Source organism: Camelus dromedarius, chromosome 9 (assembly GCF_036321535.1).
Source record: "Camelus dromedarius isolate mCamDro1 chromosome 9, mCamDro1.pat, whole genome shotgun sequence".
In the NCBI taxonomy this organism is placed as follows: Eukaryota; Metazoa; Chordata; class Mammalia; order Artiodactyla; family Camelidae; genus Camelus; species Camelus dromedarius.
In genome coordinates, this window is record NC_087444.1 from 53,414,664 (window position 1) to 53,486,752 (window position 72,089).

A 72,089-nucleotide genomic window follows, 5' to 3' on the forward strand; every position below is an offset into this window, starting at 1 on the left:
CCCTATATATATGGATAGAGTTTTGTTTGCAACGGAAAAAAATTTGTGTTCATAACAAGCTATATGAAGGACGGCTTTCACACACAATTATCTCTCAGAACTGAGCATTTGGAGAGAAGGTCTTTCATCAAGCACAAAAGGAACGGGTTGCAGGAGAAACTCTTTGTCTGGTTTCTCAGTCTGTATCCTAGTGCTGGTTTGAAGTTCCTGCAATTTTCACTGTAAAAGCGATTTGGAGCTACTACTTCCCCATATATATGGATGGAGTGTAGTTTGCAACTGAAAAGACACTTTTTGCTCCCAAGATCTAGGTGAAGGACGGCTTTCACAAAGACATTATCTTTGAGAACTGAGCATTTGGAGAGAATTTCGTTCATCTAGCACATAGTGAACGGGTTGCAGGAGAATCTTTTACTCTGGTTTCTCATTCTGTTTCCTAGTGCCGGTTTGAAGTTACTGCAGTTTACACTGTAAAATCGATTTGGAGCTAGTACCTCCCCATATATATGGATGGAGTGTAGTTTGCAACTGAAAAGACACTTTGTGTTCCCAACAAGATAGGTGAAGGACGGCTTTCATACACACTTTTAACTCTGAAATGAGCATGTGGAGAGACGTTCTTTCATCTAGCACAAAGGGAACGGTTTGCAGGAGAAAATATTAGTCTGGATTTTCAGTCTTTTTCCTAGAGCCGGTTTGAAGTTCCTGGAGTTTTCAGTGTAAAATCGATTTGGAGCTTGTACCACCCCATATATATGGATGGAGTGTAGTTTGCAACTGAAAAGACACTTTGTGTACACAACAAGCTAGGTGAAGGACGGCTTTCACAGGCACTTACCTCTCAGAACTGAGCTAGTGGAGAGAATTTCTTTCATCTAGCACAAAAGGAATGGGATTCAGGAGAAACTTTTAGTCTGGTTTCTCAGTCTGTTTTCTAGTACCGTTTTGTAGTTCCTGCAGTTTTCAGTGTAAAATAGATTTGGAGCTAGTACTTCCCCTATATATATTAATGGAGTCTAGTTTGCTACTTAAAAGAAACAATGTGTTCCCAAGAAGCTAGGGGAAAGAAGGCTTTCACACACACTTATATCTCAGAACAGAGCATGTGGAGAGACTTTCGTTCATCTAGCAACATGGGAACGGTTTGCAGGAGAAACTTTTAGTCTGGTATATCAGTCTGTTTCCTAGTGCCGGTTTGAAGGTCCTGCAGTTTTCACTGTAAAACCGATTTGGAGCTAGTAGCTCCCCATATATATATAGATTGAATTTAGTTTGCACCTGAATAAAAATTTTTTCTTCCCTAAAAGCTTGTTGAAGGAAGGCTTTCACACACACATATGTCTCAGAACTGAGCATCTGGAGAGACGTTCGTTCATCTAGCACAACGGGAACGGTTTGCTGGATAACCTTTACTGATTTCTCAGTCCGTTTCCAAGTTTCGGTTTGAATTTCCTGCAGTTTTCACTGTAAAAGCGATTTGGAACTAGTACCTCCCCATATATATGGATGGAGTGTAGTATGCAACTGAAATAAACTTTGTGTTCATAACAAGCTATATGAAAGACGGCTTTCACACACACTTATCTCTCAGAACTGAGCATTTGGAGAGACGGTCGTTCGTCAAGCACAAATGGAAAGGGTTGCAGCAGAAACTTTTAGTCTGGTTTCTAAGTCTGTATCCTAGTGCCGGTTTGAAGTTCCTGCAAATATCACTGTAAAAGCGATTTGGGGCTACTACCTCCCCATATATATGGATGGAGTGTAGTTTGCAACTGAAAAGACACTTTGTGTTCCCAAGAATCTAGGTGAAGTACGGCTTTCATAAACACATTATCTCTGAGAACTGAGCATTTGGAGAGACGTTCGTTCATCTAGCAGAAAGGGAACAGGTTGCAGGAGAAACTTAAACTCTGGTTTCTCAGTCTGTTTCCTAGTGCCGGTTTGAAGTTCCTGCAGTTTTCACGGTAAAAAAGATTTGGAGCTAGTACCTCCCCATATATATGTATGGAGTGGAGTTTGCAAGTGAAAAGAATCTTTGTGTTCCGAACAAGCTTTATGAAGGACGGCTTCCACACACACTTATATCTCAGAAGTGATAATGTGGAATGACTTTCGTTAATCTAGCACAAAGGGAACATGTAGCAGGATAAACTTTGACTCTGGTTTCTCAGTCTGTTTCCTAGTGTCGGTTTGAATTTCCTGCAGTTTTTACTGTAAAACCGATTTGGGGCTAGTACCTCCCCATATATATGGATGGAGTGTAGATTGCAACTGGAAGAAACTTTGTGTTCCTAACAAGCTATATGAAGGACGGCTTTCACACACACTTATATGTCAGTACTGAGCATTTTGTGAGACGGTCGTTCATCAAGCACAAATGGAACGGTTTGCAGGAGAAAGTTTTTGTCTGGTTTCTCAGTCTTTATCCTAGTGCAGGTTTGAAATTCCTGCAATTTTCACTGTAAAAGCAATTTGGAGCTACTACCTCCCCATATATATGGATGGAGTGTAGTTTGCAACTGAAAAGACACTTTGTGTTCCCAAGAATCTAGGTGAAGAACGGCTTTAACAGACACATATCTCTCAGAAATGAGCATGTGGAGAGACGTTCGTTCATCTAGCACAAAGGGAACGTGTTGCAGGGGAAACGTTTAGTCAGGTTTTTCAGTCTGTTTCTTTGTGCCGGTTTGAAGTTCCTGCAATTTTCACTGTAATTCAGTGATGGAGCTAGTACCTATCCACATATATGGATGGAGTGTAGTCTGCAACTGAAAAGACAATTTGTGTTCCCAGCAAGCTAGGTGAAGGACCGCTTTCATACACAATTATATCTCTGAAATGAGCATGTGGAGATAAGTTCGTTCATCTAGCACAAAGGGAAAGTTTTGTAGGAGGAAGTTTTTGTCTGGTTTTTCAGTCTGTTTCCTAGCGCCGGTTTGAAGTTCCTGCAGTTTTCACTCTAAAATCGGGTTGAAGCTAGTACCTCCCCATATATATGGATGGAGTGTAGTTTGCAAATGAAAAGACACTTTGTGTGCCCAACAAGCTAGGTGAAGGGCGGCTTTCACACGCACTTACCTCTCAAAACTGAGCTAGTGGAGAGACTTTCGTTCATCTAGCACAAAAGGAACGGGATGCAGGAGAAACTATTGTCTGGTTTATCAGTCTGTTTCCTAGTGTCGTTTTGTAGTTCCTGCAGTTTTCACTGTAAAACAGAGTTGGAGCTAGTACTTCCCCTATATATATGGATGGAGTGTAGTTTGCAACTGAAAAGTAACTTTGTGTTCCCAAGAAGCAAGGTGAAAGACGGCTTTCACACCTACTTATCTCTCAGAACAGAGCATGTGGAGAGACGTTCGTTCATCTAGCACTAAGGGAAAGGTTTGCGTGAGAAACTTTTAGTCTGGTTTCTCAGTCTGTTTCCTAGTGCCGGTTTGAAGTTCCTGCAATTTTCACTGCAAAAGCGATTTGGAGCTAGTACGTCCCCATAGATATGGATGGAGTGTAGTTTGCAACTGAAAAGACACTTTGTGTTCCCAAGAATCTACGTGAAGGACGTCTTTCACACACAATAATCTCTCAGAACACTGTATGTGGAGAGATGTTCGTTCATGTAGCACAAAGGGAACAGGTTGCAGGAGAAACGATTTTTTTGGTTTCTCAGTCTGTTTCCTAGTGCCGGTTTGAAGTTCCTCCCATTTTCACTGCAATTCAGTGTTGGAGCTAGTACCTACCGACATATATGAATGGAGTGTAGATTGCAAATGAAAGAAACTTTGTGTTCATAACAAGTTATATGAACGACGGCTTTCACACACACTTATCTCTCAGAAATGACCCTGTGGAAATACGTTCGTTTATCTTGCACAAAGTGAACTGGTTGCAGGAGAAATTTTATTCTGGTTTCTCAGTCTGTTTCCTAGTGGCAGATTGAAGTTCTTGCAGTTTTCACTGTAAAAGCGATTTTGAGCTAGTACATAACCCTATAATTGTATGGAGTGCAGTTTGCAAATGAAAAGAAGCTTTGTGTTCCCAAGAAGCTACGTGAAGGACGGCTTTCACACACACTTATATCTCAGAAATGAGTATGTGGAGATACGTTCGTTCAACTAGCACAAAGGGAAAGGTTTGCTGTAAAAACTTTTAGTCTGTTTTCTCAGTATGAATTCTAGTGCCGGTTTGAAGTTCCGGCAGTTTTACGCTTTGGAGCTAGTAGCACCCCACATATATGGATGGATTGTAGTTTGCAACAGAAAAGAAACTTTGTGTTCCCAACAATCTAGGTGAAGGACGGCTTTCACAAACACATTATCTATCAGAACTGAGCATTTGGAGAGAAGTTCGTTCATCTAGTACAAAGGGAATGGGTTGCAGGAGAATCTTTTACTCTGGTTTCTCAGTCTGTTTCCTAGTGCCGGTTTCAATTCCCTGAATTTTTCACTGTAAAACTGCGTTGTAGCCAGTACCTCCCCAATATATATATAGATGGAGTATAGTTTGCCACTGAATAGAAATTTTGTGTTCCCTACAATCTTGGTGAAGTTAGGCTTACACACACTTAACTCTCAGAACTGAGCATGTGGAGAGACGTTCTTTCATCTAGCACAAAGGGAAAGGGTTGCAGTAGAAACTTTTACTCTTGTTTCTCAGTACGTTTCCTAGTGCCGATTTGGATTTCCTGCAGTTTTCACTGTAAAACTGAGTTGGAGCTAGTACCTCCCCATATATATGGATGGAATCTAGTTTGAAACTGAAAGAAACTTTGAGTTCATAGCAAGGTATATGGAGGACGGCTTTCACACACAATCATCTCTCAGAACTGAGCATGTTGGGAGACGTTCGTTCAATTAGCCCAAAGGGAACGGTTTGCATGAGGAACTTTTAGTCTGGTTTCTCAGTCTGTTTCCTAGTGCCGGTTTGAATTTCTTGCACTTTTCACTGTAATACAGAGTTGGAGCTAGTACCTCCCCATATATATAGATGGAGTGTAGTTTCCAACTAAAAGTTAACTTTGTGTTCCCAACAATCTAGGTGAGGGACAGCTTTCACAGACACATTATATCTCAGAACTGAGCATTTGGAGAGAAGTTCTTTCATCTAGCACATAATGAACGGATGCAGGAGAAACTTTTATTCTGGTTTCTCAGTCTGTTTCCTAGTGCCGGTTTCAAGTTCCTGCAGTTTTCACTGTAAAAACCGAGTTGGAGCTAGTACATCCCCATATATATGGATGGAGTGTAGTTTGCAACTGAATAGAAACTTTGTTTTCCCTACAAGCTTTGTGAAGTTAGGCTTTCACACACAATTTTCTCTCAGTACTGAGCATGTGGAGAGACGTTCTTTCATCTAGCAAAAATGGAAATGTTTGCAGGAGAAACTTTTACTCTGGTTCCTCAGTCCTTTTCCTAGTGCCGGTTTGAATTTCCTGTAGTTTTCACTGTAAAACCGAGTTGGAGCTAGTACCTCCCCATATATATGGATGGAATCTAGTTTGAAAATGAAAGAAACTTTGTGTTCATAGCAAGGTATATGGAGGAAGGCTTTCACACACACTTATCTCTCAGAACTCAGCATTTGGAGAGAAATTCGTTCATCAGCACATAGTGAAAGGGTTGCAGGAGAATCTTTTACTCTTGTTTCTCAGTCTGTTTCTTAGTGCCGGTTTGAAGTTCCTGCAATATTCACTGTAAAAGCGAATTGGTTGCTAGTACATCCCCATATATATGGATGGAGTGTAGTTTGCAAATGAGAAGAAACTTTGTGTTTTCTACAGTCCATTTGAAGTACGCCTTTCTCACACCCTTATCTCTAAGAACTGATCATGTGGAGAGACGTTCGTTCAACTAGCACAAAGGGAAAGTGTTGCAGGGGAAACTTAATTGTATTTTTTCCGTCTGTTTCTTAGTTCCGGTTTGAAGATCCTGCAGTGTTCACTGTAAAACCGAGTTGGGGCTAGTACCTCCCCATATATATGGATGGACTGTAATTTGCAACTGATAAGGAACTTTGTGTTCCCAATAAGCTAGGTGAAGGACGGCTTTCACACACACATATCTCTCAGAAATGAGCATTTGGGGATACGTTCGTTCAAGTAGCACAAAGGGAAAAGTTTGCAGGAAAAACTTTTAGTCTGGTTTCTCATTCTGCTTTCTAGTGCCGATATGAAGTTCCTGCAATTTTCACTGCAAAAGCGATTTGGAGCTATTACTTCCCCATATATATGAATGGAGTGTAGTTTGCAACAGAAAAGAAACTTTGTGTTCCCAACAATCTAGGTGAAGGACAGCTTTCACAAACACATTATCTCGGAGAACTGAGAATTTGAAGAGAAAATCGCTCATCTAGCACATAGTGAACGGGTTGCAGGAGAATCTTTTTCTCTGGTTTCTTAGACGGTTTCCTAGTGCAGGTTTGAAGTTCCTGCAATTTTCACTGTAAAAGCGATTTGGAGCTAGTACCTGCCCATATATTTGGATGGAGTGTAGTTAGCAAATGAGAAAAAACTTTGTCTTCTCTACAATCTATTTGAAATAAGCCTTTCACACACAGTTATCTCTAAGAACTGAGCATGTGGAGAGACTTTCGTTCATCTAGCACAAATGGAACGGGTTGCAGGAGAAACGTTTAGTATGGTTTCTCAGTCTGTTTCCTACCGCCGGTTTGATGTTCCTGAAATTTTCACATTAAAAGGGATTTGGAGCTTGTACCTCCCCATATATATGGATGGAGTGTAGTTTGCAACTGAAAAGACACTTTGTGTTCCTAACTACTTAGTTGAAGTACCTCTTTCACACACAGTTATCTCTCAGAAATGTGCATGTGGAGATATGTTCGTTCAACTAGCACAAAGTGAATGGGTTGTAGGAGAAACTTTTATTCTGGTTTCTCAGTCTGTTTCCTAGTGCCGATTTTTATTTCCTACAGTTTTACTGTAAAACCGAGTTGGGTCTAGTATCTCCCCATATATATGAATGTTCTGTAATGTGAAACTGAAAGTAACTTTCTGTTTCCAACATGCTAGGTGAACGACTGCTTCACAAACACATTATCTTAAGAACTGAGCATTTGGAGAGACGTTCGGTCATCTAGCACAAAGGGAACAGGTTGCAGGAGAAACTTTTACTCTGGTTTATCAGTCCGTTTCCTAGTGCAGGTTTGAATTTCCTGCATTTTTCACTGTAAATCCGATTTGGAGCTAGTACCTCCCCATATATATGGATGGATTGTAGTTTGCAACTGAAAGAAACTTTGTGTTCATAACAAGATATATGAAGGACGGCTTTCAGACACACTTACCTCTCAGATCTGAGCATGTAGAGAGACGTTCGTTCATCTAGCACAAAGGGAACGGGTTGCAGGAGAAACTTTTTGTCTGGTTTCTCAGTCTGTTTCCTAGTGCCGGTTAGAAGTTCCTGCAGTTTTCCCACTAAAACCGAGTTGGAGCTAGTAACTCCACATATATATGGATATAGAGTATTTTGCAACTGAAAAGAAACTTTGTGTTCATAACGAGATATATGAAGGACGGCTTTCACACACACTTAACTCTCAGAACTGAGCTAGTGGAGAGACTTTCGTTCATCTAGCACAAAGGGATCGGGTTGCAGGAGAAACTTTTAGACTGGTCTCTCCGTCTGTTTCCTTGTGCCGGTTTGAATTTCCTACAGTTTACACTGTAAAATCTAGTTGGAGCAAGAACTTACCCATATATGTGCATGGAGTGTAGTTTGCAACTGAAAAGAATCTTTGTGTTCCCAACTAGCTAGGTGAAGGAAGGCTTTCACACACAATTGTCTCTCAGAACTGAGCATGTGGAGAGACGTTCGTTCATGTAGCACAAAGGGAATGGGTTGCAGGAGAATCTTTTACTCTGGTTTCTCAGTCTGTTTCCTAATGCCGGTTTCAATTCCCTGAATTTTTCACTGTAAAACTGCGTTGTAGCCAGTACCTCCCCAATATATATATAGATGGAGTATAGTTTGCCACTGAATAGAAATTTTGTGTTCCCTACAATCTTGGTGAAGTTAGGCTTACACACACTTAACTCTCAGAACTGAGCATGTGGAGAGACGTTCTTTCATCTAGCACAAAGGGAAAGGGTTGCAGTAGAAACTTTTACTCTTGTTTCTCAGTACGTTTCCTAGTGCCGATTTGGATTTCCTGCAGTTTTCACTGTAAAACCGAGTTGGAGCTAGTACCTCCCCATATATATGGATGGAATCTAGTTTGAAACTGAAAGAAACTTTGAGTTCATAGCAAGGTATATGGAGGACGGCTTTCACACACACTCATCTCTCAGAACTGAGCATGTTGGGAGACGTTCATTCAATTAGCCCAAAGGGAACTGTTTGCATGAGGAACTTTTAGTCTGGTTTCTCAGTCTGTTTCCTAGTGCCGGTTTGAATTTCTTGCACTTTTCACTGTAATACAGAGTTGGAGCTAGTACCTCCCCATATATATGGATGGAATCTTGTTTGAAACTGAAAGAAACTTTGTGTTCATAGCAAGGTATATGGAGGACGGCTTTCACACACAATTATCTCTCAGTACTCAGAATTTGGAGAGAAATTCATTCATCAGCACATAGTGAACTGGTTGCAGGAGAATCTTTTACTCTTGTTTCTCAGTCTGTTTCTTAGTGCCGGTTTGAAGTTCCTGCAATATTCAATGTAAAAGCGAATAGGTTGCTAGTACCTCCCCATATATATGGATGGAGTTTAGTTTGCAAATGAGAAGAAACTTTGTGTTTTCTACAGTCCATTTGAAGTACGCCTTTCTCACACACTTATCTCTAAGAACTGATCATGTGGAGAGACGTTCGTTCAACTAGCACAAAGGGAAAGGTTTGCAGGGGAAACTTAATTGTATTTTTTCAGTCTGTTTCTTAGTTCCGGTTTGAAGATCCTGCAGTGTTCACTGTAAAACCGAGTTGGGGCTAGTACCTCCCCATATATATGGATGGACTGTAATTTGCAACTGAAAAGGAACTTTGTGTTCCCAATAAGCTAGGTGAAGGACGGCTTTCACACACACATATCTCTCAGAAATGAGCATGTGGAGATACGTTCGTTCAAGTAGCACAAAGGGAAAGTTTGCAGGAAAAACTTTTAGTCTGGTTTCTCATTCTGCTTTCTAGTGCCGATATGAAGTTCCTGCAATTTTCACTGTAAAAGCGATTTGGAGCTATTACCACCCCATATATATGGATGGAGTGTAGTTTGCAACTGAGAAGACACTTTGTGTTCCAAAATATCTAGGTGAAAAACGGCTTTCACACACACTTATCTGTCAGAAATGAGCATGTGGAGAGACTTTCGTTCATCTAGCACAATGGGAACAGGTTGCAAGAGAAACGTTTAGTCTGATTTCTCAGTCGGCTTCCTTGCCCCGGTTTGAAGTTCCTGCAATTTTCACTGAAATTCAGTGTTGGAGCTAGTACCTACCCACATATATGGATGGAGTGTAGCTTACAACTGAAAAGAAACTTTGTGCTCCCCAAAATCTAGGTGAAGGACGGCTTTCACAAACACATTATCTCTGAGAACTGAGCATTTGGAGAGAAGTTCGTTCATGTAGCACATAGTGAATGGGTTGCAGGTAAATCTATTACTCTGGTTTCTCAGTGTGTTTCCTATTGCTGGTTTGAAGTTCCTGCAGTTTTCACTATAAAACAGAGTTGGAGCTAGTACCTCCCCATATATACGGAAGGATTGTAGTTTGCAACTGAAAAGAATCTTTGTGTTGCCAACTATTTAGGTGAAGGACGGCTTTCACACAAACTTATCTCTCAGAAATGAGCATGTGGAGAGACGTTCGTTCATCTAGCACAAAGGGAACGGGATGCAGGGGAAACTATTTTCTGGTTTATCAGTCTGTTCCTAGTGCCGGTTTGAAGTTCCTCCCATTTTCACTGTAATTCAGTGTTGGAGCTTGTACCTACCCACATATATGAATGGAGTGTAGATTGCAATTGAAAGAAACATTGTGTTCATAACAAGTTATATGAAGGACGGCTTTCACACACACTTATCTTTTAGAAATGACTCTGTGGAGACACGTTCGTTTATCTTGCACAAAGTGAACGCGTTGCATTGGAAATTTTATTCTGGTTTCTCAGTCTGTTTCCTAGTGGCGGATTGAATTTCCTGCAGTTTTCACTGTAAAAGCGATTTGGAGCTGGTTCCTCCCCATATATATGGATGGAGTGTAGTTTGCAACTGAAAAGAAACTTTGTGTTCCCAACAATCTAGGTGAAGGACAGCTTTCACATACACTTATCTCTACGAAATGGGCATGTGGAGAGACGTTCTTTCATGTAGCTCAAAGGGACCGTGTTGCAAGGGAAACTTTTTCTCTGGTTTCTCAGTCTGTCCTAGTGCTGGTTTGAAGTTCCTGCAGTTTTCACTGTTATACCGAGTTGGAGCTAGTTCCTCCCCATATATACTTATGGAGTGTACTTTGCAACTGAAAAGGAACTTTGTGTTCCCAACAATCTAGGTGAAGGACAGCTTTCACAAACACATTATCTCTCAGAACTGAGCATTTGGAAAGAATTTCGTTTATCTAGCACATAGTGAAAGGGTTGCAGGAAAATCTTTTACTCTTGTTTATGTGTCTGTTTCCTAGTGCCGGTATGACTTTCCTGCAATTTTCACTGTAAAAGCAATTTGGAGCTAGTACCTCCCCATATATATGGATGGAAAGTAGTTTGCAAATTAGAAGAAAATTTGTGTTCTCTACAATACAGTTGAAGTACGCCTTTCTCACACACTTATCTCTAAGAACCAAGCATGTGGAGAGACGTTCGTTCAACTAGCACAAGTGGTACGTGTTGCAGGAGAAATTTTAAGTGTGTTTTCTCAGTCTGTTTCTTAGTGCCGGTTTGAAGTTCCTGCAGTTTTCACTGTAAAATCGAGTTGGGACTAGTATATCCCCATATATATGTATGGACTGTAATTTGCAACTGAAAAGGAAATTTGTGTTCCCAAGAAGCTGCATGAAGGACTTCTTTCACACACAATTATCTCTCAGGACAGAGCATGTGGAGAGACTTGGTTCATCTATCACAAAGGGAACGGGTTGTGGAGAAAATTTTAGTCTGGTTTCTCAGTCTGTTTCCTAGTGCCGGTTTGAAGTTCCTGCAATTTTCACTGTAATTCAGAGTTGTAGCTAGTACCTCTCCATATAGATGGATGGTGTGTAGTTTGCAACTGAAAAGAAACTTTGTGTTCCCAACAATCTAAATGAAGGACGGCTTTCACAAACACATTATCTCTCAGAAATGAGCATTTGGAGAGATGTTCGTTCATCTAGCACATAGTGAACAGGTTGCAGGGGAATCTTTTACTCTGGTTTCTCAGTCTGTTTCCTAGTGCCGGTTTCAAGTTCCTGCAGTTTTCACTGTAAAACAGAGTTGGAGCTAGTACATAACCCTATAATTGTATGGAGTGTAGTTTGCAAATGAAAAGAAACTTTGTGTTCCCAAGAAGCTACGTGAAGGACGGCTTTCACACACACTTATATCTCAGAAATGAGTATGTGGAGATACGTTCGTTCAACTAGCACAAAGGGAAAGGTTTGCTGTAAAAACTTTTAGTCTGTTTTCTCAGTCTGAATTCTAGTGCCGGTTTGAAGTTCCTGCAGTTTTACACTTTGGAGCTAGTAGCACACCACATATATGGATGGATTGTAGTTTGCAACTGAAAAGAAACTTTGAGTTCCCAACAATCTAGGTGAAGGACAGCTTTCACAAACACATTATCTCTGAGAACTGAGCATTTGGAGAGAAGATCGTTCATCTAGCACATAGTGAACGGGTTGCAGGAGAATTCTTTTCTCTGGTTTCTCAGTCTGTTTCCTAGTGCAGGTTTGAAGTTCCTGCAATTTTCACTGTAAAAGCGATTTGGAGCTAGTACCTCCCCATATATATGGATGGAGTGTAGTTAGCAAACGAGAAAAAACTTTGTCTTCTCTACAATCTATTTGAAATAATCCTTTCAAACACACATATCTCTAAGAACTGAGCATGTGGAGAGACTTTCGTTCATCTAGCACAAATGGAACGGGTTGTAGGAGAAACTTTTAGTATGGTTTCTAAGTCTTTTTCCTAGTGCCGGTTTCAAGATCCTGCAGTTTACATTGTAAAACGTAGTTGGAGCTAGTACCTACCAATAAATATGCATGGAGTGTAGTTTGCTACTTAATCAAACTTTGTGTTCATATCAAGATATATGAAGGACTGCTTTCACACACACTTATCTCTCAGTACTGAGCGTTTGGTGAGACGTTCGTTCATCTAACACAAAGGGAAATTGTTGCAGGAGAAACTTTTAGTCTGGTTTCTCAGTCTGTTTCCTACCGCCGGTTTGATGTTCCTGATATTTTCACTGAAAAAGGGATTTGGAGATTGTACCTCCCCATATATATGGATGGAGTGTAGTTTGCAACAGAAAAGTCACTTTGTGTTCCCAACTATTTAGTTGAAGTACCTCTTTCACACACAGTTATCTCTCAGAAATGTGCATGTGGAGATATGTTCGTTCAACTAGCACAAAGGGAACGGGTTGTAGGAGAAACTTTTATTCTGGTTTCTCAGTCTTTTTCCTAGTGCCTTATTGAAGTTCCTGCAGTTTTCACTGTAAAAGAGTGTTGGAGCTTGTATTTAACCTATATATATGGATGGGGTGTAGTTTGCAACTGAAAAGAAACTTTGTGTTCCCAAGTAGCTAGGTGAAGGACAGCTTTCATACACACTTATCTCTCAGAGCAGAGCATGTGGATAGACGTTCGTTCATCTAGCACAAAGGGAACGGTTTGCAGGGAAACTTTTAGTCTGGTTTCCAGTCTGTTTCCTAGTGCTGGTTTGAAGTTCCTGCAGTTTATATTGTAAATCTAGTTGGAGCTACTACCTACCCATATATATACATGGAGTCTAGATTGCAACTGAATCAGATTTTGTGTTCATAACAAGATATATGAAGGACGGCTTTAACACACACTTATCTCTCAGAACTGAGCATGTGGTGAGACGTTCTTTCATCTAGCACAAAGGGAACGGGTTGCAGGAGAAACTTTTAGTCTGGTTTCTCTGTCTGTTTCCTAGTGCAGGACTGAAGTTCCTGCAGTTTTCACAGTTAAACGGAGTTGGAGCTAGTACCTCCCCATATATATGGATGGAGTGTAGTTTGCAAAAGAAAAGACACTTTATGTTCCCAACAAGGTAGGCGAAGGACTGCTTTCACAAACACTTACCTCTCAGAACTGAGCTAGTTGAGAGACATTCTTTCATCTAGCACAAAAGGAACGGGATGCAGAAGAAACTTTTAGTCTGGTTTCTCAGTCTGTTTCCTAGTGCCGCTTTGAATTTCCTGCAGTTTTCACTGTAAAACCGAGTTGGAAATAGTACTTTATTATAGATGGACTGTAGTTTGCAACTAAAAATTAATTTTGAGTTCCCAACAATCTAGGTGAGGGACAGCTTTAACAAACAAATTATCTCTCAGAAGTGAGCATTTGGAGAGAAGTTCGTTCATATAGAACATAGTGAACGGATGCAGAAGAAACTTTTACTCTGGTTACTAAGTATGTTTCCTAGTGCCGGTTACTTGTTCCTGCAGTTTTCAGTGTAAAACCGAGTTGGAGTTATTACCAACCCATCTATAAGGATGGAGTGTAATTTGCAACTGAATAGAAACTTTGTGTTACCTACAAGCTTGGTGAAGGAATGCATTCACACACACTATTCTCTCAAGACTGAGCATGTGTAGAGACGTTCGTTCATCTAGCCAAAAGGGAATGGATTGCAGGTGAAACTTTAAGTGTGTTTTCTCAGTCTGTTTCTTAGTGCCGGTTTGAAGATCCTGCAGTTTTCACTGTAAAAATTAGTTGGAGCTAGTACCTCCCCATATATATGGATTGAGTTTAGTTTGCAACTGAAAAGATACATTGTGTTCCCAAAAAGCTAGGTGAAGAACGGCTTACATATACAATTATATCTTTGAAATGAGCATGTGGATAGACGTTCGTTCATATAGCACAAAGAAACGGTTTTAAGGAGAAAATTTTAGTCTGGTTTTTCAGTCTGTTTCTTAGTGCTGGGTTTGAAGTTCCTGCATTTTTCAGTGTAAAATCGATTTGGAGCTAGTACCTCCCCATATATAAGGATGGAGTGTAGTTTGCATCTGAAAAGAATCTATTTGTGCCCAACAAGCTAGGTGAAGGACGGCTTTCACACAGAATTACCTCTCAGAACTGAGCTAGAAAAGAGACTATCATTCATCTTGCACAAAATGAAAGGGATTCAGGAGAAACATTTAGTTTGGTTTCTCAGTCTGTTTCCTAATGCCGTTTTGTTGTTCCAGCAATTTTCACTGTAAAACCGTTTTGGAGCTTGTACTTCCCCTATATATATAGATGGAGTGTAGTTTGCAACAGAAAAGAAACTTTGTGTTCCCAAGAAGCTAGGTGAAGGACGGCTTTCATACACACTTATCTCTCAGAAAAGAGCATGTGGAGAGACGTTCCTTTATCTAGCACAAAGGGAACGGTTTGCAGAGAAACTTTTAGTCTGGTTTCTCAGTTTGTTTCCTGTAGCCAGTTTGAAGTTCCTGCAGTTTATATTGTAAATCTAGTTGGAGCTAGTACCTACCCATATATATGCATGGAGTCTAGTTTGCAAATGAATCAAACTTTGTGTTCATAACAAGATATATGAAGGACGGCTTTAACACACACTTATCTCTCAGAACTGAGCATGTGGTGAGACGTTCGTTCATCTAGCACAAAGGGAACGGTTTGTAGGAGAATGATTTAATCTGGTATCTCAGTCTGTTTCCTAGTGCCGGGTTCAAGTTCCTGCAGTTTTCACTGTAAATCTTAGTTGGAGCTAGTACCTCCCCATATATATGGATGGAGTGTAGTTTGCAACTGAAAAGACACTTTGTGTTCCCAACAAGGTAGGTGAAGGACGGCATTGACAAACATTTACCTCTCAGACCTGAGCTAGTTGAGAGACTTTCTTTCATCTAGCACAAAAAGAACAGGATGCCGAAGAAATTTTAGTCTGGTTTCTCAGTCTGTTTCCTAGTGCCGCATTGAATTTCCTGCAGTTTTCACTGTAAAACGGAGTTGGAGAGAGTACCTTATTTATAGTTGGAGTGTAGTTTGCAACTAAAAATTAACTTTGAGTTCCCAGCAATCTAGGTGAGGTACAGCATTAACAAACAAATTATCTCTCAGAACTGAGCATTTGGAGAGAAGTTCGTTCATCTAGAAAATAGTGAACGGATGCAGAAGAAACTTTTACTCTGGTTACTAAGTATGTTTCCTAGTGCCGGATTCTTGTTCCTGCAGTTTTCACTGTAAAACCGATATGGAGTTAGTACCACACCATCTATAAGGATGGAGTGTAGTTTGCAACTGAATAGAAACTTTGTGTTACCTACAAGCTTGGTGAAGTAAGGCTTTCACACACACTTATCTCTCAGGCCTGAGCATGTGTAGGGACGTTCGTTCATCTAGCCAAAAGGGAATGGGTTGCAGGGAAACTTTATATCTGGTTTAAAGTCTGTTTCCTAGTGCAGGTTTGAAGTTCCTGCAGTTTATATTGTAAATCTTGTTGGAACTAGTACCTACCCATATATATGAATGGAGTCTAGATTACAACTTAATCAAACTTTCTGTTCATAACAAGATATATGAAGGACGGCTTTAACACACACATATCTCTCAGAACTGAGCATGTGGTGAGATGTTCGTTCATCTAGCACAAAGGGAACGGGTTGCAGGAGAAACTTTTAGCGTGGTTTCTCAGTCTGTTTCCTAGTGCCGGTTTGAAGTTCTTGCAGTTTTCACTGTAAACCATAGTTGGAGTTAGTACCTCCCCATATATAGAGATGGAGTGTAGTTTGCAACTGAAAAGACACTTTTTGTTCCCAACAACGTAGGTGAAGGACGGCTTTCACAAACACTTACCTCTCAGAACTGAGCTAGTTGAGAGACATTCTTTCATCAAGCACAAAAGGAACGGGATGCAGAAGAAACTTTTAGTCTGGTTTCTCAGTCTGTTTCCTAGTGCCGCTTTGAATTTCCTGCAGTTTTCACTGTAAATCCGAGTTGGAGATAGTACCTTATATATAGATGGGGTTTAGTTTGCAACTAAAAATTAACTTTGAGTTCCCAACAATCTAGGTGAGGGACAGCTTTAACAAACAAATTATCTCTCAGAACTGAGCATTTGGAGAGTTCTTTCATCTAGAACATAGTGAACGGATGCAGAAAAACTTTTACTCTGGTTACTAAGTATGTTTCCTAGTGCCGGTTTCTTGTTCCTGCAGTTTTCAGAGTAAAACCGAGTTGGAGTTTGTACCACCGCATCTATAAGGATGGAGTGTAGTTTGCAACTGAATAGAAACTTTTTGTTACCTACAAGGTTGGTGAAAGAAGGCTTTCACAGACACTTATCTCTCAGGCCTTAGCATGTGTAGAGACGTTCGTTCATCTAGCCAAAAGGGAATGGGTTGCAGGAGAAAATTTTACTCTGGTTTCTCAGACCGTTTCCTAGTGCCGCTTTTAATTTCCTGCAGTTTTCACTGTAAATCCGAGTTGGAGAATGTACCTTATATACAGATGGAGTTTAGTTTGCAACTACAAATTAACTTTGTGTTCCCAACAATCTAGGTGAGGGACAGCTTTAACTAACACATTATGTCTCAGAACTGAGAATTTGGAGAGAAGTTCGTTCATCTAGAACATAGTGAACGGATGCAGGAGAAACTTTTACTCTTGTTAATCAGTCTGTTTCCTAGTGCCGGTTTGAAGTTCCTGCAGTTTTCAATGAAAAACCGAGTTGGAGCTAGTACCTCCACATATATATGGATGGAGTGAAGTTTGCAACTGAAAAGATACATTGTGTTCCCAAAAAGCCTGGTGAAGAACGGCTTACATACACACTTATATCTTTGAAATGAGCATGTGTAGAGACGTTCGTTCATATAGCACAAAAGGAACGGTTTTATGGAGAAAATTTTAGTCTGTTTTTTCAGTTTGTTTCTTAGTGCCGGTTTGAAGTACCTGCAGTTTTCAATGTAAAATCGATTTGGAGCTACTACCTCCCCGTATATATGGATGGAGTGTATTTTGCATCTGAAAAGATTCTATTTGTGCCCAACAAGCTAGGTGAAGGACGGCTTTCACACACACTTACCTCTCAGAACTGAGCTAGTTGTGAGACTTTCTTTCATCTTGCACAAAAGGAAAGGGATGCAGGAGAAACACTTAATCTGGTTTCTCAGTCTGTTTCCAAGAGCCGGTTTCTAGTTCCTGCAGTTTTCACTGTAAAACAGTGTTGGAGCTTGTAATTCCCCTATATATATGGATGGAGTGTAGTTTGCAACTGAAAAGAAGCTTTGTGTTACCAAGAAGCTAGGTGAAGGACGGCTTTCATACACACTTATTTCTCAGAATAGAGCAATTGGAGAGATGCTCATTCATCTACCACAACCGGAACGGGTTTCAGGGAAACTTTTATTCTGGTTTCTCCGTCTGTTTCCTAGTGCCGGTTTGAAGTTCCTTCAGTTTACATTGTAAAACCTTGTTTGAGCTAGTACCTACCCATATATATGCATGGAATGTACTTTGCAACTGAATGAAACTTTGTGTTCATAACAAGATATATGAAGGACGGATTCACACACACTTATCTCTCAAAACTGAGCATGTGGTGAGACATTCGTTCATCTAGAACAAAGGGAATGGTTTGCAGGGAAACCTTTAGTCTGGTTTCTCAGTCTGTTTCCTAGTGCCAGTTTGAAACTCCTGCAGTTTACCTTGTAAAATATATTTGGAGCTAGTACCTACCCATATATTTGCATGGAGTGTAGTTTGCAACTGAATCAAACTTTGTGTTCATAACAAGATATATGAAGGACGGCATTCACACACACTTATCTCTCAGTACTGAGCATGTAGTGAGACGTTCGTTCATTTAGCACACTGGGAACGGGTTGTAGGAGAAACTTTTAGTCTGGTTTCTCATTCTGTTTCATACTGCCGGTTTGAAGTCCCTGCAGTTTTCACTGTAAAACCGAGTTGGAGCTAGTACATCCCCATATATATGAATAGATTGTAGTTTGCAACTAAAAAGAAACTTTGTGTTCCCAACATTCTAGGTGAAGAACGGCTTTCACAAGCACACTATCTCTCAGAACTGAGCGTTTGGAGAGAAGTTCGTTCATCTAGCACGTAGTGAACGGGTTGCAGGTGAATCTTTTACTATGGTTTCTCAGTCTGTTTCCTAATGCCGGTTTCATATTCCTGCTGTTTTCACTGTAAAACCGAGTTGAAGAAAGTACCTTATATATAGAAGGATTTTGGTTTGCAACTAAAAATTAACTTTGTGTTCCCAACAATCTAGGTGAGGGACAGCTATAACTAACACATTATGTCTCAGAACTGAGCATTTGGAGAGAAGTTCATTCATCTAGAACATAGTGAATGGTTGCAGGTGAAACTTTTACTCCGGTTACTCAGTCTGTTTCATAGCGCCGGTATCTTGTTCCTGCACTTTTCAGTGTAAAACCGAGTTGGAGCTAGGACATCCCCATATATAAGGATGGAGTGTAGTTGGCAACTGAATAGAAACATTGTTTTAACTACAAGCTTGGTAAAGGAAGGCTTTCACACACACTTATCTCTCAGGCCTGTGTATTTGGAGAGACGATCTTTCATCTAGCAAAAAAGGAACGGGTTGCAGGGGAAAGTTTAAGTGTGTTGTCTCAGTCTGTTTCTTAGTGCCGGTTTGAAGTTCCTGCAGTTTTCACTGTAAAAGAGAGTTGGAGCTAGTACCTCCCCATATATAGGTTTTGAGTTTAGTTTGCAAGTGAAAAGATACATTGTGTTCCCAAAAAGATAGGTGAAGAACGGCTTACATACACACTTATTTCTCTGAAATGAGCATGTAGAGAGACGTTCGTTCATCTAGCACAAAGGGAAAGTTTTGGAGGGGAAAATTTTTGTCTGGATTTTCAGTCTGTTTCCTAGTGCCGTTTTGAAGTTCCTGCAGTTTACATTGTAAAAGTTACTTGGAGCTAGTACCTCCCCATATATATGGATGGATTGTAGTTTTCATCTGAAAAGAAACTATTTGTGCCCAACAAGCTAGGTGAAGTACGGCATTCACACACACTTAACTCTCAGAACTGAGCTAGTGGAGAGACTTTTGTTCATCTAGCACAAAAGAAACGGGTTGCAGGGAAAATTTATTCTGGATTCGCAGTCTGTTTCCTAGGGCCGGTTTGAAGTTCCTTCAGTTTACATTGTAAAACCTAGTTGGAGCTAGTATCTACGCATATATATGCATGGAATGTACTATGCAACTGAATGAAACCATGTGTTCATAACAAGATATATGAAGGAAGGCATTCACACACACTTATCTCTTAGAACTGAGCATATGGTGAGACGTTCGTTCATCTAGCAATACGGGAACGGGTTGTAGGAGAAACATTTAGTCTGGTTTCTCAGTCTGTATCAAAGTGTCGTTTTCTAGTTCCTGCAGTTTTCACTGTAAAACCGAGATGGAGCTTGTATTAAAGGTAAATATATGGATGGAGTGTAGTTTGCAACTGAAAAGAAACTTTGTGTTCCCAACAAGGTAGGTGAAGTACGGCTTTCACAAACACTTTCCTCTAAAAAATGAGCTAGTTGAGAGACTTTCTTTCATCTAGCATAAAAGGAACGGGATGCAGAAGAAACTTTTAGCCTGGTTTCTCAGTCTGTTTCCTAGTGCCGCTTTGAATTTCCTGCAGTTTTCTCTGTAAAACCGAGTTGGATATAATACCTTATTTATAGATGGGGTTTCGTTTGCAACTAAAAATTAACTTTGAGTTCCCAACAATCTAGGTGAGGGACAGCTTTAACAAACAAATTATCTCTCAGAACTGAGCATTTGGAGAGAAGTTCGTTCATCTAGAACATAGTGAACGGATGCAGAATAAACTTTTACTCTGGTTACTAAGTATGTTTCCTAGTGCCGGTTTCTTGTTCCTGCAGTTTTCAGTGTAAAACCGAGTTGGAGTTAGTACCACCCCATCTATAAGGATGCAGTGTAGTTTGCAACTGTATAGAAACTTTGTGTTACCTACAAGCTTGGTGAAGGAAGGCTTTCACACACACTTATATCTCAGGCCTTAGCATTTGGAGAGACGTTCGTTCATCTAGCCAAAAGGGAATGGTTTGCAGGAGAAACTTTAAGTGTGTTTTATCAGTCTGTTTCTTAGTGCCGGTTTGAAGTTCCTGCAGTTTTAACTGTAAAACAGAGTTGGAGCTAGTACGTCCCAATATATATGGATTGAGTTTAGTTTGCAACTGAAAAGATACATTGTGTTCCCAAAAAGCTGGGTGAAGAACGGCTTACATACACACTTATATCTTTGAAATGAGCATGTGGAGAGACGTTCGTTCATATAGAACAAAGGTTCCGGTTTTATGGAGAAAATTTTACTCTGGTTTTTCTGTCTGTTTCCTAGTGCCGTTTTGAAGTTCCTACAGTTTACATTGTAAAACCTAGTTGGAGCTAGTACCTACCCATATATATGCATGGACTGTAGTTTGCAACTGAATGAAACTTTGTGTTCAAACAAGATATATGAAGGACGGCATTTACACACACTTATCTCTCAGATCTGAGCATGTAGTGAGACTTTCGTTCATCTAGCACAACGGGAACGGTTTGAAGGAGAAACTTTTAGTCTGGTTTCTCAGTCTGTTTCATAGTGCCGGTTTGAAGTTCCTACAGTTTTCACTGTAAAACCGAGTTGGAGCTACAACCTCCCCATATATATGGATGGATTGTAGCTTGCAACTGAAAAGAAATTTTGGGTTCCCAACAATCTAGGAGAAGAACGGCTTTCACAAGCACACTATCTCTCAGAACTGAGCATTTGGAGAGAAGTTCGTTCATCTAGCACGTAGTGAACGGGTTGCAGGTGAATCTTTTACTAAGGTTTCTCAGTCTGTTTCCTAGTGCCAGTTTCATGTTCCTGCAGTTTTTACTGTAAAACAGAGTTGGAGCTAGTACCTACCCATATATATATAGATGGTGTTTAGTTTGCAACTGAATACTAACTTTGTGTTCCCTACAAGCTTGGTGAAGTTATGCTTTCACACACACTTATCTCTCAGAACTGAGCAAGTGGACAAACGTTCGTTCATCTAGCACAAAGGGTAAGGGGTGCAGGTGAAACTATTACTCTGGTTTCCCCGTCCGTTCCTACTGCCGCTTTGATTTCCTGCAGTTTTCACTGTAAAACCGAATTGGAAATTGTACCTTATTTATAGATGGATTTAGTTTGCAACTAAAAATTAACTTTGAGTTCCCAACAATCTAGGTGAGGGACAGCTTTAACAAACAAAGTATCTCTCAGAACTGAGCATTTGGAGAGAAGTTCGTTCATATAGAACATAGAGAACGGATGCAGGAGAAACTTTTACTCTGGTTACTAAGTATGTTTCCTAATGCCGGTTCTTTGTTCCTGCAGTTTTCAGTATAAAACCGAGTTGGAGTTAGTACCACCCCATGTATAAGGATGGAGTGTAGTTTGCAAGTGAATAGAAACTTTGTGTTACCTACAAGCTTGGTGAAGTAAGGCTTTCAAACACAATTATCTCTCAGTCCTGAGCATGTGTAGAGACGTTCATTCATCTAGCCACCCGGAATGGGTTGCAGGAGAAAATTTAAGTGTGTTTTCTCAGTCTGTTTCTTAGTGCCGGTTTGAAGTTCCTGCAGTTTTCACTGTAAAACGGAGTTGGAGCTAGTACGTCCCCATATATATGGATTGAGTTTAGTTTGCAAATGAAAAGATACATTGTGTTCCCAAAAAGCTGGGTGAAGTACGGCTTACATACACACATAAATCTTTGATTTGAGCTTGTGTAGAGACGTTCGTTCATCTAGCACAAAAGGAACAGTGTGGAGGAGAAAATTTTTGTCTGGTTTTTCAGTCTGTTTCGTAGTGCCGGTTTGAAATTCCTGCATTTTTCGGTGTAAAACTGATTTGGAGCTAGTACCTCACCATATATATGGATGGAGTGTAGTTTGCATCTGAAAAGAAATTATTTGTGCCCAACAAGCTAGGTGAATTACGGCTTTCACACACACTTAACTCTCAGAACTGAGCTAGTAGAGAGACTTTCGTTCATCTAGCACAAAAGGAACGGGTTAAAGGGAAACATTTATTCTGGATTCTCAGTCTGTTTCCTAGTGCCAGTTTGACGTTCCTTTCATTTTACATTGTAAAACCTAGTTGGAGCTAGTACCTACGCATATATATGCATGGAATGTACTTTGCAACTGAATGAAACTTTGTGTTCATAACAAGATATATGAAGGACGGCATTCACACACACTTATCTCTCAGAACAGAGCATGTGGAGAGACGTTCGTTCATATAGCACAAAGGGAACGGGTTGCAGGACAAACTTTCGTCTGGATTCTCAGTCTGTTTTCTAGTGCCGCTTTGAATTTCCTGCAATTTTCACTGTAAAACCGAGTTGGAAATTGTACCTTATTTATAGATGGGGTTTAGTTTGCAACTAAAAATTAACTTTGAGTTCCCAACAATCTAGGTGAGGGACAGCTTTAACAAACAAATTATCTCTCAGAACTGAGCATTTGGAGAGAAGTTCGTTCATCTAGAACATAGTGAACGGATGCAGAATAAACTTTTACTCTGGTTACTAAGTATGTTTCCTAGTGCCGGTTTCTTGTTCCTGCAGTTTTCAGTGTAAAACCGAGTTGGTGTTAGTACCCCCCATCTAAAATGATGGAGTGTAGTTTGCAACTGAATAGAAACTTTGTGTTACCTACAAGCTTGTTGAAGAAAGGCTTTCACACACACTTATCTCTCAGGCCTTAGCATGTGTAGAGACGTTCGTTTATCTAGCCAAAAGGGAATGGTTTGCTGCAGAAACATTAAGGGTGTTTTCTCAGTCTGTTTCTTAGTGCCGGTTTGAAGTTCCTGCAGTTTTCACTGTAAAACGGAGTTGGAGCTAGTACGTCCCCATATATATGGATTGAGTTTAGTTTGCATCTGAAAAGATACATTGTGTTCATAAAAAGCTAAGTGAAGAACGGCTTATATACACACTTTTATCTTTGAAATGAGAATGTTGAGTGACGTTCGTTCATATAGCAAAAAGGGAACGGTTTTATGGAGAATATTTTACTTTGGTTTTTCAGTCTGTTTCTTAGTGCCGGTTTGAAGTTCCTGCAGTTTTAAGTGTAAAATCGATTTGGAGCTAGTACCTCCCCATATATATGGATGGAGTGTATTTTGGATCTGAAAAGAATCTATTTGTGCCCAACAAGATAGATGAAGGACGGCTTTCACACACACATACCTCTCAGAACTGAGCTAGTGGAGAGACTATCATTCATCTTGCACAAAAGGAAAGGGATGCAGGAGAAACACTTCGTCTCGTTTGTAAGTCTGTTTCCTAGTACCGTTTTTTAGTTCCAGCAATTTTCACTGTAAAACCGTGTTGGAGCTTGTACTTCCCCTATTTATATGGATGGAGTGTAGTTTGCAACTGAATAGAAACTTTGTGTTCCCTACAAGCTTGGTGAAGTTAGGCTTTCACACACACTTATCTCTCAGAAATGAGCATGCGGAGAGACGTTCGTTAATCTAGCACAAATGGAAAGGGTTGCAGGTGAAACTATTACTCTGGTTTCTCAGTCCGTTTCCTACTGCCGCTTTGAATTTCCTGCAGTTTTCACTGTAAAACCGAGTTGGAAATACTACCTTATATATAGATGGAGTTTAGTTGGCAACTAAAAATTAACTTTGTGTTCCCAACAATCTAGGTGAAGGGCAGCTTTATCTAACAAATTATGTCTCAGTACTGAGCATTTGGAGAGAAGTTCGCTCATCAAAAACATAGTGAACGCATGCAGGAGAAACATTTATTCTGGTTACTCAGTCTGTTTCCTAGTGCCGGTTTGAATTTCCTGCAGTTTTCACTGTACAACCGAGTTGGAGCTAGTACCACCCCATATATATATTAATTGAGTGTAGTTTGCAACTGAATAGAAGCTTTGTGTTACCTACAAGCTTGGTGAAGGAAGGCTTTCACACACAGTTATCTCTCAGGCCTGGGCATTTGGGAAGACGTTCGTTCATCTAGCAAAAAGGGAACGGTTTGCAGGAGCAAGTTTAAGTGTGTTTTCTCAGTCTGTTTCTTAGTGCCGGTTTGAATTTCCTGCAGATTTCACTGTGAAACAGATTTGGAGCTAGTACCTTCCCATATATAGGGTTTGAGTTTAGTTTGCAACTGAAAAGATACATTGTGTTCCCAAAAGATAGGTGAAGAACGGCTTACATACACACATATCTCTGAAATGAGCATGTAGAGAGACGTTCGTTCTTCTAGCACAAAGGGAACAGTTTGGAGGAGAAAATTTTTGTCTGGTTTTTCAGTCTGTTTCGTAGTGCCGGTTTGAAATTCCTGCATTTTTCGGTGTAAAATTGATTTGGAGCTAGTACTTCACCATATATATGGATGGAGTGTAGTTTGCATCTTACAAGAAACTACTTGTGCCCAACAAGCTAGGTGAAGTACGGCTTTCACACACACTTAAGTCTCAGAACTGAGCTAGTGGAGAGACCTTCGTTAATCTAGCAGAAAAGGAACGGGTTACAGGAAAACTTTTATTCTGGATTCTCAGTCTGTTTCCTAGTGCCGGTTTGAAGTTCCTTCATTTTACATTGTAAAACCTAGTTGGAGCTTGTACCTACGCATATATATGCATGGAATGTACTTTGCAACTGAATGAAACATTGTGTTCATAGCAAGATATATGAAGGACGGAATTCACACACACTTATCTCTCTGAACAGAGCATTTGGAGAGACGTTCGTTCATCTAGGACAAAGGGAACGGGTTGCAGGACAAACTTTTAATCTGGTTTCTCAGTCAGTTTTCTAGTGCCGCTTTGAATTTCCTGCAGTTTTCACTGTAAAACCGAGTTGGAGATTGTACCTTATTTATAGATGGGGTTTAGTTTGCAACTAAAAATTAACTTTGAGTTCCCAACAATCTAGGTGAGGGACAGCTTTAACAAAGAAATTATCTCTCAGAACTGAGCATTTGGAGAGAATTCGTTCATCTAGAACATAGTGAACGGATGCAGAAGAAACTTTTACTCTGGTTACTAAGTATGTTTCCTAGTGCCGGTTTCTTGTTCCTGCAGTTTTCAGTGTAAAACCGAGTTGGTGTTAGTACCACCCCATCTATAATGATGGAGTGTAGTTTGCAAGTGAATAGAAACTTTGTGTTACCTACAAGCTTGTTGAAGAAAGGCTTTCACACACACTTATCTCTCAGGACTTAGCATGTGTAGAGACGTTCTTTCATCTAGCCAAAAGGGAATGGTTTGCAGGAGAAACATTAAGTGTGTTTTCTCAGTCTGTTTCTTAGTGCCGGTTTGAAGTTCCTGCAGTTTTCACTGTAAAACGGAGTTGGAGCTAGTACGTCCCCATATATATGGATTCAGTTTAGTTTGCATCTGAAAAGATACATTGTGTTCCCAAAAAGCTGGGTGAAGAACGGCTTACATACACACTTTTTTCTTTGAAATGAGAATGTGGAGAGACTTTCGTTCATAGAGCACAAAGGGAACGGTTTTATGGAGAATATTTTAGTCTGGTTTTTCAGTCTGTTTCTTAGTGCCGGTTTGATGTTCCTGCAGTTTTCAGTGTAAAATCGATTTGGAGCTAGTACCTCCCCATATATATGGATGGAGTGTAGTTTGCATCTGAAAAGAATCTATTTGTGCCCAACAAGCTAGATGAAGGACGGCTTTCACACACACTTACCTCTCAGAAATGAGCTAGTTGAGAGACTATCATTCATCTTGCACAAAAGGAAAGGGATGCAGGAGAAACACTTAGTCTCGTTTGTAAGTCTGTTTCCTAGTGCCGTTTTGTAGTTCCAGCAATTTTCACTGTAAAACCGAGTTGGAGCATGTACTACCCCTATTTATATGGATGGAGTGTAGATTGCAACTGAATAGAAACTTTGTGTTACCTACAAGCTTGGTGAAGAAAGGCTTTCACACACACATATCTCTCAGAACAGAGCATGTGGAGAGACGTTCGTTCATTTAGCACAAAGGGAACGGGTTGCAGGACAAACTTTTATTCTGGTTTCTCAGTATGTTTCATAGTGCCGGTTTGAAGTTCCTGCAGTTTTCACTGTAAAACCGAGTTGGAGCTAGTACCTCCCCATATATATGGATGGATTGTAGATTGCAACTGAAAAGACACTTTGTGTTCCCAACAACGAAGATGAAGGACGGCTTTCACACACACTTGCCCCTCAGAACTGAGCTATTGGAGAGATTTCGTTCATCTTGCACAAAAGTAAAGGGATACAGGTGAAACTTTTAGTCTGGATTCTCAGTCTGTTTCCTAGTGCCGTTTTCTAGTTCCTGCAGTTTTCACTGTAAAACCGAGTTAGTGCTTGTACTAACCGTATATATATGGATGGAGTGTAGTTTGCAACAGAAAAGAAACTTTGTGTTACCAAGGAGCTTGGTGAAGGACGGCTTTCATACACACTTATTTCTCAGAATAGAGCATGTGGAGAGATGTTCATTCATATAGCACATAAGGAACGGGTTTCAGGGAAACTTTTATTCTGTTTTCTCAGTTTGTTTCCTAGTGCCGGTTTGAACTTCCTTAAGTTTACATTGTAAAACCTAGTTGGAGCTAGTACTTACCCATATATATGCAAGGACTGTACTTTGCAACTGAATGAAACTTTGTGTTCATAACAAGATATATGAAGGACGGCATTTACACACACTTATCTCTCAAATCTGAGCATGTGTTGAGACGTTCGTTCATCTAGAACAAATGGAACGGTTTGCAGGGAAAACTTTATTCTGTTTTCCCATTCTGTTTCCTAGTGCCAGTTTGAAATTCCTGCAGTTTACATTGAAAAACATATTTGGGGCTAGTACCTACCCATATATATGCATGGAGTGTAGTTTGCAACTGAATCAATCTTTGGGTTCATAACAAGATAAATTAAAGACGGCATTCAAACACACTTATCTCTCAGAACTGAGCATGTATTGAGACTTTCGTTCATCTAGCACAACGGGAACGGGTTGAAGGAGAAACTTTTAGTCTGGTTTCTCAGTCTGTTTCATAGTGCCGGTTTGAATTTCCTGCAGTTTTCACTGTAAAATCGAGTTGGAGCTAGTATCTCCCCATAAATATGGATGGATTGTAGTTTGCAACTGAAAACAAACTTTGTGTTCCCAACAATCTAGGAGAAGAACGGCTTTCACAAGCACACTATCTCTCAGAACTGAGCATTTGGAGAGAAGTTCGTTCATCTAGAACATAGTGAACGGATGCAGAAGAAACTTTTACTCTGGTTACTAAGTATGTTTCCTAGTGCCGGTTTCTTGTTCCTGCAGTTTTCAGTGTAAAACCGAGTTGGTGTTAGTACCACCCCATCTATAATGATGGAGTGTAGTTTGCAACTGAATAGAAACTTTGTGTTACCTACAAGCTTGTTGAAGAAAGGCTTTCACACACATTTATCTCTCAGGACTTAGCATGTGTAGAGACGTTCGTTCATCTAGCCAAAAGGGAATGGTTTGCAGGAGAAACATTAAGGGTGTTTTCTCAGTCTGTTTCTTAGTGCCGGTTTGAAGATCCTGCAGTTTTCACTGTAAAACGGTGTTGGAGCTAGTACGTCCCCATATATATGGATTGAGTTTAGTTTGCATCTGAAAAGATACATTGTGTTCCCAAAAAGCTGGGTGAAGAACGGCTTACATACACACTTTTATCTTTGAAATGAGAATGTGGAGAGACATTCGTTCATAGAGCACAAAGGGAACGGTTTTATGGAGAATATTTTAGTCTGGTTTTTCAGTCTGTTTCTTAGTGCCGGTTTGAAGTTCCTGCAGTTTTCAGTGTAAAATCGATTTGGAGCTAGTACCTCCCCATATATATGGATGGAGTTTAGTTTGCATCTGAAAAGAATCTATTTGTGCCCAACAAGCTAGATGAAGGACGGCTTTCACACACAATTATCTCTCAGAAATGAGCTAGTTGAGAGACTATCATTCATCTTGCACAAAAGGAAAGGGATGCAGGAGAAACACTTAGACTCGTTTGTAAGTCTGTTTCCTAGTGCCGTTTTGTAGTTCCAGCAATTTTCACTGTAAAACCGAGTTGGAGCATGTACTTCCCCTATATATATGGATGGAGTGTAGTTTGCAACTGAATAGAAACTTTGTGTTCCCTACAAGCTTGGTGAAGTTAGGCTTTCACACACACTTATCTCTCAGAAATGAGCATGCGGAGAGACGTTCGTTAATCTAGCACAAATGGAAATGGTTGCATGTGAAATTATTACTCTGGTTTCTTAGTCCGTTTCCTACTGCCACTTTGAATTTCCTGCAGTTTTCACTGTAAAACCGAGTTGGAAATACTACCTTATATATAGATGGAGTTTAGTTGGCAACTAAAAATTAACTTTGTGTTCCCAACAATCTAGGTGATAGGCAGCTATATCTAATAAATTATGTCTCAGTACTGAGCATTTGGAGAGAAGTTCGCTCATCAAAAACATAGTGAACGGATGCAGGAGAAACATTTATTCTGGTTACTCAGTCTGTTTCCTAGTGCCGGTTTGACTTTCCTACAGTTTTCACTGTAAAACCGAGTTGGAGCTAGTACCTCCCCATATATATATTAATTGAGTGTAGTTTGCAACTGAATAGAAGCTTTGTGTTACCTACAAGCTTGGTGAAGGAAGGCTTTCACACACAGTTATCTCTCAGGCCTGAGCATTTGGGAAGACGTTCGTTCATCTAGCAAAAAGGGAACGGGTTGCAGGAGCAAGTTTAAGTGTGTTTTCTCAGTCTGTTTCTTAGTGCCGGTTTGAATTTCCTGCAGATTTCACTGTAAAACAGATTTGGAGCTAGTACCTCCCCATATATAGGGTTTGAGTTTAGTTTGCATCTGAAAAGATACATTGTGTTCCCAAAAAGCTGGGTGAAGAACGGCTTACATACACACTTTTATCTTTGAAATGAGAATGTGGAGAGACATTCGTTCATAGAGCACAAAGGGAACGGTTTTATGGAGAATATTTTAGTCTGGTTTTTCAGTCTGTTTCTTAGTGCCGGTTTGATGTTCCTGCAGTTTTCAGTGTAAAATCGATTTGGAGCTAGTACCTCACCATATATATGGATGGAGTGTAGTTTGCATTTTAAAAGAAAATATTTGTGCCCAACAAGCTAGGTGAAGTACGGCTTTCACACACACTTAACTCTCAGAACTGAGCTAGTGGAGAGACCTTCGTTCATCTAGCACAAAAGGAACGGGTTACAGGGAAACTTTTATTCTGGATTCTCAGTCTGTTTCCTAGTGCCGGTTTGAAGTTCCTTCATTTTACATTGTAAAACCTAGTTGGAGCTTGTACCTACGCATATATATGCATGGAATGTACTTTGCAACTGAATGAAACTTTGTGTTCATAACAAGATATATGAAGGACGGAATTCACACACACTTATCTCTCTGAACAGAGCATTTGGAGAGACGTTCGTTCATCTAGGACAAAGGGAACGGGTTGCAGGACAAACTTTTAATCTGGTTTCTCAGTCAGTTTTCTAGTGCCGCTTTGAATTTCCTGCAGTTTTCACTGTAAAACCGAGTTGGAGATTGTACCTTATTTATAGATGGGGTTTAGTTTGCAACTAAAAATTAACTTTGAGTTCCCAACAATCTAGGTGAGGGACAGCTTTAACAAAGAAATTATCTCTCAGAACTGAGCATTTGGAGAGAATTCGTTCATCTAGAACATAGTGAACGGATGCAGAAGAAACTTTTACTCTGGTTACTAAGTATGTTTCCTAGTGCCGGTTTCTTGTTCCTGCAGTTTTCAGTGTAAAACCGAGTTGGTGTTAGTACCACCCCATCTATAATGATGGAGTGTAGTTTGCAAGTGAATAGAAACTTTGTGTTACCTACAAGCTTGTTGAAGAAAGGCTTTCACACACACTTATCTCTCAGGACTTAGCATGTGTAGAGACGTTCGTTCATCTAGCCAAAAGGGAATTGTTTGCAGGAGAAACATTAAGTGTGTTTTCTCAGTCTGTTTCTTAGTGCCGGTTTGAAGTTCCTGCAGTTTTCACTGTAAAACGGAGTTGGAGCTAGTACGTCCCCATATATATGGATTGAGTTTAGTTTGCATCTGAAAAGATACATTGTGTTCCCAAAAAGCTGGGTGAAGAACGGCTTACATACACACTTTTATCTTTGAAATGAGAATGTGGAGAGACTTTCGTTCATAGAGCACAAAGGGAACGGTTTTATGGAGAATATTTTAGTCTGGTTTTTCAGTCTGTTTCTTAGTGCCGGTTTGAAGTTCCTTCATTTTACTTTGTAAAACCTAGTTGGAGCTAGTACCTACGCATATATATGCATGGACTGTACTTTGCAACTGAATGAAACTTTGTGTTCATAACAAGATATATGAAGGACGGCATTTACACACACTTATCTCTCAAAACTGAGCATGTTTTGAGACGTTTGTTCATCTAGTACAAATGGAACGGTTTGCAGGGAAAACTTTATTCTGTTTTCCCATTCTGTTTCCTAGTGCCAGTTTGAAATTCCTGCAGTTTATATTGAAAAACATATTTCGGGCTAGTACCTACCCATATATATGCATGGAGTGTAGTTTGCAACTGAATCAATCTTTGGGTTCATAACAAGATAAATTAAAGACGGCATTCACACACACTTTTCTCTCAGAACTGAGCATGTATTGAGACTTTCGTTCATCTAGCACAACGGGAACGGGTTGAAGGAGAAACTTTTAGTCTGTTTTCTCAGTCTGTTTCATAGTGCCGGTTTGAATTTCCTGCAGTTTTCACTGTAAAATCGAGTTGGAGCTAGTATCTCCCCATAAATATGGATGGATTGTAGTTTGCAACTGAAAACAAACTTTGTGTTCCCAACAATCTAGGAGAAGAACGGCTTTCACAAGCACACTATCTCTCAGAACTGAGCATTTGGAGAGCAGTTCGTTCATCTAGCACGTAGTGAACGGGTTGCAGGTGAATCTTTTACTATGGTTTCTCAGTCAGTTTCCTAGTGCCAGTTTCATTTTCCTGCAGTTTTCACTGTAAAAAAGAGTTTGAGCTAGTACCTACACATATATATATAGATGGAGTTTAGTTAGAAACTGAATAGAAACTTTGTGTTCCCTACAAGCTTGGTGAAGTTAGGCTTTCATACACACTTATCTCTCAGATCTGAGCATGTAGACAGACGTTCGTTCATCTAGCACAAATGGAAAGGTTTGCAGGTGAAACTATTACTCTGGTTTCTCAGTCCGTTTCCTACTGCCGCTTTGATTTCCTGCAGTTTTCACTGTAAAACCGAGTTGGAGATAGTTCCTTATTTATAGATGTAGTTAGTTTGCAACTAAAAATAAACTTTGAGTTCCCAACCATCTAGGTGAGGGACAGTTTTAACAAACAATGTATCTCTCAGAACTGAGCATTTGGAGAGAAGTTCTTTCATCAAGAACATAGTGAACGGATGCAGAAAAAAGTATTACTCTGGTTACTAAGTATGTTTCATAGTGCCGGTTTCTTGTTCCTGCAGTTTTCAGTGTAAAATCGATTTGGAGCTAGTCCCTCCCCATATATATGGATGGAGTGTAGTTTGCATCTGAAAAGAATCTATTTGTGCCCAACAAGCTAGATGAAGGACGGCTTTCACACACACTTACCTCTCAGAAATGAGCTAGTTGAGAGACTATCATTCATCTTGCACAAAAGGAAAGGGATGCAGGAGAAACACTTAGTCTCGTTTGTAAGTCTGTTTCCTAGTGCCGTTTTGTAGTTCCAGCAATTTTCACTGTAAAACCGAGTTGGAGCATGTACTTCCCCTATTTATGTGGATGGAGTGTAGTTTGCAACTGAATAGAAACTTTCTGTTCCCTACACGCTTGGTGAAGTTAGGCTTTCACACACACTTATCTCTCAGAAATGAGCATGCGGAGAGACGTTCGTTCATCTAGCACAAAGTGAAAGGGTTGCATGTGAAAATATTACGCTGGTTTCTCAGTCCGTTTCCTACTGCCGCTTTGAATTTCCTGCAGTTTTCACTGTAAAACCGAGTTGGAGATAGTACCTTATATATACATGGAGTTAATTTGGCAACTAAAAATTAACTTTGTTTTCCCAACAATCTAGGTGATGGACAGCTTTAACTAACACATTATGTCTCAGAACTGAGCATTTGGAGAGAAGTTCGTTCATCTGGAACAGAGTGAACGGATGCAGGAGAAACTTTAATTCTGGTTACTCAGTCTGTTTCCTAGTGCCGGTTTCAAGTTCCTGCAGTTTTCACTGTAAAACAGATTTGGAGCTAGTACCTCCCCATATATAGGGTTTGAGTTTAGTTTGCAACTGAAAAGATACATTGTGTTCCCAAAAAGATAAGTGAAGTACGGCTTACATACACACTTATATCTCTGAAATGAGCATGCAGAGAGACGTTCGTTAATCTAGCACAAAGGGAACAGTATGGAGGAGAAAATTTTTGTCTGGTTTTTCAGTCTGTTTCGTAGTGCCGGTTTGAAATTCCTGCAGCTTTCGATGTAAAATAGATTTGGAGCTGGTACCTCCCCATATATATGGATGGAGTGTAGTTTGCATCTGAAATGAAACTATTTGTGCCCAACAAGCTAGGTGAAGTACGGCTTTCAAACACTCTTAACTCTAAGAACTGAGCTAGTGGAGAGACTTTCGTTCATCTATCAGAAAGAACGGGTTCCAGGGATACTATTTTTCTGGATTCTCAGTCTGTTTCCTAGTGCCGTTTTGAAGTTCCTTCATTTTACATTGTAAAACCTAGTTGGAGCTAGTACCTACCCATATATATGCATGGAATGTACTTTGCAACTGAATGAAACTTTGTGTTCATAACAAGATATATGAAGGACGGCATTCACACACACTTATCTCTCAGAAGAGAGCATGTGGTGAGACGTTCGTTCATCTAGCACAAATGGAACGGTTTTCAGGGAAACTTTTAGTCTGGTTTCTCAGTCTGTTTCCAAGGTCCGGTTTGAAGTTCCTGCAGTTTACATTATAAAACCTAGTTGGAGCCAGTAACTACCCATATATATGCATGCAGTGTAGTTTGCAACTGAATCAAACTTTGTGTTCATAACAAGATATATGAAGGACGGCATTCACACACCCTTATCTCTCAGAAATGAGCATGTAGTGAGACGTTCGTTCATCTAGCACGTAGGGAACGGGTTGCAGGTGAAACTTTTACTATGGTTTCTCAGTCTGTTTCCTAGTGCCAGTTTGATGTTCCTGCAGTTTTCACTGTAAAACAGAGTTGGAGCTAGTACCTACCCATATATATATAGATGGAATTTAGTTTGCAACTGAATAGAAAATTTGTGTTCCCTACAAGCTTGGTGAAGTTAGGCTTTCACACACACTTATCTATCAGAACTGAGCATGTGGACAGACTTCGTTCATCCAGCACAAAGGGAAAGGGTTGCAGGTGAAACTATTACTCTGGTTTCTCAGTCCGTTTCCTACTGCCACTTTGAATTTCCTGCAGTTTTCACTGTAAAACCGAGATGGAGATAGTACCTTATATATAGATAGAATTTAGGTGGCAACTAAAAATTAACTTTGTGTTCCCAACAATCTAGGTGAAGGACACATTTAACTAACACATTATGTCTAAGAACTGAGCATTTGGAGAGAAGTTCGTTCATCTAGAACATAGTGAATGGATGCAGAAAAAATTTTTCTCTGGTTACTAAGTATGTTTCCTAGTGCCGGTTTCTTGTTCCTGCAATTTTCAGTGTAAAACCGAGTTGGAGTTAGTACCACCTAATTTATAAGGATGGAGTGTAGTTTGCAACTGAATAGAAGCTTTGTGTTACCTACAAGCTTGGTGAAGTAAGGCTTTTAAACACAATTATCTCTCAGCCCTGAGCATGTTTAGAGACGTTCGTTCATCTAGCCAAACGGGAATGGGTTGAAGGAGAAACTTTAAGTGTGTTTTTTCAGTCTGTTTCTTAGTGCCGGTTTGAAGTTCCTGCAGTTTTCACTGTAAAATGGAGTTGGAGCTAGTACCACCCCATATATATGGATTGAGTTTAGTTTGCAACTGAAAAGATACATTGTGTCCCCAAAAAGCTGGGTGAAGTACGGCTTATATACACACTTATATCTTTGATTTGAGCATGTGGAGAGACGTTCGTTCATATAGCACAATTTGAATGGTTTTAAAGAGAAAATTTTACTCTGGTTTTTCAGTCTGTTTCTTAGTGCCGGTTTGAAGTTCCTGCAGTTTTCAGTGTAAAATCGATTTGGAGCTAGTACCTCCCCATATATATGGATGGAGTGTAGTTTGCATCTGAAAAGAATCTATTTGTGCCCAACAAGCTAGATGAAGGACGGCTTTCACACACAATTATCTCTCAGAAATGAGCTAGTTGAGAGACTATCATTCATCTTGCACAAAAGGAAAGGGATGCAGGAGAAACACTTAGACTCGTTTGTAAGTCTGTTTCCTAGTGCCGTTTTGTAGTTCCAGCAATTTTCACTGTAAAACCGAGTTGGAGCATGTACTTCCCCTATATATATGGATGGAGTGTAGTTTGCAACTGAATAGAAACTTTGTGTTCCCTACAAGCTTGGTGAAGTTAGGCTTTCACACACACTTATCTCTCAGAAATGAGCATGCGGAGAGACGTTCGTTAATCTAGCACAAATGGAAAGGGTTGCATGTAAAATTATTACTCTGGTTTCTTAGTCCGTTTCCTACTGCCACTTTGAATTTCCTGCAGTTTTCACTGTAAAACCGAGTTGGAAATACTACCTTATATATAGATGGAGTTTAGTTGGCAACTAAAAATTAACTTTGTGTTCCCAACAATCTAGGTGATAGGCAGCTATATCTAATAAATTATGTCTCAGTACTGAGCATTTGGAGAGAAGTTCGCTCATCAAAAACATAGTGAACGGATGCAGGAGAAACATTTATTCTGGTTACTCAGTCTGTTTCCTAGTGCCGGTTTGACTTTCCTACAGTTTTCACTGTAAAACCGAGTTGGAGCTAGTACCTCCCCATATATATATTAATTGAGTGTAGTTTGCAACTGAATAGAAGCTTTGTGTTACCTACAAGCTTGGTGAAGGAAGGCTTTCACACACAGTTATCTCTCAGGCCTGAGCATTTGGGAAGACGTTCGTTCATCTAGCAAAAAGGGAACGGGTTGCAGGAGCAAGTTTAAGTGTGTTTTCTCAGTCTGTTTCTTAGTGCCGGTTTGAATTTCCTGCAGATTTCACTGTAAAACAGATTTGGAGCTAGTACCTCCCCATATATAGGGTTTGAGTTTAGTTTGCAACTGAAAAGATACATTGTGTTCCCAAAAAGATAAGTGATGAACGGCTTACATACACACTTATATATCTGAAATGAGCATGTTGAGAGACGTTCGTTCTTCTAGCACAAAGGGAACAGTTTGGAGGAGAAAATTTTTGTCTGGTTTTTCAATGTGTTTCGTAGTGCCGGTTTGAAATTCCTGCATTTTTCGGTGTAAAATTGATTTGGAGCTAGTACCTCACCATATATATGGATGGAGTGTAGTTTGCATTTTAAAAGAAAATATTTGTGCCCAACAAGCTAGGTGAAGTACGGCTTTCACACACACTTAACTCTCAGAACTGAGCTAGTGGAGAGACCTTCGTTCATCTAGCACAAAAGGAACGGGTTACAGGGAAACTTTTATTCTGGATTCTCAGTCTGTTTCCTAGTGCCGGTTTGAAGTTCCTTCATTTTACATTGTAAAACCTAGTTGGAGCTTGTACCTACGCATATATATGCATGGAATGTACTTTGCAACTGAATGAAACTTTGTGTTCATAACAAGATATATGAAGGACGGAATTCACACACACTTATCTCTCAGAACAGAGCATGTGGAGAGACGTTCGTTCATCTAGGACAAAGGGAACGGGTTGCAGGACAAACTTTTAATCTGGTTTCTCAGTCAGTTTTCTAGTGCCGCTTTGAATTTCCTGCAGTTTTCACTGTAAAACCGAGTTGGAGATTGTACCTTATTTATAGATGGGGTTTAGTTTGCAACTAAAAATTAACTTTGAGTTCCCAACAATCTAGGTGAGGGACAGCTTTAACAAAGAAATTATCTCTCAGAACTGAGCATTTGGAGAGAATTCGTTCATCTAGAACATAGTGAACGGATGCAGAAGAAACTTTTACTCTGGTTACTAAGTATGTTTCCTAGTGCCGGTTTCTTGTTCCTGCAGTTTTCAGTGTAAAACCGAGTTGGTGTTAGTACCACCCCATCTATAATGATGGAGTGTAGTTTGCAAGTGAATAGAAACTTTGTGTTACCTACAAGCTTGTTGAAGAAAGGCTTTCACACACACTTATCTCTCAGGACTTAGCATGTGTAGAGACGTTCGTTCATCTAGCCAAAAGGGAATTGTTTGCAGGAGAAACATTAAGTGTGTTTTCTCAGTCTGTTTCTTAGTGCCGGTTTGAAGTTCCTGCAGTTTTCACTGTAAAACGGAGTTGGAGCTAGTACGTCCCCATATATATGGATTGAGTTTAGTTTGCATCTGAAAAGATACATTGTGTTCCCAAAAAGCTGGGTGAAGAACGGCTTACATACACACTTTTATCTTTGAAATGAGAATGTGGAGAGACTTTCGTTCATAGAGCACAAAGGGAACGGTTTTATGGAGAATATTTTAGTCTGGTTTTTCAGTCTGTTTCTTAGTGCCGGTTTGAAGTTCCTTCATTTTACATTGTAAAACCTAGTTGGAGCTAGTACCTACGCATATATATGCATGGACTGTACTTTGCAACTGAATGAAACTTTGTGTTCATAACAAGATATATGAAGGACGGCATTTACACACACTTATCTCTCAAAACTGAGCATGTTTTGAGACGTTTGTTCATCTAGTACAAATGGAACGGTTTGCAGGGAAAACTTTATTCTGTTTTCCCATTCTGTTTCCTAGTGCCAGTTTGAAATTCCTGCAGTTTATATTGAAAAACATATTTCGGGCTAGTACCTACCCATATATATGCATGGAGTGTAGTTTGCAACTGAATCAATCTTTGGGTTCATAACAAGATAAATTAAAGACGGCATTCACACACACTTTTCTCTCAGAACTGAGCATGTATTGAGACTTTCGTTCATCTAGCACAACGGGAACGGGTTGAAGGAGAAACTTTTAGTCTGTTTTCTCAGTCTGTTTCATAGTGCCGGTTTGAATTTCCTGCAGTTTTCACTGTAAAATCGAGTTGGAGCTAGTATCTCCCCATAAATATGGATGGATTGTAGTTTGCAACTGAAAACAAACTTTGTGTTCCCAACAATCTAGGAGAAGAACGGCTTTCACAAGCACACTATCTCTCAGAACTGAGCATTTGGAGAGCAGTTCGTTCATCTAGCACGTAGTGAACGGGTTGCAGGTGAATCTTTTACTATGGTTTCTCAGTCAGTTTCCTAGTGCCAGTTTCATTTTCCTGCAGTTTTCACTGTAAAAAAGAGTTGGAGCTAGTACCTACACATATATATATAGATGGAGTTTAGTTAGAAACTGAATAGAAACTTTGTGTTCCCTACAAGCTTGGTGAAGTTAGGCTTTCATACACACTTATCTCTCAGATCTGAGCATGTAGACAGACGTTCGTTCATCTAGCACAAATGGAAAGGTTTGCAGGTGAAACTATTACTCTGGTTTCTCAGTCCGTTTCCTACTGCCGCTTTGATTTCCTGCAGTTTTCACTGTAAAACCGAGTTGGAGATAGTTCCTTATTTATAGATGTAGTTAGTTTGCAACTAAAAATAAACTTTGAGTTCCCAACCATCTAGGTGAGGGACAGTTTTAACAAACAATGTATCTCTCAGAACTGAGCATTTGGAGAGAAGTTCTTTCATCAAGAACATAGTGAACGGATGCAGAAAAAAGTATTACTCTGGTTACTAAGTATGTTTCATAGTGCCGGTTTCTTGTTCCTGCAGTTTTCAGTGTAAAATCGATTTGGAGCTAGTCCCTCCCCATATATATGGATGGAGTGTAGTTTGCATCTGAAAAGAATCTATTTGTGCCCAACAAGCTAGATGAAGGACGGCTTTCACACACACTTACCTCTCAGAAATGAGCTAGTTGAGAGACTATCATTCATCTTGCACAAAAGGAAAGGGATGCAGGAGAAACACTTAGTCTCGTTTGTAAGTCTGTTTCCTAGTGCCGTTTTGTAGTTCCAGCAATTTTCACTGTAAAACCGAGTTGGAGCATGTACTTCCCCTATTTATGTGGATGGAGTGTAGTTTGCAACTGAATAGAAACTTTCTGTTCCCTACACGCTTGGTGAAGTTAGGCTTTCACACACACTTATCTCTCAGAAATGAGCATGCGGAGAGACGTTCGTTCATCTAGCACAAAGTGAAAGGGTTGCATGTGAAAATATTACGCTGGTTTCTCAGTCCGTTTCCTACTGCCGCTTTGAATTTCCTGCAGTTTTCACTGTAAAACCGAGTTGGAGATAGTACCTTATATATACATGGAGTTAATTTGGCAACTAAAAATTAACTTTGTTTTCCCAACAATCTAGGTGATGGACAGCTTTAACTAACACATTATGTCTCAGAACTGAGCATTTGGAGAGAAGTTCGTTCATCTGGAACAGAGTGAACGGATGCAGGAGAAACTTTAATTCTGGTTACTCAGTCTGTTTCCTAGTGCCGGTTTCAAGTTCCTGCAGTTTTCACTGTAAAACAGATTTGGAGCTAGTACCTCCCCATATATAGGGTTTGAGTTTAGTTTGCAACTGAAAAGATACATTGTGTTCCCAAAAAGATAAGTGAAGTACGGCTTACATACACACTTATATCTCTGAAATGAGCATGCAGAGAGACGTTCGTTAATCTAGCACAAAGGGAACAGTATGGAGGAGAAAATTTTTGTCTGGTTTTTCAGTCTGTTTCGTAGTGCCGGTTTGAAATTCCTGCAGTTTTCGATGTAAAATAGATTTGGAGCTGGTACCTCCCCATATATATGGATGGAGTGTAGTTTGCATCTGAAATGAAACTATTTGTGCCCAACAAGCTAGGTGAAGTACGGCTTTCAAACACTCTTAACTCTAAGAACTGAGCTAGTGGAGAGACTTTCGTTCATCTATCAGAAAGAACGGGTTCCAGGGATACTATTTTTCTGGATTCTCAGTCTGTTTCCTAGTGCCGTTTTGAAGTTCCTTCATTTTACATTGTAAAACCTAGTTGGAGCTAGTACCTACCCATATATATGCATGGAATGTACTTTGCAACTGAATGAAACTTTGTGTTCATAACAAGATATATGAAGGACGGCATTCACACACACTTATCTCTCAGAAGAGAGCATGTGGTGAGACGTTCGTTCATCTAGCACAAATGGAACGGTTTTCAGGGAAACTTTTAGTCTGGTTTCTCAGTCTGTTTCCAAGGTCCGGTTTGAAGTTCCTGCAGTTTACATTATAAAACCTAGTTGGAGCCAGTAACTACCCATATATATGCATGCAGTGTAGTTTGCAACTGAATCAAACTTTGTGTTCATAACAAGATATATGAAGGACGGCATTCACACACCCTTATCTCTCAGAAATGAGCATGTAGTGAGACGTTCGTTCATCTAGCACGTAGGGAACGGGTTGCAGGTGAAACTTTTACTATGGTTTCTCAGTCTGTTTCCTAGTGCCAGTTTGATGTTCCTGCAGTTTTCACTGTAAAACAGAGTTGGAGCTAGTACCTACCCATATATATATAGATGGAATTTAGTTTGCAACTGAATAGAAAATTTGTGTTCCCTACAAGCTTGGTGAAGTTAGGCTTTCACACACACTTATCTATCAGAACTGAGCATGTGGACAGACTTCGTTCATCCAGCACAAAGGGAAAGGGTTGCAGGTGAAACTATTACTCTGGTTTCTCAGTCCGTTTCCTACTGCCACTTTGAATTTCCTGCAGTTTTCACTGTAAAACCGAGATGGAGATAGTACCTTATATATAGATAGAATTTAGGTGGCAACTAAAAATTAACTTTGTGTTCCCAACAATCTAGGTGAAGGACACATTTAACTAACACATTATGTCTAAGAACTGAGCATTTGGAGAGAAGTTCGTTCATCTAGAACATAGTGAATGGATGCAGAAAAAATTTTTCTCTGGTTACTAAGTATGTTTCCTAGTGCCGGTTTCTTGTTCCTGCAATTTTCAGTGTAAAACCGAGTTGGAGTTAGTACCACCTAATTTATAAGGATGGAGTGTAGTTTGCAACTGAATAGAAGCTTTGTGTTACCTACAAGCTTGGTGAAGTAAGGCTTTTAAACACAATTATCTCTCAGCCCTGAGCATGTTTAGAGACGTTCGTTCATCTAGCCAAACGGGAATGGGTTGAAGGAGAAACTTTAAGTGTGTTTTTTCAGTCTGTTTCTTAGTGCCGGTTTGAAGTTCCTGCAGTTTTCACTGTAAAATGGAGTTGGAGCTAGTACCACCCCATATATATGGATTGAGTTTAGTTTGCAACTGAAAAGATACATTGTGTCCCCAAAAAGCTGGGTGAAGTACGGCTTATATACACACTTATATCTTTGATTTGAGCATGTGGAGAGACGTTCGTTCATATAGCACAATTTGAATGGTTTTAAAGAGAAAATTTTACTCTGGTTTTTCAGTCTGTTTCTTAGTGCCGGTTTGAAGTTCCTGCAGTTTTCAGTGTAAAATCGATTTGGAGCTAGTACCTCCCCATATATATGGATGGAGTGTAGTTTGCATCTGAAAAGAATCTATTTGTGCCCAACAAGCTAGATGAAGGACGGCTTTCACACACAATTATCTCTCAGAAATGAGCTAGTTGAGAGACTATCATTCATCTTGCACAAAAGGAAAGGGATGCAGGAGAAACACTTAGACTCGTTTGTAAGTCTGTTTCCTAGTGCCGTTTTGTAGTTCCAGCAATTTTCACTGTAAAACCGAGTTGGAGCATGTACTTCCCCTATATATATGGATGGAGTGTAGTTTGCAACTGAATAGAAACTTTGTGTTCCCTACAAGCTTGGTGAAGTTAGGCTTTCACACACACTTATCTCTCAGAAATGAGCATGCGGAGAGACGTTCGTTAATCTAGCACAAATGGAAAGGGTTGCATGTAAAATTATTACTCTGGTTTCTTAGTCCGTTTCCTACTGCCACTTTGAATTTCCTGCAGTTTTCACTGTAAAACCGAGTTGGAAATACTACCTTATATATAGATGGAGTTTAGTTGGCAACTAAAAATTAACTTTGTGTTCCCAACAATCTAGGTGATAGGCAGCTATATCTAATAAATTATGTCTCAGTACTGAGCATTTGGAGAGAAGTTCGCTCATCAAAAACATAGTGAACGGATGCAGGAGAAACATTTATTCTGGTTACTCAGTCTGTTTCCTAGTGCCGGTTTGACTTTCCTACAGTTTTCACTGTAAAACCGAGTTGGAGCTAGTACCTCCCCATATATATATTAATTGAGTGTAGTTTGCAACTGAATAGAAGCTTTGTGTTACCTACAAGCTTGGTGAAGGAAGGCTTTCACACACAGTTATCTCTCAGGCCTGAGCATTTGGGAAGACGTTCGTTCATCTAGCAAAAAGGGAACGGGTTGCAGGAGCAAGTTTAAGTGTGTTTTCTCAGTCTGTTTCTTAGTGCCGGTTTGAATTTCCTGCAGATTTCACTGTAAAACAGATTTGGAGCTAGTACCTCCCCATATATAGGGTTTGAGTTTAGTTTGCAACTGAAAAGATACATTGTGTTCCCAAAAAGATAAGTGATGAACGGCTTACATACACACTTATATATCTGAAATGAGCATGTTGAGAGACGTTCGTTCTTCTAGCACAAAGGGAACAGTTTGGAGGAGAAAATTTTTGTCTGGTTTTTCAATGTGTTTCGTAGTGCCGGTTTGAAATTCCTGCATTTTTCGGTGTAAAATTGATTTGGAGCTAGTACCTCACCATATATATGGATGGAGTGTAGTTTGCATTTTAAAAGAAAATATTTGTGCCCAACAAGCTAGGTGAAGTACGGCTTTCAAACCCTCTTAACTCTAAGAACTGAGCTAGTGGAGAGACTTTCGTTCATCTAGCACAAAAGGAACGGGTTACAGGGAAACTTTTATTCTGGATTCTCAGTCTGTTTCCTAGTGCCGGTTTGAAGTTCCTTCATTTTACATTGTAAAACCTAGTTGGAGCTTGTACCTACGCATATATATGCATGGAATGTACTTTGCAACTGAATGAAACTTTGTGTTCATAACAAGATATATGAAGGACGGAATTCACACACACTTATCTCTCAGAACAGAGCATGTGGAGAGACGTTCGTTCATCTAGGACAAAGGGAACGGGTTGCAGGACAAACTTTTAATCTGGTTTCTCAGTCAGTTTTCTAGTGCCGCTTTGAATTTCCTGCAGTTTTCACTGTAAAACCGAGTTGGAGATTGTACCTTATTTATAGATGGGGTTTAGTTTGCAACTAAAAATTAACTTTGAGTTCCCAACAATCTAGGTGAGGGACAGCTTTAACAAAGAAATTATCTCTCAGAACTGAGCATTTGGAGAGAATTCGTTCATCTAGAACATAGTGAACGGATGCAGAAGAAACTTTTACTCTGGTTACTAAGTATGTTTCCTAGTGCCGGTTTCTTGTTCCTGCAGTTTTCAGTGTAAAACCGAGTTGGTGTTAGTACCACCCCATCTATAATGATGGAGTGTAGTTTGCAAGTGAATAGAAACTTTGTGTTACCTACAAGCTTGTTGAAGAAAGGCTTTCACACACACTTATCTCTCAGGACTTAGCATGTGTAGAGACGTTCGTTCATCTAGCCAAAAGGGAATTGTTTGCAGGAGAAACATTAAGTGTGTTTTCTCAGTCTGTTTCTTAGTGCCGGTTTGAAGTTCCTGCAGTTTTCACTGTAAAACGGAGTTGGAGCTAGTACGTCCCCATATATATGGATTGAGTTTAGTTTGCATCTGAAAAGATACATTGTGTTCCCAAAAAGCTGGGTGAAGAACGGCTTACATACACACTTTTATCTTTGAAATGAGAATGTGGAGAGACTTTCGTTCATAGAGCACAAAGGGAACGGTTTTATGGAGAATATTTTAGTCTGGTTTTTCAGTCTGTTTCTTAGTGCCGGTTTGAAGTTCCTTCATTTTACATTGTAAAACCTAGTTGGAGCTAGTACCTACGCATATATATGCATGGACTGTACTTTGCAACTGAATGAAACTTTGTGTTCATAACAAGATATATGAAGGACGGCATTTACACACACTTATCTCTCAAAACTGAGCATGTTTTGAGACGTTTGTTCATCTAGTACAAATGGAACGGTTTGCAGGGAAAACTTTATTCTGTTTTCCCATTCTGTTTCCTAGTGCCAGTTTGAAATTCCTGCAGTTTACATTGAAAAACATATTTCGGGCTAGTACCTACCCATATATATGCATGGAGTGTAGTTTGCAACTGAATCAATCTTTGGGTTCATAACAAGATAAATTAAAGACGGCATTCACACACACTTTTCTCTCAGAACTGAGCATGTATTGAGACTTTCGTTCATCTAGCACAACGGGAACGGGTTGAAGGAGAAACTTTTAGTCTGTTTTCTCAGTCTGTTTCATAGTGCCGGTTTGAATTTCCTGCAGTTTTCACTGTAAAATCGAGTTGGAGCTAGTATCTCCCCATAAATATGGATGGATTGTAGTTTGCAACTGAAAACAAACTTTGTGTTCCCAACAATCTAGGAGAAGAACGGCTTTCACAAGCACACTATCTCTCAGAACTGAGCATTTGGAGAGCAGTTCGTTCATCTAGCACGTAGTGAATGGGTTGCAGGTGAATCTTTTACTATGGTTTCTCAGTCAGTTTCCTAGTGCCAGTTTCATTTTCCTGCAGTTTTCACTGTAAAAAAGAGTTGGAGCTAGTACCTACACATATATATATAGATGGAGTTTAGTTTGAAACTGAATAGAAACTTTGTGTTCCCTACAAGCTTGGTGAAGTTAGGCTTTCATACACACTTATCTCTCAGATCTGAGCATGTAGACAGACGTTCGTTCATCTAGCACAAATGGAAAGGTTTGCAGGTGAAACTATTACTCTGGTTTCTCAGTCCGTTTCCTACTGCCGCTTTGATTTCCTGCAGTTTTCACTGTAAAACCGAGTTGGAGATAGTTCCTTATTTATAGATGTAGTTAGTTTGCAACTAAAAATAAACTTTGAGTTCCCAACCATCTAGGTGAGGGACAGTTTTAACAAACAATGTATCTCTCTGAACTGAGCATTTGGAGAGAAGTTCTTTCATCAAGAACATAGTGAACGGATGCAGAAAAAAGTATTACTCTGGTTACTAAGTATGTTTCATAGTGCCGGTTTCTTGTTCCTGCAGTTTTCAGTGTAAAATCGATTTGGAGCTAGTCCCTCCCCATATATATGGATGGAGTGTAGTTTGCATCTGAAAAGAATCTATTTGTGCCCAACAAGCTAGATGAAGGACGGCTTTCACACACACTTACCTCTCAGAAATGAGCTAGTTGAGAGACTATCATTCATCTTGCACAAAAGGAAAGGGATGCAGGAGAAACACTTAGTCTCGTTTGTAAGTCTGTTTCCTAGTGCCGTTTTGTAGTTCCAGCAATTTTCACTGTAAAACCGAGTTGGAGCATGTACTTCCCCTATTTATATGGATGGAGTGTAGTTTGCAACTGAATAGAAACTTTCTGTTCCCTACACGCTTGGTGAAGTTAGGCTTTCACACACACTTATCTCTCAGAAATGAGCATGCGGAGAGACGTTCGTTCATCTAGCACAAAGTGAAAGGGTTGCATGTGAAAATATTACGCTGGTTTCTCAGTCCGTTTCCTACTGCCGCTTTGAATTCCCTGCAGTTTTCACTGTAAAAAAGAGTTGGAGATAGTACCTTATATATACATGGAGTTAATTTGGCAACTAAAAATTAACTTTGTTTTCCCAACAATCTAGGTGATGGACAGCTTTAACTAACACATTATGTCTCAGAACTGAGCATTTGGAGAGAAGTTCGTTCATCTGGAACAGAGTGAACGGATGCAGGAGAAACTTTTATTCTGGTTACTCAGTCTGTTTCCTAGTGCCGGTTTCAAGTTCCTGCAGTTTTCACTGTAAAACAGATTTGGAGCTAGTACCTCCCCATATATAGGGTTTGAGTTTAGTTTGCAACTGAAAAGATACATTGTGTTCCCAAAAAGATAAGTGAAGTACGGCTTACATACACACTTATATCTCTGAAATGAGCATGCAGAGAGACGTTCGTTAATCTAGCACAAAGGGAAAAGTTTGGAGGAGAAAATTTTTGTCTGGTTTTTCAGTCTGTTTCGTAGTGCCGGTTTGAAATTCCTGCAGTTTTCGATGTAAAATAGATTTGGAGATGGTACCTCCCCATATATATGGATGGAGTGTAGTTTGCATCTGAAATGAAACTATTTGTGCCCAACAAGCTAGGTGAAGTACGGCTTTCAAACACTCTTAACTCTAAGAACTGAGCTAGTGGAGAGACTTTCGTTCATCTATCAGAAAGAACGGGTTCCAGGGATACTATTATTCTGGATTCTCAGTCTGTTTCCTAGTGCCGTTTTGAAGTTCCTTCATTTTACATTGTAAAACCTAGTTGGAGCTAGTACCTACCCATATATATGCATGGAATGTACTTTGCAACTGAATGAAACTTTGTGTTCATAACAAGACATATGAAGGACGGCATTCACATACACTTATCTCTCAGAAGAGAGCATGTGCTGAGACGTTCGTTCATCTAGCACAAATGGAACGGTTTTCAGGGAAACTTTTAGTCTGGTTTCTCAGTCTGTTTCCAAGGTCCGGTTTGAAGTTCCTGCAGTTTACATTATAAAACCTAGTTGGAGCCAGTAACTACCCATATATATGCATGCAGTGTAGTTTGCAACTGAATCAAACTTTGTGTTCATAACAAGATATATGAAGGACGGCATTCACACACAATTATCTCTCAGAAATGAGCATGTAGTGAGACGTTCGTTCATCTAGCACGTAGGGGACGGGTTGCAGGTGAAACTTTTACTATGGTTTCTCAGTCTGTTTCCTAGTGCCAGTTTGATGTTCCTGCAGTTTTCACTGTAAAACAGAGTTGGAGCTAGTACCTACCCATATATATATAGATGGAATTTAGTTTGCAACTGAATAGAAAATTTGTGTTCCCTACAAGCTTGGTGAAGTTAGGCTTTCACACACACTTATCTATCAGAACTGAGCATGTGGACAGACTTCGTTCATCCAGCACAAAGGGAAAGGGTTGCAGGTGAAACTATTACTCTGGTTTCTCAGTCCGTTTCCTACTGCCACTTTGAATTTCCTGCAGTTTTCACTGTAAAACCGAGATGGAGATAGTACCTTATATATAGATAGAATTTAGGTGGCAACTAAAAATTAACTTTGTGTTCCCAACAATCTAGGTGAAGGACACATTTAACTAACACATTATGTCTAAGCACTGAGCATTTGGAGAGAAGTTCGTTCATCTAGAACATAGTGAATGGATGCAGAAAAAATTTTTCTCTGGTTACTAAGTATGTTTCCTAGTGCCGGTTTCTTGTTCCTGCAATTTTCAGTGTAAAACCGAGTTGGAGTTAGTACCACCTAATTTATAAGGATGGAGTGTAGTTTGCAACTGAATAGAAGCTTTGTGTTACCTACAAGCTTGGTGAAGTAAGGCTTTTAAACACAATTATCTCTCAGTCCTGAGCATGTTTAGAGACGTTCGTTCATCTAGCCAAACGGGAATGGGTTGAAGGAGAAACTTTAAGTGTGTTTTTTCAGTCTGTTTCTTAGTGCCGGTTTGAAGTTCCTGCAGTTTTCACTGTAAAATGGAGTTGGAGCTAGTACCACCCCATATATATGGATTGAGTTTAGTTTGCAACTGAAAAGATACATTGTGTCCCCAAAAAGCTGGGTGAAGTACGGCTTATATACACACTTATATCTTTGATTTGAGCATGTGGAGAGACGTTCGTTCATATAGCACAATTTGAATGGTTTTAAAGAGAAAATTTTACTCTGGTTTTTCAGTCTGTTTCTTAGTGCCGGTTTGAAGTTCCTGCAGTTTTCAGTGTAAAATCGATTTGGAGCTAGTACCTCCCCATACATATTGATGGAATGTAGTTTGCATCTGAAAAGAAACAATTTGTGCCCAACAAGCTAGGTGAAGTACGGCTTTCAAACACACTTAACTCTCAGAACTGAGAATGTGGACAGACTTTCGTTCATCTAGCACAAAGTGAAAGGGTTGCAGGTGAAACTATTACTCTGGTTTCTCAGTCCGTTTCCTACTGCTGCTTTGAATTTCCTGCAGTTTTCACTGTAAAACCGAGTTGGAAATTCTACCTTATATATTCATGGAGTTTTGTTGGCAACTAAAAATTAACTTGGTTTTCCCAACAATCTAGGTGATGGACAGCTTTAACTATCACATTATGTTTCAGAACTGAGCATTTGGAGAGAAGTTCGTTCATCTAGAACATAGTGATCGGATGCAGGAGAAACTTTTATTCTGGTTACTCAGTCTGTTTCCTAGTGCCGGTTTCATGTTCCTGCAGTTTTCACTGTAAAACCGAGTTGGAGCTGGTACATCCCCATGTATATGAATTGAGGGTAGTTTGCAACTGAACGGAAGCTTTGTGTTACCTACAAGCTTGGTGAAGGAAGGCTTTCACACACACTTATCTCTCAGGCCTGAGCGTTTGGGGAGACGTTCGTTCATCTAGCAAAAAGGGAACGGGTTGCAGGAGCAAGTTTAAGTGTGTTTTCTCTGTCTGTTTCTTAGTGCCGGTTTGAATTTCCTGCAGTTTTCAATTTAAAACAGATTTGGAGCTAGTACCTCCCCATATATAGGTTTTGAGTTTAGTTTGCAACTGAAAAGATACATTGTGTTCCCAAAAGGTAGGTGAAGAACGGCTTACATACACACTTATATCTCTGAAATGAGCATGTAGAGAGACGTTCGTTCATCTAGCACAAAGGGAACAGTTTGGAGGAGAAAATTTTTGTCTGGTTTTTCAGTCTGTTTCGCAGTGCCGGTTTGAAATTCCTGCATTTTTCGGTGTAAAATTGATTTGGAGCTAGTAATTCACCATATATATGGATGGAGTGTAGTTTGCATCTGAAAAGAAACTATTTGTGCCCAACAAGCTAGGTGAAGTACGGCATTCACACACACTTAATTCTCAGAACTGAGCTAGTGGAGAGACTTTCTTTCATCTAGCGCAAAAGGAACGGGTTACAGGGAAACTTTTATTCTGGATTCTCAGTCTGTTTCCTAGTGCCGGTTTGAAGTTCCTTCATTTTACATTGTAAAACCTAGTTGGAGCTAGTACCTACGCATATTTATGCATGGAATGTACTTTGCAACTGAATGAAACTTTGTGTTCATAACAAGATATATGAAGGACGGCATTTACACACACTTATCTCTCAAAACTGAGCATGTGGTGAGACGTTCGTTCATCTAGCACAAAGGGAAAGGTTTGCAGGTGAAACTATTACTCTGGTTTCTCAGTCCGTTTCCTACTGCCGCTTTGATTTCCTGCAGTTTTCACTGTAAAACTGAGTTGGAGATAGTACCTTATTTATAGATGTAGTTAGTTTGCAACTAAAAATTAACTTTGAGTTCCCAACAATCTAGGTGAGGGACAGCTTTAACAAACAAAGTATCTCTTAGAACTGAGCATTTGGAGAGAAGTTCGTTCATCTAGAACATAGTGAACGGATGCAGAAGAAACTTTTACTCTGGCTACTAAGTATGCTTCCTAGTGCCGGTTCCTTGTTCCTGCAGTTTTCAGTGTAAAACCGAGTTGGTGTTAGTACCACCCCATCTATAAGGATGGAGTGTAGTTTGCAACTGAATAGAAGCTTTGTGTTACCTACAAGCTTGGTGAAGTAAGGCTTTCAAACACAATTATCTCTCAGTCCTGAGCATGTGTAGAGACGTTCGTTCATCTAGCCAAACCGGAATGGGTTGCAGGAGAAACTTTAAGTGTGTATTCTCAGTCTGTTTCTTAGTGCCGGTTTGAAGTTCCTGCAGTTTTCACTGTAAAACGGAGTTGGAGCTAGTACCTCCCCATATATATGGATTGAGTTTAGTTTGCAACTGAAAAGATCCATTGTGTTCCCAAAAAGCTGGGTGAAGAACGGCTTACCTATACACTTATATCTCTGAAATGAGCATGCAGAGAGACGTTCGTTTATCTAGCACAAAGGGAACAGTTTGGTGGAGAAAATTTTTGTCTGGTTTTTCAGTCTGTTTCGTAGTGCTGGTTTGAAATTCCTGCAGTTTTCGATGTAAAATTGATTTGGAGCTGGTACCTCCCCATATATATGGATGGAGTGTAGTTTGCATCTGAAATGAAACTATTTGTGCCCAACAAGCTAGGTGAAGTACGGCTTTCAAACCCTCTTAACTCTAAGAACTGAGCTAGTGGAGAGACTTTCGTTCATCTAGCACAAAAGGAACGGGTTACAGGGAAACTTTTATTCTGGATTCTCAGTCTGTTTCCTAGTGCCGGTTTGAAGTTCCTTCATTTTACATTGTAAAACCTAGTTGGAGCTAGTACCTACCCATATATATGCATGGAATGTACTTTGCAACTGAATGAAACTTTGTGTTCATAACAAGATATATGAAGGACGGCATTCACACACACTTATCTCTCAGAACAGAGCATGTGGAGAGACGTTCGTTCATCTAGCACAAAGGGAAAGGGTTGCAGGACAAACTTTTAGTCTCTATTCTCAGTCTGTTTTTTAGTGCCGCTTTGAATTTCCTGCAGTTTTCACTGTAAAACCGAGTTGGAGATTGTACCTTATTTATAGATGGGGTTTAGTTTGCAACTAAAAATTAACTTTGAGTTCCCAACAATCTAGGTGAGGGACAGCTTTAAGAAACAAATTATCTCTCAGAACTGAGCATTTGGAGAGAAGTTCGTTCATCTAGAACATAGTGAATGGATGCAGAATAAACTTTTACTCTGGTTACTAAGTATGTTTCCTAGTGCCGGTTTCTTGTTCCTGCAGATTTCAGTTTAAAACCGAGTTGGTGTTAGTACCACCCCATCTATAATGTTGGAGTGTAGTTTTCAACTGAATAGAAACTTTGTGTTACCTACAAGCTTGTTGAAGAAAGGCTTTCACACACACTTATCTCTCAGGACTTAGCATGTGTAGAGACGTTCGTTCATCTAACCAAAAGGGAATGGTTTGCAGGAGAAACATTAAGGGTATTTTCTCAGTCTGTTTCTTAGTGCCGGTTTGAAGTTCCTGCAGTTTTCACTGTAAAACGGAGTTGGAGCTAGTACGTCCCCATATATATGGATTGAGTTTAGTTTGCATCTGAAAAGATACATTGTGTTCCCAAAAAGCTGGGTGAAGAACGGCTTACATACACACTTTTATCTTTGAAATGAGAATGTGGAGAGACATTCGTTCATACAGCACAAAGGGAACGGTTTTATGGAGAATATTTTAGTCTGGTTTTTCAGTCTGTTTCTTAGTGCCGGTTTGAAGTTCCTGCAGTTTTCAGTGTAAAATCGATTTGGAGCTTGTACCTCCCCATATATATGGATGGAGTGTAGTTTGCATCTGAAAAGTATCTATTTGTGCCCAACAAGCTAGATGAAGGACGGCTTTCACACACACTTACCTCTCAGAAATAAGCTAGTTGAGAGACAATCATTCATCTTGCACAAAAGGAAAGGGATGCAGGAGAATCACTTAGTCTCGTTTGTAAGTCTGTTTCCTAGTGCCGTTTTGTAGTTCCAGCAATTTTCACTGTAAAACCGAGTTGGAGCAAGTACTTCCCCTATTTATATGGATTTAGTGTAGTTTGCAACTGAATAGAAACTTTGTGTTCCCTACAAGCTTGGTGAAGTTAGGCTTTCACACACACTTATCTCTCAGAAATGAGCATGCGGAGAGACGTTCGTTAATCTAACACAAATGGAAAGGGTTGCAGGTGAAACTATTACTCTGGTTTCTCAGTCCGTTTCCTACTGCCGCTTTGAATTTCCTGCAGTTTTAACTGTAAAACCGATTTGGAAATACTACCTTATATATAGATAGAGTTTAGTTGGCAACTAAAAATTAACTTTGTGTTCCCAACAATCTAGGTGAAGGGCAGCTTTATCTAACACATTATGTCTCAGAACTGAGCATTTGGAGAGAAGTTCGTTCATCTAGAACATAGTGAACGTATGCAGGATAAACTTTTATTCTGGTTACTCAGTCTGTTTCCTAGTGCCGGTTTCAAGTTCCTGCAGTTTTCACTGTAAAACCGAGTTGGTGTTAGTACATACCCATATATATGAATTGAGTGTAGTTTGCAACTGAATAGAAGCTTTGTGTTACCTACAAGCTTGGTGAAGGAAGGCTTTCACACACACTTATCTCTCAGGCCTGAGCATTTGGAGAGACGTTCGTTCAACTAACAAAAAGGGAGCGGGATGCAGGAGCAAGTTTAACTGTGTTTTCTCAGTCTGTTTCTTAGTGCCGGTTTGAAGATCCTGCAGTTTTCAGTGTAAAATCGATTTGGAGCTTGTGCCTCCCCATATATATTGATGAAGTGTAGTTTGTATCTGAAAAGAAACAATTTGTGCCCAACAAGTTAGGTGAAGTACGGCTTTCACACACACTTAAATCTCAAAAATGAGCATATGGACAGACATTCGTTCATCTAGCACAAAGGGAAAGGGTTGCAGGTGAAACTATTACTCTGGTTTCTCAGTCCGTTTCCTACTGCTGCTTTGAATTTCCTGCAGTTTTCACTGTAAAACCGAGTTGGAGATAGTACCTTATATATTCATGGAGTTTAGTTGGCAACTAAAAATTAACTTGGTTTTCCCAACAATCTAGGTGATGGACAGCTTTAAATATCACATTATGTTTCAGAACTGAGCATTTGGAGAGAAGTTCGTTCATCTAGAACATAGTGAACGGATGCAGGAGAAACTTTTATTCTGGTTACTCAGTCTGTTTCCTAGTGCCGGTTTCATGTTCCTGCAGTTTTCACTGTAAAAGCGAGTTGGGGCTAGTACCTCCCCATGTATATGAATTGAGGGTAGTTTGCAACTGAACGGAAGCTTTGTGTTACCTACAAGCTTGGTGAAGAAAGGCTTTCACACACACTTATCTCTCAGGCCTGAGCATTTGGGGAGAAGTTCGTTCATCTAGCAAAAAGGGAACGGGTTGCATGAGCAAGTTTATGTGTGTTTTCTCAGTCTGTTTCTTAGTGCCGGTTTGAATTTCCTGCAGTTTTCACTTTAAAACAGATTTGGAGCTAGTACCTCCCCATATATAGGGTTTGAGTTTAGTTTGCAACTGAAAAGATACATTGTGTTCCCAAAAGATAGGTGAAGAACGGCTTACATACACACTTATATCTCTGAAATGAGCATGTGTAGAGACGTTCGTTCATCTAGCACAAAGGGAACAGTTTGGAGGAGAAAATTTTTGTCTGGTTTTTCAGTCTGTTTCGTAGTGCCGGTTTGAAATTCCTGCATTTTTCGGTGTAAAATTGATTTGGAGCTAGTACCTCACCATATATATGGATGGAGTGTAGTTTGCATCTTAAAAGAAACTATTTGTGCCCAACAAGCTAGGTGAAGTACGGCTTTCACACACACTTAACCCTCAGAACTAAGCTAGTGGAGAGACCTTCGTTCATCTAGCACAAAAGGAACGGGTTACAGGGAAACTTTTATTCTGGATTCTCAGTCTGTTTCCTAGTGCCGGTTTGAAGTTCCTTCATTTTACATTGTTAAACCTAGTTGGAGCTTGTACCTACGCTTATATATGTATGGAATGTACTTTGGAACTGAATGAAACTTTGTGTTCATAACAAGATATATGAAGGACGGCATTCACACACACTTATCTCTCAGAACAGAGCATGTGGAGAGACGTTCGTTCATCTAGCACAAAGGGAACGGTTTGCAGGACAAACTTTTAGTCTCTATTCTCAGTCTGTTTTTTAGTGCCGCTTTGAATTTCCTGCAGTTTTCACTGTAAAACCGAGTTGGAGATTGTACCTTATTTATAGATGGGGTTAAGTTTGCAACTAAAAATTAACTTTGAGTTCCCAACAATCTATGTGAGGGACAGCTTTAAGAAACAAATTATCTCTCAGAACTGAGCATTTGGAGAGAAGTTCGTTCATCTAGAACATAGTGAACGGATGCAGAATAAACTTTTACTCTGGTTACTAAGTATGTTTCCTAGTGCCGGTTTCTTGTTCCTGCAGTTTTCAGTGTAAAACCGAGTTGGAGTTAGTACCACCCCATCTATAAGGATGGAGTGTAGTTTGCAACTGAATAGAAACTTTGTGTTACCTACAAGCTTGGTGAAGAAAGGCTTTCACACACATTTATCTCTCAGGACTTAGCATGTGTAGAGACGTTCGTTCATCTAGCCAAAAGGGAATGGTTTGCAGGAGAAACATTAAGGGTGTTTTCTCAGTCTGTTTCTCAGTGCGGGTTTGAAGATCCTGCAGTTTTCACTGTAAAACGGAGTTGGAGCTAGTATTCCCCATATATATGGATTGAGTTTATTTTGCATCTGAAAAGATACATTGTGTTCCCAAAAAGCTGGGTGAAGAACGGCTTACATACACACTTTTATCTTTGAAATGAGAATGTGGAGAGACATTCGTTCATACAGCACAAAGGGAACGGTTTTATGGAGAATATTTTAGTCTGGTTTTTCAGTCTGTTTCTTAGTGCCGGTTTGAAGTTCCTGCAGTTTTCAGTGTAAAATCGATTTGGAGCTAGTCCCTCCCCATATATATGGATGGAGTGTAGTTTGCATATGAAAAGAATCTATTTGTGCCCAACAAGCTAGATGAAGGACGGCTTTCACACACACTTACCTCTCAGAAATAAGCTAGTTAAGAGACTATCATTCATCTTGCACAAAAGGAAAGGGATGCAGGAGAAACACTTAGTCTCGTTTGTAAGTCTGTTTCCTAGTGCCGTTTTTTAGTTCCAGCAATTTTCACTGTAAAACCGAGTTGGAGCATGTACTTCCCCTATTTATATGGATGGAGTGTAGTTTGCAACTGAATAGAAACTTTCTGTTCCCTACAAGCTTGGTGAAGTTAGGCTTTCACACACACTTATCTCTCAGAAATGAGCATGCGGAGAGACATTCGTTCATCTAGCACAAAGTGAAAGGTTTGCATGTGAAACTATTACGCTGGTTTCTCAGTCCGTTTCCTACTGCCGCTTTGAATTTCCTGCAGTTTTCACTGTAAAACCGAGTTGGAGATAGTACCTTATATATACATGGAGTTAAGTTGGCAACTAAAAATTAACTTTGTTTTCCCAACAATCGAGGTGATGGACAGCATTAACTAACACATTATGTCTCAGAACTGAGCATTTGGAGAGAAGTTCGTTCATTTGGAACAGAGTGAACGGATGCAGGAGAAACTTTTATTCTGGTTACTCAGTCTGTTTCCTAGTGCCGGTTTCAAGTACCTGCAGTTTTCACTGTAAAACAGATTTGGAGCTAGTACCTCCCCATATATAGGGTTTGAGTTTAGTTTGCAACTGAAAAGACACATTGTGTTCCCAAAAAGATAAGTGAAGGACGGCTTACATACACACTTATATCTCTGAAATGAGCATGTAGAGAGACGTTCGTTCATCTAGCACAAAGGGAACAGTTTGGAGGAGAAATTTTTTGTCTGGTTTTTCAGTCTGTTTCGTAGTGCCGGTTTGAAATTCCTGCATTTTTCGTTGTAAAATGGATTTGGAGCTAGTACTTCACCATATATAAGGATGGAGTGTAGTTTGCATCTTAAAAGAAGCTATTAGTGCCCAACAAGCTAGGTGAAGTATGGCTTTCACACACACTTAATTCTCAGAACTGAGCTAGTGGAGAGACTTTCTTTCATCTAGCGCAAAAGGAACGGGTTACAGGGAAACTTTTATTCTGGATTCTCAGTCTGTTTCCTAGTGCCGGTTTGAAGTTCCTTCATTTTACATTGTAAAACCTAGTTGGAGCTAGTACCTACGCATATATATGCATGGAATGTACTTTACAACTGAATGAAACTTTGTGTTCATAACAAGATATATGAAGGACGGCATTTACACACACTTATCTCTCAAAACTGAGCATGTGGTGAGACGTTCGTTCATCTAGCACAAAGGGAAAGATTTGCAGGTGAAACTATTACTCTGGTTTCTCAGTCCGTTTCCTACTGCCGCTTTGATTTCCTGCAGTTTTCACTGTAAAACTGAGTTGGAGATAGTACCTTATTTATAGATGTAGTTAGTTTGCAACTAAAAATTAACTTTGAGTTCCCAACAATCTAGGTGAGGGACAGCTTTAACAAACAAAGTATCTCTTAGAACTGAGCATTTGGAGAGAAGTTCGTTCATCTAGAACATAGTGAACGGATGCAGAAGAAACTTTTACTCTGGTTACTAAGTATGTTTCCTAGTGCCGGTTCCTTGTTCCTGCAGTTTTCAGTGTAAAACCGAGTTGGAGTTAGTACCACCCCATCTATAAGGATGGAGTGTAGTTTGCAACTGAATAGAAGCTTTGTGTTACCTACAAGCTTGGTGAAGGAAGGCTTTCAAACACAATTATCTCTCAGTCCTGAGCATGTGTAGAGACTTTCGTTCATCTAGCCAAACCGGAATGGGTTGCAGGAGAAACTTTAAGTGTGTATTCTCAGTCTGTTTCTTAGTGCCGGTTTGAAGTTCCTGCAGTTTTCACTGTAAAAAGGAGTTGGAGCTAGTACCTCCCCATATATATGGATTGAGTTTAGTTTGCAACTGAAAAGATCCATTGTGTTCCCAAAAAGCTGGGTGAAGAACGGCTTACCTATACACTTATATCTCTGAAATGAGCATGCAGAGAGACGTTCGTTAATCTAGCACAAAGGGAACAGTTTGGAGGAGAAAATTTTTGTCTGGTTTTTCAGTCTGTTTCGTAGTGCCGGTTTGAAATTCCTGCAGTTTTCGATGTAAAATTGATTTGGAGCTGGTACCTCCCCATATATATGGATGGAGTGTAGTTTGCATCTGAAATGAAACTATTTGTGCCCAACAAGCTAGGTGAAGTACGGCTTTCAAACACTCTTAACTCTAAGAACTGAGCTAGTGGAGAGACTTTCGTTCATCTATCAGAAAGAACGGGTTCCAGGGATACTATTATTCTGGATTCTCAGTCTGTATCCTAGTGCCGGTTTGAAGTTCCTTCATTTTACATTGTAAAACCTAGTTGGAGCTAGTACCTACCCATATATATGCACGGAATGTACTTTGCAACTGAATGAAACTTTGTGTTCATAACAAGATATATGAAGGACGGCATTCACACACACTTATCTCTCAGAAGAGATCATGTGGTGAGACGTTCGTTCATCTAGCACGTAGGGAACGGGTTGCAGGTGAAACTTTTACTATGGTTTCTCAGTCTGTTTCCTAGTGCCAGTTTGATGTTCCTGCAGTTTTCACTGTAAAACAGAGTTGGAGCTAGTACCTACCCATATATATATAGATGGAATTTAGTTTGCAACTGAATAGAAAATTTGTGTTCCCTACAAGCTTGGTGAAGTTAGGCTTTCACACACACTTATCTATCAGAACTGAGCATGTGGACAGACTTCGTTCATCCAGCACAAAGGGAAAGGGTTGCAGGTGAAACTATTACTCTGGTTTCTCAGTCCGTTTCCTACTGCCGCTTTGAATTTCCTGCAGTTTTCACTGTAAAACCGAGATGGAGATAGTACCTTATATATAGATAAAGTTTAGTTGGCAACTAAAAATTAACTTTGTTTTCCCAACAATCTAGGTGATGGACACCTTTAACTAACACATTATGTCTGAGAACTGAGCATTTGGAGAGAAGTTCGTTCATCTGGAACAGAGTGAACGGATGCAGGAGAAACTTTTATTCTGGTTACTCAGTCTGTTTCCTAGTGCCGGTTTCAAGTTCCTGCAGTTTTCACTGTAAAACCGAGTTGGATCTAGTACATACCCATATATATGAATTCAGTGTAGTTTGCAACTGAATAGAAGCTTTGTGTTACCTACAAGCTTGGTGAAGGAAGGCTTTCACACACACTTATCTCTCAGGCCTGAGCATTTGGGGAGACGTTCGTTCAACTAACAAAAAGGGAACGGGTTGCAGGAGCAAGTTTAAGTGTGTTTTCTCAGTCTGTTTCTAAGTGCCGGTTTGAATTTCCTGCAGTTTTCACTGTAAAACAGATTTGGAGCTAGTGCCTCCCCATATATAGGGTTTGAGTTTAGTTTGCAACTGAAAAGATACATTGTGTTCCCAAAAAGATAATTGAAGAACGGCTTACATACACACTTATATCTCTGAAATGAGCATGTAGAGAGACGTTCGTTCATCTAGCACAAAGGGAACAGTTTGGAGGAGAAAATTTTTGTCTGGTTTTTCAGTCTGTTTCGTAGTGCCGGTTTGAAATTCCTGCATTTTTCGGTGTAAAGTTGATTTGGAGCTAGTACCTCACCATATATATGGATGGAGTGTAGTTTGCATCTTAAAAGAAACTATTTGTGCCCAACAAGCTAGGTGAAGTACGGCTTTCACACACACTTAATTCTCAGAACTGAGCTAGTGGAGAGACTTTCTTTCATCTAGTGCAAAAGGAACGGGTTACAGGGAAATTTTTATTCTGGATTCTCAGTCTGTTTCCTAGTGCCGGTTTGAAGTTCCTTCCTTTTACATTGTAAAACCTAGTTGGAGCTAGTACCTACGCATATATATGCATGGAATGTACTTTGCAACTGAATGAAACTTTGTGTTCATAACAAGATATATGAAGGACGGCATTTACACACACTTATCTCTCAAAACTGAGCATGTGGTGAGACGTTCGTTCATCTAGCACAAAGGGAAAGGTTAGCAGGTGAAACTATTACTCTGGTTTCTCAGTCCGTTTCCTACTGCCGCTTTGATTTCCTGCAGTTTTCACTGTAAAACTGAGTTGGAGATAGTACCTTATTTATAGATGTAGTTAGTTTGCAACTAAAAATTAACTTTGAGTTCCCAACAATCTAGGTGAGGGACAGCTTTAACAAACAAAGTATCTCTTAGAACTGAGCATTTGGAGAGAAGTTCGTTCATCTAGAACATAGTGAACGGATGCAGAAGAAACTTTTACTCTGGTTACTAAGTATGTTTCCTAGTGCCGGTTCCTTGTTCCTGCAGTTTTCAGTGTAAAACCGAGTTGGAGTTAGTACCACCCCATCTATAAGGATGGAGTGTAGTTTGCAACTGAATAGAAGCTTTGTGTTACCTACAAGCTTGGTGAAGGAAGGCTTTCAAACACAATTATCTCTCAGTCCTGAGCATGTGTAGAGACTTTCGTTCATCTAGCCAAACCGGAATGGGTTGCAGGAGAAACTTTAAGTGTGTATTCTCAGTCTGTTTCTTAGTGCCGGTTTGAAGTTCCTGCAGTTTTCACTGTAAAAAGGAGTTGGAGCTAGTACCTCCCCATATATATGGATTGAGTTTAGTTTGCAACTGAAAAGATCCATTGTGTTCCCAAAAAGCTGGGTGAAGAACGGCTTACCTATACACTTATATCTCTGAAATGAGCATGCAGAGAGACGTTCGTTAATCTAGCACAAAGGGAACAGTTTGGAGGAGAAAATTTTTGTCTGGTTTTTCAGTCTGTTTCGTAGTGCCGGTTTGAAATTCCTGCAGTTTTCGATGTAAAATTGATTTGGAGCTGGTACCTCCCCATATATATGGATGGAGTGTAGTTTGCATCTGAAATGAAACTATTTGTGCCCAACAAGCTAGGTGAAGTACGGCTTTCAAACACTCTTAACTCTAAGAACTGAGCTAGTGGAGAGACTTTCGTTCATCTATCAGAAAGAACGGGTTCCAGGGATACTATTATTCTGGATTCTCAGTCTGTATCCTAGTGCCGGTTTGAAGTTCCTTCATTTTACATTGTAAAACCTAGTTGGAGCTAGTACCTACCCATATATATGCACGGAATGTACTTTGCAACTGAATGAAACTTTGTGTTCATAACAAGATATATGAAGGACGGCATTCACACACACTTATCTCTCAGAAGAGATCATGTGGTGAGACGTTCGTTCATCTAGCACGTAGGGAACGGGTTGCAGGTGAAACTTTTACTATGGTTTCTCAGTCTGTTTCCTAGTGCCAGTTTGATGTTCCTGCAGTTTTCACTGTAAAACAGAGTTGGAGCTAGTACCTACCCATATATATATAGATGGAATTTAGTTTGCAACTGAATAGAAAATTTGTGTTCCCTACAAGCTTGGTGAAGTTAGGCTTTCACACACACTTATCTATCAGAACTGAGCATGTGGACAGACTTCGTTCATCCAGCACAAAGGGAAAGGGTTGCAGGTGAAACTATTACTCTGGTTTCTCAGTCCGTTTCCTACTGCCGCTTTGAATTTCCTGCAGTTTTCACTGTAAAACCGAGATGGAGATAGTACCTTATATATAGATAAAGTTTAGTTGGCAACTAAAAATTAACTTTGTTTTCCCAACAATCTAGGTGATGGACACCTTTAACTAACACATTATGTCTGAGAACTGAGCATTTGGAGAGAAGTTCGTTCATCTGGAACAGAGTGAACGGATGCAGGAGAAACTTTTATTCTGGTTACTCAGTCTGTTTCCTAGTGCCGGTTTCAAGTTCCTGCAGTTTTCACTGTAAAACCGAGTTGGATCTAGTACATACCCATATATATGAATTCAGTGTAGTTTGCAACTGAATAGAAGCTTTGTGTTACCTACAAGCTTGGTGAAGGAAGGCTTTCACACACACTTATCTCTCAGGCCTGAGCATTTGGGGAGACGTTCGTTCAACTAACAAAAAGGGAACGGGTTGCAGGAGCAAGTTTAAGTGTGTTTTCTCAGTCTGTTTCTAAGTGCCGGTTTGAATTTCCTGCAGTTTTCACTGTAAAACAGATTTGGAGCTAGTGCCTCCCCATATATAGGGTTTGAGTTTAGTTTGCAACTGAAAAGATACATTGTGTTCCCAAAAAGATAATTGAAGAACGGCTTACATACACACTTATATCTCTGAAATGAGCATGTAGAGAGACGTTCGTTCATCTAGCACAAAGGGAACAGTTTGGAGGAGAAAATTTTTGTCTGGTTTTTCAGTCTGTTTCGTAGTGCCGGTTTGAAATTCCTGCATTTTTCGGTGTAAAGTTGATTTGGAGCTAGTACCTCACCATATATATGGATGGAGTGTAGTTTGCATCTTAAAAGAAACTATTTGTGCCCAACAAGCTAGGTGAAGTACGGCTTTCACACACACTTAATTCTCAGAACTGAGCTAGTGGAGAGACTTTCTTTCATCTAGTGCAAAAGGAACGGGTTACAGGGAAATTTTTATTCTGGATTCTCAGTCTGTTTCCTAGTGCCGGTTTGAAGTTCCTTCCTTTTACATTGTAAAACCTAGTTGGAGCTAGTACCTACGCATATATATGCATGGAATGTACTTTGCAACTGAATGAAACTTTGTGTTCATAACAAGATATATGAAGGACGGCATTTACACACACTTATCTCTCAAAACTGAGCATGTGGTGAGACGTTCGTTCATCTAGCACAAAGGGAAAGGTTAGCAGGTGAAACTATTACTCTGGTTTCTCAGTCCGTTTCCTACTGCCGCTTTGATTTCCTGCAGTTTTCACTGTAAAACTGAGTTGGAGATAGTACCTTATTTATAGATGTAGTTAGTTTGCAACTAAAAATTAACTTTGAGTTCCCAACAATCTAGGTGAGGGACAGCTTTAACAAACAAAGTATCTCTTAGAACTGAGCATTTGGAGAGAAGTTCGTTCATCTAGAACATAGTGAACGGATGCAGAAGAAACTTTTACTCTGGTTACTAAGTATGTTTCCTAGTGCCGGTTCCTTGTTCCTGCAGTTTTCAGTGTAAAACCGAGTTGGAGTTAGTACCACCCCATCTATAAGGATGGAGTGTAGTTTGCAACTGAATAGAAGCTTTGTGTTACCTACAAGCTTGGTGAAGGAAGGCTTTCAAACACAATTATCTCTCAGTCCTGAGCATGTGTAGAGACTTTCGTTCATCTAGCCAAACCGGAATGGGTTGCAGGAGAAACTTTAAGTGTGTATTCTCAGTCTGTTTCTTAGTGCCGGTTTGAAGTTCCTGCAGTTTTCACTGTAAAAAGGAGTTGGAGCTAGTACCTCCCCATATATATGGATTGAGTTTAGTTTGCAACTGAAAAGATCCATTGTGTTCCCAAAAAGCTGGGTGAAGAACGGCTTACCTATACACTTATATCTCTGAAATGAGCATGCAGAGAGACGTTCGTTAATCTAGCACAAAGGGAACAGTTTGGAGGAGAAAATTTTTGTCTGGTTTTTCAGTCTGTTTCGTAGTGCCGGTTTGAAATTCCTGCAGTTTTCGATGTAAAATTGATTTGGAGCTGGTACCTCCCCATATATATGGATGGAGTGTAGTTTGCATCTGAAATGAAACTATTTGTGCCCAACAAGCTAGGTGAAGTACGGCTTTCAAACACTCTTAACTCTAAGAACTGAGCTAGTGGAGAGACTTTCGTTCATCTATCAGAAAGAACGGGTTCCAGGGATACTATTATTCTGGATTCTCAGTCTGTATCCTAGTGCCGGTTTGAAGTTCCTTCATTTTACATTGTAAAACCTAGTTGGAGCTAGTACCTACCCATATATATGCACGGAATGTACTTTGCAACTGAATGAAACTTTGTGTTCATAACAAGATATATGAAGGACGGCATTCACACACACTTATCTCTCAGAAGAGATCATGTGGTGAGACGTTCGTTCATCTAGCACATAGGGAACGGGTTGCAGGTGAAACTTTTACTATGGTTTCTCAGTCTGTTTCCTAGTGCCAGTTTGATGTTCCTGCAGTTTTCACTGTAAAACAGAGTTGGAGCTAGTACCTACCCATATATATATAGATGGAATTTAGTTTGCAACTGAATAGAAAATTTGTGTTCCCTACAAGCTTGGTGAAGTTAGGCTTTCACACACACTTATCTATCAGAACTGAGCATGTGGACAGACTTCGTTCATCCAGCACAAAGGGAAAGGGTTGCAGGTGAAACTATTACTCTGGTTTCTCAGTCCGTTTCCTACTGCCGCTTTGAATTTCCTGCAGTTTTCACTGTAAAACCGAGATGGAGATAGTACCTTATATATAGATAAAGTTTAGTTGGCAACTAAAAATTAACTTTGTTTTCCCAACAATCTAGGTGATGGACACCTTTAACTAACACATTATGTCTGAGAACTGAGCATTTGGAGAGAAGTTCGTTCATCTGGAACAGAGTGAACGGATGCAGGAGAAACTTTTATTCTGGTTACTCAGTCTGTTTCCTAGTGCCGGTTTCAAGTTCCTGCAGTTTTCACTGTAAAACCGAGTTGGATCTAGTACATACCCATATATATGAATTCAGTGTAGTTTGCAACTGAATAGAAGCTTTGTGTTACCTACAAGCTTGGTGAAGGAAGGCTTTCACACACACTTATCTCTCAGGCCTGAGCATTTGGGGAGACGTTCGTTCAACTAACAAAAAGGGAACGGGTTGCAGGAGCAAGTTTAAGTGTGTTTTCTCAGTCTGTTTCTAAGTGCCGGTTTGAATTTCCTGCAGTTTTCACTGTAAAACAGATTTGGAGCTAGTGCCTCCCCATATATAGGGTTTGAGTTTAGTTTGCAACTGAAAAGATACATTGTGTTCCCAAAAAGATAATTGAAGAACGGCTTACATACACACTTATATCTCTGAAATGAGCATGTAGAGAGACGTTCGTTCATCTAGCACAAAGGGAACAGTTTGGAGGAGAAAATTTTTGTCTGGTTTTTCAGTCTGTTTCGTAGTGCCGGTTTGAAATTCCTGCATTTTTCGGTGTAAAGTTGATTTGGAGCTAGTACCTCACCATATATATGGATGGAGTGTAGTTTGCATCTTAAAAGAAACTATTTGTGCCCAACAAGCTAGGTGAAGTACGGCTTTCACACACACTTAATTCTCAGAACTGAGCTAGTGGAGAGACTTTCTTTCATCTAGTGCAAAAGGAACGGGTTACAGGGAAATTTTTATTCTGGATTCTCAGTCTGTTTCCTAGTGCCGGTTTGAAGTTCCTTCCTTTTACATTGTAAAACCTAGTTGGAGCTAGTACCTACGCATATATATGCATGGAATGTACTTTGCAACTGAATGAAACTTTGTGTTCATAACAAGATATATGAAGGACGGCATTTACACACACTTATCTCTCAAAACTGAGCATGTGGTGAGACGTTCGTTCATCTAGCACAAAGGGAAAGGTTAGCAGGTGAAACTATTACTCTGGTTTCTCAGTCCGTTTCCTACTGCCGCTTTGATTTCCTGCAGTTTTCACTGTAAAACTGAGTTGGAGATAGTACCTTATTTATAGATGTAGTTAGTTTGCAACTAAAAATTAACTTTGAGTTCCCAACAATCTAGGTGAGGGACAGCTTTAACAAACAAAGTATCTCTTAGAACTGAGCATTTGGAGAGAAGTTCGTTCATCTAGAACATAGTGAACGGATGCAGAAGAAACTTTTACTCTGGTTACTAAGTATGTTTCCTAGTGCCGGTTCCTTGTTCCTGCAGTTTTCAGTGTAAAACCGAGTTGGAGTTAGTACCACCCCATCTATAAGGATGGAATGTAGTTTGCAACTGAATAGAAGCTTTGTGTTACCTACAAGCTTGCTGAAGTAAGGCTTTCAAACACAATTATCTCTCAGTCCTGAGCATGTGTAGAGACGTTCGTTCATCTAGCCAAACCGGAATGGGTTGCAGGAGAAACTTTAAGTGTGTATTCTCAGTCTGTTTCTTAGTGCCGGTTTGAAGTTCCTGCAGTTTTCACTGTAAAACGGAGTTGGAGCTAGTACCTCCCCATATATATGGATTGAGTTTAGTTTGCAACTGAAAAGAACCACTGTGTTCCCAAAAAGCTGGGTGAAGAACGGCTTACCTATACACTTATATCTCTGAAATGAGCATGCAGAGAGACGTTCGTTAATCTAGCACAAAGGGAACAGTTTGGAGGAGAAAATTTTTGTCTGGTTTTTCAGTCTGTTTCGTAGTGCCGGTTTGAAATTCCTGCAGTTTTCGATGTAAAATTGATTTGGAGCTGGTACCTCCCCATATATATGGATGGAGTGTAGTTTGCATCTGAAATGAAACTATTTGTGCCCAACAAGCTAGGTGATGTACGGCTTTCAAACACTCTTAACTCTAAGAACTGAGCTAGTGGAGAGACTTTCGTTCATCTATCAGAAAGAACGGGTTCCGGGGATACTATTATTCTGGATTCTCAGTCTGTATCCTAGTGCCGGTTTGAAGTTCCTTCATTTTACATTGTAAAACCTAGTTGGAGCTAGTACCTACCCATATATATGCATGGAATGTACTTTGCAACTGAATGAAACTTTGTGTTCATAACAAGATATATGAAGGACGGCATTCACACACACTTATCTCTCAGAAGAGAGCATGTGGTGAGACGTTCGTTCATCTAGCACAAACGCAACGGTTTTCAGGGAAACTTTTAGTTTGGTTTCTCAGTCTGTTTCCAAGGTCCGGTTTGAAGTTCCTGCAGTTTACATTATAAAACCTAGTTGGAGCCAGTAACTACCCATATATATGCATGCAGTGTAGTTTGCAACTGAATCAAACTTTGTGTTCATAACAAGATATATGAAGGACGGCATTCACACACACTTATCTCTCAGAAATGAGCATGTAGTGAGACGTTCGTTCATCTAGCACGTAGGGAACGGGTTGCAGGTGAAACTTTTACTATGGTTTCTCAGTCTGTTTCCTAGTGCCAGTTTGATGTTCCTGCAGTTTTCACTGTAAAACAGAGTTGGAGCTAGTACCTACCCATATATATATAGATGGAATTTAGTTTGCAACTGAATAGAAAATTTGTGTTCCCTACAAGCTTGGTGAAGTTAGGCTTTCACACACACTTATCTATCAGAACTGAGCATGTGGACAGACTTCGTTCATCCAGCACAAAGGGAAAGGGTTGCAGGTGAAACTATTACTCTGGTTTCTCAGTCCGTTTCCTACTGCCGCTTTGAATTTCCTGCAGTTTTCACTGTAAAACCGAGATGGAGATAGTACCTTATATATAGATAAAGTTTAGTTGGCAACTAAAAATTAAATTTGTTTTCCCAACAATCTACGTGATGGACACCTTTAACTAACACATTATGTCTAAGAACTGAGCATTTGGAGAGAAGTTCGTTCATCTAGAACATAGTGAACGGATGCAGAAAAAATTTTTCTCTGGTTACTAAGTATGTTTCCTAGTGCCGGTTTCTTGTTCCTGCAATTTTCAGTGTAAAACCGAGTTGGAGTTAGTACCACCCCATTTATAAGGATGGAGTGTAGTTTGCAACTGAATAGAAGCTTTGTGTTACCTACAAGCTTGGTGAAGTAAGGCTTTTAAACACAATTATCTCTCAGTCCTGAGCACGTATAGAGACGTTCGTTCATCTAGCCAAACGGGAATGGGTTGAAGGAGAAACTTTAAGTGTGTTTTTTCAGTCTGTTTCTTAGTGCCGGTTTGAAGTTCCTGCAGTTTTCACTGTAAAACGGAGTTGGAGCTAGTACCACCCCATATATATGGATTGAGTTTAGTTTGCAACTGAAAAGATACAATGTGTTCCCAAAAAGCTGGGTGAAGTACGGCTTACATACACACTTATAACTTTGACTTGAGCATGTGGAGAGACGTTCGTTCATATAGCACAATTTGAATGGTTTTAAGGAGAAAATTTTACGCAGGTTTTTCAGACTGTTTCTTAGTGCCTGTTTGAAGTTCCTGCAGTTTTCAGTGTAAAATCGATTTGGAGCTAGTACCTCCCCATATATATTGATGGAATGTAGTTTGCATCTGAAAAGAAACAATTTGTGCCCAACAAGCTAGGTGAAGTACGGCTTTCACACACACTTAACTATCAGAACTGAGCATGTGGACAGACTTTCGTTCATCTAGCACAAAGGGAAAGGGTTGCAGGTGAAACTATTACTCTGGTTTCTCAGTCCGTTTCCTACTGCTGTTTTGAATTTACTGCAGTTTTCACTGTAAAACCGAGTTGGAGATAGTACCGTATATATACATGGAGTTTAGTTGGCAACTAAAAATTAACTTTGTTTTCCCAACAATCTAGGGGATGGACAGCTTTAACTAACACATTATGTCTCAGAACTGAGCATTTGGAGAGAAGTTCGTTCATCTAGAACATAGTGAACGGATGCAGGAGAAACTTTTATTCTGGCTACTCAGTCTGTTTCCTAGTGCCGGTTTCAAGTTCCTGCAGTTTTCACTGTAAAACCGAGTTGGATCTAGTACCTACCCATATATATGAATTGAGTGTAGTTTGCAACTGAATCAAACTTTATGTTCATAACAAGATATATGAAGGACGGCATTCACACACACTTATCTCTCAGAAATGAGCATGTAGTGAGACGTTCGTTCATCTAGCACGTAGGGAACGGGTTGCAGGTGAAACTTTTACTATGGTTTCTCAGTCTGTTTCCTAGTGCCAGTTTGATGTTCCTGCAGTTTTCACTGTAAAACAGAGTTGGAGCTAGTACCTACCCATATATATATAGATGGAATTTAGTTTGCAACTGAATAGAAAATTTGTGTTCCCTACAAGCTTGGTGAAGTTAGGCTTTCACACACACTTATCTATCAGAACTGAGCATGTGGACAGACTTCGTTCATCCAGCACAAAGGGAAAGGGTTGCAGGTGAAACTATTACTCTGGTTTCTCAGTCCGTTTCCTACTGCCGCTTTGAATTTCCTGCAGTTTTCACTGTAAAACCGAGATGGAGATAGTACCTTATATATAGATAAAGTTTAGTTGGCAACTAAAAATTAAATTTGTTTTCCCAACAATCTACGTGATGGACACCTTTAACTAACACATTATGTCTAAGAACTGAGCATTTGGAGAGAAGTTCGTTCATCTAGAACATAGTGAACGGATGCAGAAAAAATTTTTCTCTGGTTACTAAGTATGTTTCCTAGTGCCGGTTTCTTGTTCCTGCAATTTTCAGTGTAAAACCGAGTTGGAGTTAGTACCACCCCATTTATAAGGATGGAGTGTAGTTTGCAACTGAATAGAAGCTTTGTGTTACCTACAAGCTTGGTGAAGTAAGGCTTTTAAACACAATTATCTCTCAGTCCTGAGCACGTATAGAGACGTTCGTTCATCTAGCCAAACGGGAATGGGTTGAAGGAGAAACTTTAAGTGTGTTTTTTCAGTCTGTTTCTTAGTGCCGGTTTGAAGTTCCTGCAGTTTTCACTGTAAAACGGAGTTGGAGCTAGTACCACCCCATATATATGGATTGAGTTTAGTTTGCAACTGAAAAGATACAATGTGTTCCCAAAAAGCTGGGTGAAGTACGGCTTACATACACACTTATAACTTTGACTTGAGCATGTGGAGAGACGTTCGTTCATATAGCACAATTTGAATGGTTTTAAGGAGAAAATTTTACGCAGGTTTTTCAGACTGTTTCTTAGTGCCTGTTTGAAGTTCCTGCAGTTTTCAGTGTAAAATCGATTTGGAGCTAGTACCTCCCCATATATATTGATGGAATGTAGTTTGCATCTGAAAAGAAACAATTTGTGCCCAACAAGCTAGGTGAAGTACGGCTTTCACACACACTTAACTATCAGAACTGAGCATGTGGACAGACTTTCGTTCATCTAGCACAAAGGGAAAGGGTTGCAGGTGAAACTATTACTCTGGTTTCTCAGTCCGTTTCCTACTGCTGTTTTGAATTTACTGCAGTTTTCACTGTAAAACCGAGTTGGAGATAGTACCGTATATATACATGGAGTTTAGTTGGCAACTAAAAATTAACTTTGTTTTCCCAACAATCTAGGGGATGGACAGCTTTAACTAACACATTATGTCTCAGAACTGAGCATTTGGAGAGAAGTTCGTTCATCTAGAACATAGTGAACGGATGCAGGATAAACTTTTATTCTGGCTACTCAGTCTGTTTCCTAGTGCCGGTTTCAAGTTCCTGCAGTTTTCACTGTAAAACCGAGTTGGATCTAGTACCTACCCATATATATGAATTGAGTGTAGTTTGCAACTGAATAGAAGCTTTGTGTTACCTACAAGCTTGGTGAAGGAAGGCTTTCACACACACTTATCTCTCAGGCCTGAGCATTTGGAGAGACGTTCGTTCAACTATCAAAAAGGGAGCGGGTTGCAGGCGCAAGTTTAAGTGTGTTTTCTCAGTCTGTTTCTTAGTGCCGGTTTGAAGATCCTGCAGTTTTCAGGGTAAAATCGATTTGGAGCTAGTGCCTCCCCATATATATTGATGAAGTGTAGTTTGCATCTGAAAAGAAACAATTTGTGCCCAACAAGCTAGGTGAAGTACGGCTTTCACACACACTTAACTCTCAGAAATGAGCATGTGGACAGACTTTCGTTCATCTAGCACAAAGGGAAATGGTTGCAGGTGAAACTATTACTCTGGTTTCTCAGTCTGTTTCCTACTGCTGTTTTGAATTTCCTGCAGTTTTCACTGTAAAACCGAGTTGGAGCTAGTACCTCCCCATGTATATGAATTGAGGGTAGTTTGCAACTGAACGGAAGCTTTGTGTTACCTACAAGGTTGGTGAAGGAAGGCTTTCACACACACTTATCTCTCAGGCCTGAGCATTTGGGGAGACGTTCGTTCATCTAGCACAAAGGGAACGGGTTGCAGGACAAACTTTTAGTCTCTATTCTCAGTCTGTTTTTTAGTGCCGCTTTGAATTTCCTGCAGTTTTCACTGTAAAACCGAGTTGGAGATTGTACCTTATTTATAGATGGGGTTTAGTTTGCAACTAAAAATTAACTTTGATTTCCCAACAATCTAGGAGAGGGACAGCTTTAACAAACAAATTATCTCTCAGAACTGAGCATTTGGAGAGAAGTTCGTTCATCAAGCACATAGTGAACTGATGCAGAAGAAACTTTTACTCTGGTTACTAAGTATGTTTCCTAGTGCCGGTTTCTTGTTACTGCAGTTTTCAGTTTAAAACCGAGTTGGTGTTAGTACCACCCCATCTATAATGATGGAGTGTAGTTTGCAACTGAATAGAAACTTTGTGTTACCTACAAGCTTGGTGAAGGAAGGCTTTCACACACACTTATCTCTCAGGACTTAGCATGTGTAGAGACGTACGTTCATCTAGCCAAAAGGGAATGGTTTGCAGGAGAAACATTAAGGGTGTTTTCTCAGTCTGTTTCTTAGTGCCGGTTTGAAGTTCCTGCAGTTTTCACTGTAAAACGGAGTTGGAGCTAGTACGTCCCCATATATATGGATTGAGTTTAGTTTGCATCTGAAAAGATACATTGTGTTCCCAAAAAGCTGGGTGAAGAACGGCTTACATACACACTTTTATCTTTGAAATGAGAATGTGGAGAGACATTCGTTCATAGAGCACAAAGGGAACGGTTTTATGGAGAATATTTTAGTCTGGTTTTTCAGTCTGTTTCTTATTGCCGGTTTGAACTTCCTGCAGTTTTATGTGTAAAATCGATTTGGAGCTCGTACCTCCCCATATATATGGATGGAGTATAGTTTGCATCTGAAAAGAATCTATTTGTGCCCAACAAGCTAGATGAAGGACGGCTTTCACACACACTTACCTCTCAGAAATGAGCTAGTTGAGAGACTATCATTCATCTTGCACAAAAGGAAAGGGATGCAGGAGAAACACTTAGTCTCGTTTGTAAGTCTGTTTCCTAGTGCCGTTTTGTAGTTCCAGCAATTTACACTGTAAAACCGAGTTGGAGCATGTACTTCCGCTATTTATATGGATTTAGTGTAGTTTGCAACTGAATAGAAACATTGTGTTCCCTACAAGCTTGGTGAAGTTAGGCTTTCACACACACTTATCTCTCAGAAATGAGCATGCGGAGAGACGTTCGTTAATCTAGCACAAATGGAAAGGGTTGCAGGTGAAACTATTACTCTGGTTTCTCAGTCCGTTTCCTACTGCCACTTTGAATTTCCTGCAGTTTTCACTGTAAAACCGAGTTGGAAATACTACCTTATATATAGATAGAGTTTAGTTGGCAACTAAAAATTAACTTTGTGTTCCCAACAATCTAGGTGAAGGGCAGCTTTATCTAACACATTATGTCTCAGAACTGAGCATTTGGAGAGAAGTTCGTTCATCTAGAACATAGTGAACGGATGCAGGATAAACTTTTATTCTGGTTACTCAGTCTGTTTCCCAGTGCCGGTTTCAAGTTCCTGCAGTTTTCACTGTAAAACCGAGTTGGATCTAGTATCTACCCATATATATGAATTGAGTGTAGTTTGCAACTGAATAGAAGCTTTGTGTTACCTACAAGCTTGGTGAAGGAAGGCTTTCACACACACTTATTTCTCAGGCCTGAGCATTTGGAGAGACGTTCGTTCAACTAACAAAAAGGGAGCGGTTTGCAGGCGCAAGTTTAAGTGTGTTTTCTCAGTCTGTTTCTTAGTGCCGGTTTGAATTTCCTGCAGTTTTCACTTTAAAACAGATTTGGAGCTAGTACCTCCCCATATATAGGGTTTGAGTTTAGTTTGCAACTGAAAAGATACATTGTGTTCCCAACAGATAGGTGAAGAACGGCTTACATACACACTTATATCTCTGAAATGAGCATGTAGAGAGACGTTCGTTTTTCTAGCACAAATGGAACAGTTTGGAGGAGAAAATTTTTGTCTGGTTTTTCAGTCTGTTTCGTAGTGCCGGTTTGATATTCCTGCATTTTTCGGTGTAAAATTGATTTGGAGCTAGTACCTCACCATATATATGGATGGAGTGTAGTTTGCATCTGAAAAGAAACTATTTGTGCCCAACAAGCTAGGTGAAGTAAGGCTTTCACACACACTTAACTCTCAGAACTGAGCTAGTGGAGAGACCTTCGTTCATCTAGCACAAAAGGAACGGGTTACAGGGAAACTTTTATTCTGGATTCTCAGTCTGTTTCCTAGTGCCGGTTTGAAGTTCCTTCATTTTACATTGTAAAACCTAGTTGGAGCTTTTACCTACGCTTATATATGCATGAAATGTAATTTGGAACTGAATGAAACTTTGTGTTCATAACAAGATATATGAAGGACGGCATTCACACACACTTATCTCTCAGAACAGAGCATGTGGAGAGACGTTCGTTCATCTAGCACAAAGGGAACGGGTTGCAGGACAAACTTTTAGTCTCTATTCTCAGTCTGTTTTATAGTGCCGCTTTGAATTTCCTGCAGTTTTCACTGTAAAACCGAGTTGGAGATTGTACCTTATTTATAGATGGGGTTTAGTTTGCAACTAAAAATTAACTTTGAGTTCCCAACAATCTAGGTGAGGGACAGCTTTAACAAACAAATTATCTCTCAGAACTGAGCATTTGGAGAGAAGTTCGTTCATCTAGTACATAGTGAACGGATGCAGAAGAAACTTTTACTCTGGTTACTAAGTATGTTTCCTAGTGCCGGTTTCTTGTTCCTGCAGTTTTCAGTGTAAAACCGAGTTGGTGTTAGTACCACCCCATCTATAATGATGGAGTGTAGTTTGCAACTGAATAGAAACTTTGTGTTACCTACAAGCTTGGTGAAGAAAGGCTTTCACACACACTTATCTCTCAGGAATTAGCATGTGTAGAGACGTTCGTTCATCTAGCCAAAAGGGAATGGTTTGCAGGAGAAACATTAAGGGTGTTTTCTCAGTCTGTTTCTTAGTGCCGGTTTGAAGTTCCTGCAGTTTTCACTGTAAAACGGAGTTGGAGC